The 72,089-nt window shown below is 43.5% G+C and overlaps 1 protein-coding gene across 2 annotated transcripts; it reads left to right on the top strand.

Moving 5' to 3' along the window:
- Window positions 1-19,119: 19,119 nt before the first annotated feature.
- Window positions 19,120-53,787, top strand: tsc22d3 (TSC22 domain family, member 3). Of its 2 annotated transcripts, none has more exons than XM_041944698.1 (3): window positions 19,120-19,936; window positions 51,323-51,374; window positions 52,055-53,787. In XM_041944698.1, the coding sequence occupies exons 1-3, from the start codon at window positions 19,596-19,598 to the stop codon at window positions 52,466-52,468; spliced, it is 807 nt and encodes a 268-aa protein (XP_041800632.1). In that variant the 5' UTR covers window positions 19,120-19,595; the 3' UTR covers window positions 52,469-53,787. The 2 variants fall into 2 exon arrangements, with proteins under 2 accessions (XP_041800632.1, XP_041800633.1); XM_041944699.1 differs by lacking the exon at window positions 19,120-19,936 and adding an exon at window positions 50,515-50,872.
- The last annotated feature ends 18,302 nt before the right edge of the window (window positions 53,788-72,089 follow it).

The following is a 72,089-nucleotide window of genomic DNA, read 5'->3' as shown; positions in this document are numbered from 1 at the left end:
ACATGTGCTCAAGCATGAGCACACAGGCATGAGATACACTTCATCACACTGTTCAGCAGTAAGCAGCGTTAATGTGACTAGCAAAGCAATGAGCCTGCAAAGACAGAGAAGAAGCAAGCAAGCATGGATGTTTACAATGCAAGATTTAATATACTCAAAAAAAATCAGCTTTGTCTGTGTTTTTTGAGGAAGGAAATGCATTCGGCACGCTTGTTAGAGCTACATTGTGGTGAGAAACAGAGAGTGTAAATATGACTTTTGTTTGCCCTGTGAAGTGTGGAGTTGCATGTTTTGTGCCTTGCCTCGGGAAACTTGTAGGCTATGCTAGAGGCAGCAGAAGGGATCACAATAACTTTACGCACAGGCCTACCGATCTCTCAGGCTGTCGCTGACTGCTGTCTTTATCGTCTTAACCGAACACTGAATAGAAAAAAAGATGTAGTTCCCCCAATAAAACATCCACCTTCACCAATACTGAACCCTCTGAGGTCGATAACGGGTATTTAGTAATGTGTGCAGATAAGTGGCGAATTGCACTATCTCTTACAAAGCATGCTTAATTTACATAGAGATTAGCCCAAAACATATTGTTAATCATTACAGGGCTTATGAATAGTTAATTGGAGAGGGGTAACTGAGGCTGGGGAGAAGTAATAATTAATGAGGCTGGGTGCAGATGGGACAGGAAGGGATAGCTGATTCAATTTTGGCACTGGAAACGACCCATTTCTGAAGTTGTTGGGGCTATGGCCAAGTTTAAAGACAATTCAAAGAAATGGAACTTTTACGAAAGACAAAATAGCAGCAAACAGCATGTTTATTCCATGATGTTACACAGACTTATATGTGCTATATTTTAAGCATTTTCAACCCAACAACAAGTTTTTGGGGTGATATAAAATGAGCATTTTCTCTCAGTCAAATTTGTTTTGTTTTTTTAAATGAGGATAGCTTTTTTTTTTAAGCTTACAACTTCAAAAAGTAATGAAACAAAGAGACAGAGCGGCTACAACATTGTGCACAGTGGAAGCTTCTAGGGACTGCATAATACTGTATATTATACATTATGTAAATACGTCAGTGGCTGAATCTCTTCTCTCCAACTGTGCATGTTTTTCGCAGTTTTAAAAACATTCCTTTGTTAAGCAGCTCTGAGGATTTGGCTGTGTTTGTTATCTGTCTGTCTCTCTGGGGTTTCTGAGGATCAGTGTTGATGTAAGTAGCCGCCAGCTGCTGCGTTTCAGCTCACTGTCCACTCGGTTCTCTAAGACACTGAGCCAGCCGCAAATAAAATCCGGCAATCACACCGGCTCATGAATGCCTGAACAGGAAGTGGTCCGCTGGCAGGTGGCTGTAGGCTGAGCTGTTGCACTGCAGGGCCTGGTTTTATCTGTTTGGATACCTCAGCTGTGATACTCTGCAGGTCAGCTGAAGAAACAGAAAAAGTTATTTATTTATTTATATATATCTGACCTCTCACCACTCTTTCAATAAGTTTTCACTTTTTCCTCCTCTCTTAAACTAATTCAATAAAAAGGGTTTGGGTTGAAGTGCTGTGCTCATACAATAGACGTGGCAGCTGTGTTCAGAAGGAGTGTTGAAAAAGCCCAGGGCCAGTGAAAAAAAGACTTGCGATTGAAGTCTCTAAGAGTATTTTATGGTTCAGAAAATCATCTTGTAGGCTGCAGGAGCTGCAGTTTGTATCAGTACTTGGTATTTTGATTAACAACTTGGAACTGTCTGTGTTATGCAAGGTGTTTCTGTTTGAACTTTTATGTTTAAAATAAAGAAAAGTGCTAAATTCAGTGTATTTGTTTCACATCCAAAGTACATACACCTCGTCCCAAGGTTAGATTTATTGCCTTAGTTGCTTTTCTAACCCTAAATCCACTGTCTTCTACTTTGAAGCTTGTAAGAGGGTTTTTTTTTTTTTAATTTTAGTGGATCTCAGGTCTGAAATTGTCTCCCTGCACCAGCAATGTATATAAATTGCATTTACAGTTTCTTGGAGATTCGGGTCAGATGTGATGTCGCTGTCTTATAATGTGCATTCCTGGAAATTCTCAATCACAAAATAAGAAAAACAGTGAAGTTAGAAAAGTGGAGAGTTCAATCACAGATTTCAATCAGATTTGGGGTTCGTAAACTGGGAAAAGGCTTCCTGTAGACGTCTATTACTATTCCACTGCAAACTGAGACGTGTTGATGCAGCACAGACAGGAATTTGGATGTGTCTGACAGTGTAGGGAGGTATGAAGTGAGGCAGATAAAGGTAGCGCTCAGCAGGTGGCTCCGAGCTCTAAAACTGTGAACGCCGTGGCATCGTTAACGTAGCTCAGGGGAGAAATAACCCGTTAACTCTGAAAGCTGAAGCTGGAGAAAAAAAAAGGAAACGTGACGGAACGAAATCCTTACATGTGAGCGTGGATGGAACAAGCTGGTGAGAGTCAACCCACTAGCTTGTGGTGCTGAGAAGATTTGGCATTTGTTTCTCTGAACTTGGAAGCCAACACAGAAAACTGTGAAATAATTGATTTTCTTCATTCTCTATCCACAGACGGAGGGCATGAGCAATGATAGCATTTCTGACAGTCCTGTAGTAAAATCCATTTTAAGTTATAAATATTTGTCCTCCGTAGATTTGGAGGCTTGCGAGTGCTTCCTTCAAAAACCACTCATATGTTTTAGCTGCAGCAGTGGATCCTTCAATTTAACCTTGTGAAGATGTTACTGCAGGCTGCTAAGCGCCTCTTTACCAAACAACTTTATGTGTAGGAGTTTACACATAGGTTTGAATAAGCAATCAGGGTATGCAGGACGTATGTTCTGTGTTGATTAATCATTGCATTTGTATTTTCTTACTTTCATTTTATGATACAAACATCTTGCAAAATGGTGCTTGCACATTTTTTTTGCAGGTATTTGATTACGGAGTGTGCCATCTCTGCATGAGTACTTTCAAATCTCCTTGTATCCCAAATGGCCAATTAGAATAAAAAAAAAAACACTGGCATGTTTTACCTGCAGCGGCGGATTACATCCTTGTTAGGGTTTATTTCAGGATTGCAGGGAGCCAAATTTCTTTCTTCCAAGTTCCTAAAGAAAGCGAGCGAGTGTTTTGTTTACATCTGAAGAATGAAAGCCAGCTGGATGTCGCAGCAGTATAGACTAGCACGGTCCCATTTAATTCTCAAACTGATTAACATCCCAGTGCAACCTCCATAACGGCACCTGACAGCAGCCTCGTATGGGAAAGATAAAACTTTGCCCATCTGCAGAGGCCTGAGGGGGTGGTCTCATGTCACAGCAGAGCTGAACAGAATATCCAAGCATCTGCTCCTGCCTGCCCAGGAAGCATCGCCAGATTAGGAAACCTGGAGGGGTGTGTGATTATCTTGGGGCCCTGTCTACAATGGAGTCGTGGTTGGCGGCGGCCCACAAGGCAGAGTCGCCATCCTGAAATTGAATTGGGAAGGATTTAATGGGTTTAAAGGCTTTGGCTCTCAGTGGGATGGAATCAGATAGGGGTGAAAATGCCAGGAAGTTGTGACAGACAGAAGGCTGGACGGTGCAGAGACCGAGAGAAAGAACTGGACGCAGTTAAGACAAACTGATGGGGAGAAGGTGATTTTCCTGATTAAGTAAAGGCCATTTGAGGTTAGTTCCTTCTTCAGTGCGGCTTCAATTCTGTAAACAACGATTACATTCATGAACCATATAAATTGATATTAAAACATCTGCCGCACTGTTGATGCAGCATGCTGCCTCACAGCAGACAGAAGAGTCAGAAACTATTCATGCTGTTTCCATTATCGCTGACAATGAGACTATAAGAAGCTCCAGTGACTCTGCAGGCTGTTAATAGGAAACTTTGATCCTATCTTTCTTGTGTAGGTATGAAATTCAACTTTTAATGCTGAATTTCAGCATGAAGGCCAACTAATAGAAAAGTAATTTTTTTTTTGTCCAATAAATCCTCTGCTGGGAGGAATTTAATCAACGTGAATAATTTCAACCACTGAATATGAGCTTGTGCCACACGTCTGACTCAGAGGAGAAGAATAGTTAATCCACATGAAAACCTGCGGCCTAGAGCAAAGGAATGTGAGTGATTGCTAATTTGTGAAATGATGATGGCGCTTGTGTACAAATGACTTTAAGGGGAAAGTGTGACCGAAGCATTGTCTTCAAATGAAGGATAAAAAGGGAATGTCAGCCTCAGAGAGATAATGCATCAGTGCTGATGGGAAAATGAGGCAGTAGCAGTGCAGAGAAAACACAAAGTCATATCCAGTCCCACGTGACTCCATACTATTGACTTCAAAATGTGTCTGTGTTTTAGATGGCACACTCACCCGCTTCCTGCAACCTAATCTGAGAAGAAAAGCATGTGGGGCAGTATTGTGCTGCTCGATTCTGGATCAACTTCGGCGTCTTCTGTACGCGTCTCTTTGATTTAGCTCTCTGTTCTCGAACAAACCCAGTCTCCTCTCCTGCGTTTGTCTGACAAAACGCTGAAGATACAATACAGCTGCATGCTTCTCATTTTGTGCAAAAAATGCCATTTCACACGCGTGTCAGGTTTCTGAGTGCACGGCGGCTCTGCAAGCATTAGAGTGGTCATCAATAGAGGGAAGACACCAGCCAATGTGACATCTGTGCTTTTGTGTGTCTTCAAGCCGATAGTGTGAGGAAAGGAATTGGCCAAAAGTGGCAAAATGTACTCAATTGTGCTGTACTCTTATTTCCAGTGAAGCATAGAGCTTATAAGATATCAATACATGTCCAGATAGTGCTGCTAGCGATAAGGGGCTTGTGTACCGTGTGTATGTGTCCTTAACAGCCACTGCTGCAGCAGGATGTTTGGCTCAGTGCTGGCAAAGAGCCCCGGTCGTTAGTGGTTTGGTTGTCAGACGTCAGACAGGCAGGTACAAAGTGACAGCACATTAACTTGAACTCCCTGGCGGCTTAGATCCTGTGCTCTGGGCTGCCCCCCCCCTTCTTTTTCCCAAACCGTTCCCGCTTAGCAGACCCATGGGATCTCAACGACGCCTTCCCGAGGAGATCGTCTCTCACTGCCCAAACCCGCGGGTCATGACCGCTGGTTGTCATGGCTCCCAAACAATCTCCCAAACTCTCAGTCCTCCAGGAGGGACAGCCTGCGTTCAGCTGGCCACAGGATCAGCTGGCCTGGGGCATGGCTAGAAGACCTGGCTCAGGGGGACATGAAGGCGAGAGGGAGAGGACAGGTGCGTCGTTGTCATAAGAGTGAAACTGTAAAGCACAGGAGAAAACAAATAGGTGTTTTGATGACATGTCTCATTAATGTTTCATGGAAGAACGCCTTTATTTCTTTTTCAAAGATCACAGGGTTTAAAAGAACAAAGTCACAGAGGAGACAGTTCCATTTTCAGGAAGATGTTCGGCTTTTGTAGTTTTCTCATCAATATTCACTAAATGAAGTGTGACTTGAATGAGCATTCTTCTCGACTGACTGGCAGAGAAAATGAAACAAAGGGAGCAGAAATCGTTAGCGAGCCTCGGTTTTGCAGTTCAGTGTCGGTTCTGCCTCAGTTTTGAATATGACGGGAAGTGAGCAGGGCTGCACAGAAATGTTGTTTGCCACCACACCACCCGCAACCCAACAGCCCACAGAAGGGGATCATGCTGTGTCGTTGGACAGACATCAAAGGCAAAGGCCTCAAATAGTTTCTCTGTCACACTGGGTGACCCAGCAGCACATCACTTCCTCCATATGTACACAGACAAGCCCATATCCACAAAAGCCATGCACGCATTCTAATACACATACTCAGACACAAACAAATTCTTATGCACTAATCATTCGCCACCTATCAGTTATTGCCCTGCTTTTTAACAAGTGACATTTTATTTGTGAACTAACCCAGCACCCCCCCCCCCACACACACACACACACAGTATCACATTCAGGAATCCGTCACAGTTGTCTTGACCTTTGATCCCCTGAGTCACCCAATCCCACCAGCACCTCCAAACCCCAAACAGCCGCTCCCCGATGTGACACTTGCGGAAATGTACACCAGTGCGGCCTGTTGCTAAAGTTAGCGTGGCAGAAGTCGAGCCACACAGGGAGCGAGGTGAGAGGTGAAGATGTTTTCGCGCGTTTTTACAGCCTCAGGATGTTGTGCTCTCTCTTTCAAAGAGACTGTGGTTCCTCTGAGGACATATAACATTTCAGTGGTATGTTTAACTCACAGCATATGGGAATCATAGACATTCTGCAGAACATGGATGAGACCAGTGGTCACAAGAAAATGAAAGTTGAAAATTCTGAAAAACATACTACATAATGCATTTGGTGCATTTCTATTCAAACCTCATCCCAGAGAAGTGTATAATTTGTTTCTGACACCTATCAGGAGGCATATCATGCTCTGATGTGATGCATGACTTTACTGAAGAACTCACTACTGAACTACTGATTGAATACGAGGCTCATGTGTCTTTATTCTTTCCGAATTTCACTCAGACATATTGATCGCAAGTTCTGATGAATAAACATGTTTGTTGCACTTGAGGCACTAAAACCAACAGCCACTGTATAAACTAGATTACCCCGGAGAGCATGTTAAGTCTTTTCTATCATAATATTTCTTCTGCAAATTCACTCACTGAATTGCAAATTGAAGTAAATTATCCGGGGCAGGATTTGACTGGAGAAGCTGGTCATTTTAGCAATCAGACTCAAGGGAGAACTACAGTATACTGTGAAGAGGCTGACACACAGTCTCTTTTACAGCCCCGATTCCAGAAACATTGGGACACTGAAAATAAACACAGTGAAAATCAAACAGAATGTGATAATTTGCTCATCCTTTTTGACAAATGCTCATCTGAAAACATTACTAAGACAATATATCTAATGTTTGACCTCATCAACCTCATTGATTTTTGTAAATATCTGCTTATTCTGAATTTGATGCAGCAACATGCTTCAAACAAGTTGGGAAAGGAGCAACAAAAGACTGGGAAAGTTGTGGAACGCTCCAAAAACACCTGTTTGGATCATTCCACAGGTAACAGGTTGATTGGTAACAGGTTATAGTATCATGATTGGGTATGAAAGGAGCATCCTGGAAAGGCTCAGTCATTCACAAGCGAGGATGGAGCGAGGTTCACCACTTTGTGAACACATGATTGTATAAAGGATGTTACTACATGGACTCAGGAATGCTTCTAAGCTTTGATGTCTGCTCGTTTCTAAAATCTAAGGCGTTCTGACAGTATAGAATTTTGGGTAACACTGTAAACAAAAGCTGAGTGGAGTGATGACGAATCAGGAAGGACTTGACTATTAATGAATCTCCTGAATAATTGCAGGGAAAGACTCATGAAGAAAATGGTAATTGTTTTTATTGATAGACAATTATGAACTCTTCCTCTGGAAATGCAGCGTGACTGTGTGAGGGGATAGACTTCAGGCCACCTGCTGTTGCCTGTGTGCCCGATCTAATGGTGTTTTTCCAAAGAAGATAAGGACCTCTCCATGGTACAACCGATGGGATTTAATTAGCAGTGAGTGACAGGGCCCAGTAGCTGCAGCACAGTGTTATCCAGCTTTTTTTTTTTTTTGTTATCCTGTCACACAAGACACAATTTGGCCGCATAGTGCAGAAGGTTATGTTTCAGTTGTGGGCTTGAGGGAATTACCCCAGGCAGATTTTTTTTTTTTTTTTTGTCAGAATGGATATGCAAGACACATCCTTGTCTTAATTGCTCAAGTGTCTCTATGTCAGAGAATGTTGCCAAGTAGACATAGCTGCAAATCCTCAATTAGTACTTCCACTGCGAGGGGCTTAGTCAGTGGCACCAAACATCTCAGGCCTTAATGACTCGTTAATGTTGATGCGTCGCCATCTTAATGACCTAAAAAGTAAGGGTGACCTTGGTTTTGACTGTGATATGGACATGGATTACTGGCGTGCTCACCCTCAACCTGCCACTGAGGACGCACATCCTGTCCGACTGACCAAACAAATTCTGAGTGCCACAATTAGCCTGAGGAGCAAGCGAGCATGCATTCATCAGCCGCGTCAATCAGTCGCTAAACTGTCACAACACAGCAGCTTTGTTTTTAGAATCCATTTTTACCCACATCTCCCTCATCGCTCTCATAGAAAACAAATGAAAGTGTTCGACTTTAAATAAACATATCCATTGTTCTAATGCTTTAGTGAGGGCTATGCTGTAATTAACCAAGAGGACGTGGACTTTAAAAGCCAGACAAGGCCAATCAATGCTGATCCACATGGAGGACAGTGAGCTGCAGAAGCCTCCTCCTAAACACAGGCCACAAAGGCTGATCAATCAGGCAGAGTGCTCCGGCCATTTCCAGTCTAAATGCAGTCATACATAAATGGGTGGGGGTGGGGATTGATACTTAAATCTGGTGACTAAGATTTAATTAAATCCTCATCATGGATATTGTCTTCTGTGAGTGGGAGTTTTTTTGTGTGTGAACATTCTGTCTTATGTCTTATTTAGCCTGGACCAAAACATTAAGCCTAATTAATTTTTTTTGTGTGTAACCAACCTAAACCAAAGATTGGCTACAACTAATCCTACCTTGTGTGTCTGTTTAAGACACTAGAAGGGTTCCATTGGAAAGGGGTTGGTTGGGGGGTTATGTTTTGCCCTCAAGGATGCCCTTTCAATGAGGAAAATATGATAAAGGGTCCTCTCAGGTGCCCTTCAAGTAGAGACAATGTTATGACATGCCATCGAGGGTGGCCTGCAGTAGAGAAAACATGATGCAATTCTCTCTAGGGTGCCCGTCAGTGGAGAAAATGTGACAAAGTGCCCTCTAAGGTGCCCGTCAGTGAGGAAAATGTGACAAAGTGCCCTCTAAGGTGCCCGTCAGTGAAGAAAATGTGACAAAGTGCCCTCTAAGGTGCCCTTCAGTGGAGAAAACATGATAAAGTGCCCTCTAGGGTGTCCTTCAGTGGAGAAAACATAATGAAATACCCTCTTGGGGGCCCGTTCTATTTTTTCTGCCCCTGCCCCTCAGACAGCCTAAGTCTGCCACTGGTTGAAGGGTTGTGTGCCTGGTGTATAAACTGGTGCCTGTATGTATAAACAGGTATAAGCAGGTGAAATAGATTACCTGTCAGGACCGAAACACCTTACCTATAATTTGGAACTGAACTCTCTAAACTGTGCACCATTAGACAAATTCAAAATGAGGCAGATTTTATTGCATGCTTTTAGCTGCTGCATTTATTTTGCCTCCATTAAAGATATTCAATACTTTATTGATTGCTATTTCCATTTTACTCCATTACGTGATATGCTCCTGCACACGATCGTACTCGCAGTGCAGGCACAGCTGGGTGATTATGTGCATTTGCCAATACGAGTGTGGTTAAACTGTTTTCACATTAATCAACACCTCACATTTTATTCGCAGAAACGACTAAAGTCCTACGACTGTGGTTTCATGCGTATTTATAAAACTTTCATAATTGGAATTACAGGCAGTTTTGAGTAAAAGGGGTGTTACAGGGACAAGGTGAGAGGAGTGCTTGGCGTGTGCAGCTCTGACTTTAAGAAGCTCCACTGGCACAGAAAATACATTTTACACAAATATAAATTCAGCATCAGCAACGAGATTAGTCTTCGTTAATTTCTTTCTTCCCACATACTTCTCAGCCCTTTTCCAGTTTCCAAACAAAAATATCTGTCTCGAGTTGAGACTGCGGCAGAAAAACATGTCCTCTTTTAATGTCAAGCGCATTACAGAGTAACATTACGTTGGCTGCAACACAAATTCCTGTTTATTTTTTAATGTTTCTCAAAATAACAAAACTGTATTAAAAAATGCCTTCAATAGCCAGCAATATCTAAACACTGCTGTGGAAGGCACATCGGCTGTTAAGTACTGATCCGTTTGAACTTCAAATAAGCTGGAGACAAACGTAGTGGAGAGATCAAGCATATAAATCAAAGTAGCAGCACTTCAAACACTGACTGCAGGGACAAGTGAATCATAAATGGGAACACTTAAATACTTGATACTTGGTGGGTTTTTTTTCCTTTGGGGTCAGAATTGTGATTAGGTCCTCTATTCTTTTGGCTTCTCAAATATTTTATTCTTGTTAGGGTCTGAATATAAAATATATTCCATGCCTATGGTATGGATTTATAGAGATCATGGTTCATTCACAGCAATTAATCAGCTACATGAGCAATTCTCCTTGTGTCTTATTCAATATGTGACTCCCACACATATTTGGCCCAAATGCTGTATTTATCCTGAGCTCAAAGGTTTCTCCAGCATCTGTCAGTGAGACGAATAGAAGCCCTTTTTTCTAAATCCAGAGCTTGCGAAACGGCATCATCAAAGGATGTGCAGTTACATACTTGACTTTAATCATTTTAGGTCTAATAAGGGGGCAGCAGCAGATAAAGCTCTGTAATGTCTTGTCAGGCATTTCCTCTGAATTTTTATAAAAAACTCCAATGACAGAACACTGTCCTGACTGTTTGCAAGTCTTACCACTGAGGACAAATGGGAGATGTGTGAGGAAAGCCTGGAGTCTGATAGAAAGTAAGCTAAAACATAGCTAAGGGCAAACAGCGGTGGGTACCGACACTGAGTCAATACAGGTTTCCTTAGCCAGGAAAACAGACTGAGGCAGAACGGAAGATATGTTAAAGGAAAGGAGGGAAACAGGGAGAGCATAGAATTAAAGCTGAATAGCGAGAGAGATGGTACGGGAAAGCGCTGGAGAGCATGAGACAGAGCCTTGACAGTTCAGGCCTCTGTTTCCTGACAACGGTAATTACTTCCCTGGTTTAACTCGTGGCCTGAATCTCCTTCACAGCCAACTAATGCTCGCCACTTGGGCTCGGCGCTGCATGTTCCTGTGGCGCGAGATTGCCTGTAAAGAGTTTGTGCTTTACTTTTCCGCAATCCGAGCCCAACCAGTGGAGCAAACTTCTTAAAGATGACTGGACAGAAAAATTTAATCCCCAGAGGGTGAGAGAGGCTTAGGATTATGTGCCATATCTCGGCAGCCAATGGCAGGATTTGAGCCTGTCTGGCCCCGATGTCTTGGCCAATCACAGCCTGAGGCAGGGGATCAAATGCACATGGGAGAGAGCAGCAATGATGGAATGATGCACTGTGATAGCCATGTGTAAAAGAGTGGCTCTTTGCTCATCTACAGAGCATTAATTCACAAAATGCATCAGACAAAAAAAAAAAATTACTGTTAATTTTGCTGCTTCGGTTGTCTCATTTTAATATGATCCACGTACTTTTGTTTTATTGGAACACCCGGCAATGATTTCGACGTAGATGTTTATACCACAGTCTGTTCGACAGTAAACATGTCGGTTTTCAAAGCTATTAATATGAATTTTGATCAAATATTTACATCATAATGAGAACATTTCGTGCTTGTTTGGATTTAGCTCCCCAGCATGACAGCGTCTGTCAAATCAGTGCTGGGCATGAATGCGTAATGCTTTCATCTGTTAGGCTTGTTCTGAAAGACAAATGTGAACTAATAAAATACATTTTCAGTTCGCTCTGAAGACGAAAAATATTTTATTTTTATTGCATTTTCTTTCTTCTTTTTCTCATTTTGCAGTGCATCTTCTTTATCTTCACCCACATGGATCCAATTTGCATGATGATGGCTGCAAAATTGTGCCTTGCCACCACAATGGGACGTGTAGGGGAAAAGCAACAGAGGGCCCTGTCACCCCAACACTGTGTTCACACATACAGATAGAAATCAGGCAGTCTTAGCCTCTTCTGTAGCTGTGGCTCTGTGTGCGATGGAGGTGGAAGGATCTTCTGTTTGCATTCACTGCCCTCTAGTGCCAGTACATTGGTGTTACTCAAACACAGATAAAATCCACTGATGATCCGGCTTTTTGGCATGTTATTATAGTTTTTGGTTGCATGTTGTTCCCACTGAATGCCATATGGAGACCCAGCAACAAAAAGTTTGAGGTTTTGTCTTTGGAATTCCAATTATAGACAGATATTGTATAATCTTTATGTTCTGATTTGGTGCCATTGATCATGTGACAGACAGACAGACACACACACATATATATATATGCATATATGTATATATATATATATATATATATGTGTGTGTGTGTGTGTGTGTGTATATATGTGTGTGTGTGTATATATGTATGTATGTATGTATGTATATATATATATACAGTGCCTATCATAAGTATTCACCCCCTTTGATGTTTTACCCTTTTATTGCTTTCATAAATCAATCATGGTCAATAAAATTTAGCTTTTTCAACACAAAAATTTATTGGAAAAAACTCTTTAACGTCAAAGTGAAAACAGATTTCTATAAAGTAATGTTAATAAAAGAAAATTATATAAATGAAAATAATAGTTTGCATAATTATTCACCCCCCTTAAGTCAGTATTTAGTAGATGCACCTTTGGTTGCAATCACAGCAGTGAGTCTGTGTGGATAGGTTTCAATCAATCTTGCACATCTGCCCACTGCAATTTTGCTCCATTCTTCTTTGCAAAACTGCTCAAGCTCTGTCAGGTTGCGTGGGTATCTGGCATGAACAGCCCTTTTCAAGTCCAGCCACAAATTCTCTATAGGATTGAGGTCTGGGCTTTGACTCGGCCACTCCAGAACATTTACCTGGTTCTTTTTTAACCATTCCTGTGTAGCTTTTGCAGTATGTTTTGGATCATTGTCTTGCTGGAAAATAAATCTTCTCCCAAGTCGTAGTTCTCTTGCAGACTGAAAAAGATTGTCCCCCAGGATTTCAGTGTATTTTGCAGCATTCATTCTGCCCTCTATCTTTACAAGCCTTCCAGGTCCAGTTGCTGAGAAACATTTTTTTTTAACAATTATTTTTATTTATATATTTTTATTTCATTAACATTACTTTATAGAAATCTGTTTTCACTTTGACATTCAAGAGTTTTTTCCAATATATTTTTGTGTTAAGAGAGCCAAATTTTATTGACCATGATTGATTTATGACAGCAATAAAAGGGCAAAACATCAAAGGGGGTGAATACTTATGATAGGCACTGTATATATATATACATACATACATACATACATACATACATACATACATACATATATACACACACACACATATACACACACACACACACACACACACACATATATATATATAGGCACTGTATATACACATACATATATACATATATGTATGGACCTCCCTGTTCTTCCTCCCCACTCAGATCACTGGATCACTGTTGTTTCAGTGGATTGCCAAAAAGGGGCAGCATGAGAGAGATGTTCAGCAACTCTGGCTTGAAGGTTGGGTTATAATTGCTCTACAGCTGAATTATCACAGAAAATCAAATGGGTTCATGTTGCCTGCGATAAGATAACACTAATACGGACGCTTCAAAGTTCATTTCCTACATAGTTTGAGGATATTGTGTTCCATAGAGTTGGACACAGGTAGACTTTGTCCTCAGCTATGAACTGTCAGCTTTCTGACTATCAGCAAAGCAAACTTTATGTAATGTAGATATTTCACATTTTAGGACATCTTTTGCTGGTTTGTAGAAAGTTCTTTCTCTAAAGTGCATTTTTTTTCAAATAGTATGTTGTATGTAGATCTTATAAAGATCTTAAATTCAGCTAAATTTGAGATTTTATTTTGAATACATGTCAGGAAAAACATTCGAAACCAATCTTTTAAAAAATCTTTCAGCCTGTTTTGCAGCATTGCTTTGCTTTGGCTGAGGAAGATGAATTGGCTGGTCCAGGATATCGTCTCTGGTTTTTAGATGAACTCTATGGGAGCTTTAAAGGCAGGTGACCCAGTTAGCACTGTCCTCAAGATCTTCCCACCTGTTTCCTACTCACACTACAGCTACACTGACCTTTCTGTAAGTGATGTGATAATTATGTTAACTAAACAAATCAAAACTCACCAGCAGGATGTAAATAATGGTCGGCAGCCACAAACTCTGGTGTCTGTGTAATGTGCTGAAATGAAAAATCACGTAGTCTACTCTGAACTCGGGCATCAGCTAAACTTGACCCAGTTTCTCACAGGTATTTGCAATTTGTCAGCTGTTTGAGGGCAACCGTCCGGTGACAAGCTAGGGAATGTTTGATGTTGGTGGCACTGCTGAGCTGGCTCACTCTGTCCATGACACTTACCTTTGCTATCACTTTAACTAGGACGCAACTTGTGAGCTCTGTGGGAGTGCTATGCCACAGCTCTCTTTCCCCCCAGACTGGTTTAGAAATGAGAATGTTATTCTTGTCTTGACATCCAAAGACAACGGTTATGCCAGGAAAGTCTGGCATAAAGCGAAGTCTGGATGGATGCCCAGATTACTTTTTCTTGCAGTATGTTGGGAAACAAGAATAAAGAAAAATCCATCATATTCAGCTGAAATTACAGGAAGGGACATAAGTCAGGTTTGCTTTGACTCACTGGCAGCCTATAAAAACTCATTCCAATAAACAAGCCATCAGTAATTCCACTTCTCGTAAGTTACTGGGCACTGGGAAATGAACCAAAAGCAACTTTGCCCCAGTGCTGAGGGTGTGAGATCACCTGCACCACTTTAGTGCCAGCCCATACAGACACACATTGTCCTTTCACCACGGGGCTCCTGTAACCAAGCGGAGGAAGCAATGTCCTGAAATCTGGCATGGCAGTTTAAAGGGGCCTTAACATAATAAATACACAGACTTACTGTAAATAACCAACATTTTCAGTGCATTAAAAATGACCTAGAGTATATGAGTGTGTCATGAATTAGTTATTATTAGCCTTTCAAATAAAAGCCTCATGTATGCAGTTTATATGACACTATGCTGCAGCCATTTATTATTACATTTATTGAAAATGATCATTCATTTATAAGAATAATCATTATTCGAAAAAACAAAAAACCAAAAACACAAGCCCCTAACCACTTGTTTGCTTGCTAAATGCACATGAGAACAAAATGTGGTTATGTGTGTCGTGGCCTGACTGAACTTATCAGGGTTATTTGGACAGATTTTAGGAATGTGCTACTGATAGCAATGAGCTTCCACTATCCTAGTTTCACTGACCTACTTTAGACAGCTGTAGGAGTCTGTCTGTAAGAGGCAATCCTCCTCAAAATTAATAATTTATATCGACCGTCCACATCATTTAGCTTAGCGCAGTCTGCATTTCAGCAGACAAAAAATTTCACCCCAAACAAGCTGCCGGGGAAGCAGGAGCAATATGTATTACACATCTGCAGCTGCCAGTAAGTTTAAATCTGAATACATATGCGTGAAATCTGCTGGAATCAATTTTCATGCTGTTTAAAGTTAAAACGAAGAATCCACACAGAATTACACAGCGTTGAAATGATGCTGCCACACAGTTCTTTATAATGTGAGAGCTTCAAGCATCCTGCACCTCTGGCATGCTCCAATCAGTGATGTGAAAGCAAGTGTTTTCCATCACCTGTCAAAGGCAAATCACCTGGTGTGACATCGCTGGTTGGGTGGTTGGGTGCAGCAGAATGCAATAAGAGTGCAATAATGACAATTATAGATTTAAACTGCACAGAAACTGGAAAACACCAAATTTCATGATAGTTATTTCTAAGGCAAACAGTTATTTTCTCTATTGTCTCTGGCAAACTCCTGTTTCATTTTTTGCAAGTTCAGCTAAGTACACCACAGTTTTGCACTCACACAGCCTTTCTGTGTGATGGGTGATTGCAGCAGACTTTTCAGGGGCATTGACCTTTGGTTTCGATATCGAATAAGTGGTGAAGATAATGTGTTTAAATTGGGAGTTTGTTTACAACCTTTGTGATTAGCTGGCTCGCTCGTGTCCCTCCTCTGGACTCCGTCCCAGCACTGCTGACGTGTCCTCACTACTGTTACTGTCCCACCACCAGCAGCTGGTTGGTTGAGTGTCTGTTAGCAGCAGCCACTGCTGGCACAGGTCCATCGTAGTTACAGTTTTAACTGACATGGTTGCATCTCGCCTTTTATCGACCTTCCAGATGTCCTTGTTGAACCTTTATCTGTCAGTGCTATTTTCATTAGAGCCATTTCGTAATTGTTTATTTGTTAGTTCGTTGAAAATGTCACCAGCCTTCTGACACGCAGGCTAGCCATTATGCTAGCTGTCTGGGGCTAACGTGCTGCTAATGCAACACTTGCGCTTACTGTTAATTTAGTGTTGTGTAAACTGTTGTGCAACGTGTGTTTGCCAGATTAATCCCTGTGTTTTACTTCCTATGAGGCCTTAAAGGAATAGTTTGACATGTTGGGAAATAATTTATTCACTTTCTTTCTTGAGCTACATGAAAAGTTTAATAGCACTCTCATATCTTTCAATTAAAATATGAAGTTACAGCCAGGAGCTGGTAGCTTAGCTTAGCACAAAGACTGGGAACCAGGGGAAACAGCTAGCTCTGCCCTCTGAGTTCAGTAATTAACACTTTATATCTTGTGTGTTTAATCTGTACAAAGGCTGAAGTGTGAGAACAACGATTTGCAGTTTTATGAGGGATTATTTCTTGGCTGTAGCAGGAGCTGCCTGGAGCCTCCAGGAACTGGCTGTTGGCTCTATCCTGATATTAACACATGAGTGTGAGAGTGGCACTGATCTTCTCACCTAACTTTTTGGCAAGACAGCAAATAAGCATATTTCCCAAATGTCAAACTATTGCTTTAATTCTGATCTTTCACCGGTGCTACTGGCATCAAGACAGTGTAATTAATTTGAGACTGAGAATATACTTTTATGAATTTAGCTTCTTTGCTGCTGTACTAATTCATAGTACAGTAACATCACCTTTTTTCAGATTTGTAAACACTTTGTTGTCCATTAATGTTTTCACAGTTCCACAAGTTCTTCCAGGAAAAGGCCGACTCCTGTCTTCAGCCTTTGCTGGGAGTGTGTTCAGCTCCGCCGGCTGCATGGCTTTGCGCCTGCACTTACTGTGAGGCCAGAGGACCTATTTCTGTGAGTAAAATGCCATATTAATCCGTAAGAATGGTGGCCAAAGTCGCAAAAATAAGACTCAGGTGAAATAAAAATAGTTGAATCCTGAATTAAAGCATGTGAATTAAATCAGTGATTAGGCACAGCTATTCTGAATGGTTACTTTTTTAAAATTTTGTGCTGCAGAGACCATTTTCTTCCTCATCTCCACCAGAAATAGTAAAACCACAAAAGCTCATTGTATCCACCTTTTACAGGCTTACTGTATATAATTTAGCATACATTCACAGTATCCATTCCAGTCATATTTCAGACCGGTTTCAGCTAAGATAAATAAGGTAAGTTAAGTTTTTAAATTGTGATGTTTCTGGAGGAGAAATTAAGTTTTTTCCTTCAAATGCTCACAGGAGGTGGTTCCATTTGACTTCTGCATCAATGAATATACTAACAATTTGCCACTAGAGGGCAGCCTTCACCCAAATCATCCCTCGATCCCATCCTTCCACCAAACTGCAGCAGCCCCGCTGCCTGAGGACATCATTACACACTCAATAAAGCAATAGTCAGTCATTTTCTCTGCTTAATTGATCCCACTGCTACCCAACAATGCGTGGTGTGACATTTTTTACTGCAGCAGAAACAGCAGCATGCCTCAGAGTAAGACATGCTATTTGTAATTATCTTGTTGTTGTGTTCTTGCATGACCGGCCATCTGTAGACAGCATGCAGTACACTTGTTGGTCAGCGGCCGAGGTCAGCCCCTCAGCAGTGCATTCCTCCTGGAGCCGTCTGTATGGCGGTAATGACATTGTCCCGGTATTTGCCAGGGCTTGTGAAACACTCGTCTGGAGGACGAGGACACAGCACGCTCTTACCCAATCCAAAAATGTTTGGGAGCAGATATGAAAATTGACAAAATCGTAAACAAACACAGACGACGCCTGATAACATGATGTTTATGTTTACTGTGCAAGTTGAGAGCACACAATTAGTCTCTCTCTCTCTCTCTCACCTTCACGCTCACAAACACACACACACACACACACACACACACACACACACACACACACACACACACACAGATAGATGCAAATGCACAGTAACACAAATTACATCCATGTGCATATGTGCATTATATATTGCTGGATATTTATTATGGCCTTAACTTTTCTTAAATAAATCATTGTAAAACATAAAGTTGTAAACCACAGGCATTGCTATCTTTATGTATCTGTACCCTCTTACCTGTGCAGGGTTGCAGGGGGCTGCAGCTTATCTTAGCTCACACTGGGAAAGAGGCAGGTACACCCAGGACAGGTCACCAGTCTAACTCAGGGCTAACGCATATGTGCAGCCATATGCATTCACAAAAAACTCCAACAAATAAGAGTTTCCAACTTAATTTACCAGAGCACCTGAAGGAAACCCAAGTAGACGTGAGAACATTCAAGGTCATATAGACAGAGAGGCCCCTGCTGGTTGGTAGCACTGCTACCTGCTGTAAGGTGGCAGTGCTAATCAATGCACCACCAAAAATGTAGTTATTCAAGTCTGTCGAACTTGAACATACACTGTAAAATGGTCAGGCCTATTCACAAACAACAAAGAAATCTTGAACTACATAATGGAAAAGCCTATGTTACACAAAAACTAATGTAATATAGGCAGGCAAATTGGATAAAAGCAAACAAGCTCAACAAATGAAAACTTCCTTTAATCTGAAAAGCATGCAAAATGCCGTGCTGGCAACCCACATCTACTGGAAACATGAATTTGTTAGTTCTTCTTTTCACAAATTAGCGAGACAGACATGTTATCAAGTCTTTGTGTGCGTTCCTGCCGCCTCCCTCACTCAGCCACTCCTTGTGCTGTCAGCATGGCAGGGTGGAGCTGGCAGAAAGGCACATGTTTCAAGCATGCTCCGAAGCTTCACTCCCTCTCTGTCTGTTTCCCTTCCTCTTAATGCCTGCTAAGCTGAAAATGAAAAGAGGAGGGCCCATGTGCGTGCAACCAGCGATGCTTTTTACCAATCACAGGGGTTTCCCCACCCTCTCTGTCTCCCTCCCGCCCTCCCTTTTAGCTCCCTCCCACTGTCTCTAGGCACACAGACCAAAGAAAAAAAAGTGCAGGGGGAAAAAAAAGTGATAAGCAGCGAGCAGCTTCTGGGTTTTGCTTTCAAGCGCACTCCTGCTGAATCGGTGTGAGTGAGTGTTTGTGTCTGTGTGAGTGTGCGTGTGTGTGGGGCGTTCACTCTCTCTCCTGCCACAGTAGCAACACATTGCGGCAGCGTCGGCCCTGAACAAAAGGCTAAACGCAGCAGAGCCACAGGAGGAGAAACTCAGGGATAGAAGCAGGCTGAGTGGCCCAGCGTGACTGCATTTCTCAGGGAGGAACTCAACCTGCCATTTAACCCTCCTGGCCCCGGAGTGGAGACCAGCCCAGGCTGCCTGTCTGTGTCTGAGCTGAGGGGAACACCCTGTTACTCCCTGTTTCGTCTTTCACTTTGTCTTTCATTCATACACCTCCGTCTCCCTCATCCTTTACTGAGATTCCTGCACCCGCCCTTCTCTACCTGGGCGCCTTTCCTTTTCATCCACCTGTCCTTCGAGATGTCAGACGATGACTGCCGCTCGCCCATCGGCCTGGACTGCTGCAGCTGCTGCCTGGACCTGGCCAATGGCTGTGATGACTCCATGTCCAGCAATCCGGCTCAGGGCCTCGGTACTACTGGGGGCCTGCCGGCAAGCCCCACCAGCCCCAGCGTCAGTCACTTCCGCCAGCTCCGCAACCAGCTGATGTACCAGAACCTGAACACAGACAAGCTGAACAACATCATGAGGCAGGACTCCCTGGAATCTGTGGTGAGGGACCCCTGCTTCCTGCTCAATGAGGGGATCTGCAACAGCAACATTGACCAGACCATGCTGTCTATACTGCTCTTCTTTCACAGGTATGTCTGCTGCTCACTTATCAGATAAGTGCACGCTTATCTGATAAGGGAATGCCTGAATATAAAAGGTTTTTCATTAGGACATAAAATCTGAACTTGAACTGAAAGTTATTCTTTACCCCTCGTAGAGACAGTCAGGACAAAGTCCATCTCTTTCTAGATCCGCGTGTATCAAATCCGAATATGAGTGCAGCTTAGGAGCCATATTTTGCTTAAATGAACCAGATGGCTAATGTTGACAAATCAGGTTTCTTGGATCAGCACTTCTTCTAAAAAGGCTGACATAAGTGTTTACAGTCTTGGATTAAATATAGGCTGGGATGAGGGTGCCCCTTTTGATCGTGTTCCAGAAAAGCACATTATTACTCACTCCACTTGAAAGTGTGGGACTGATTGTCAGGTTGAATGCGATTGTCTTACTCTACACCTGATAATCACAGAAAACTTTGCATTACATCACACCTAAAGAGATTTGATTATGGGTTGAAAACATGCAACAAAGTTCAAATATTCCCGCAGCTCACAGTGTCAATTTACATCTACACCATCCTTGTCTTTCATGTAGCATATATGATGTGTTACATAACCTGACGCTGACAGTGATACGTGCATGCGCTGTACAGTATTAGCACAACAATGCGTATTATCTAGTGAGGCTATTCACTTTAAGGACAGTCATTAAAATTTGTTAGACATGTTTGAACTCTGAGAGAGTAAGGTTGCTCCCTGGATGTGTCATATTAAATCCTGAAGCTTTACTTCACAACAACAAAACATGACATGGAGGGAGAAAAAGCCAGAGAACAGAGGTAAACAACATCCAACCGGAAAAAAAAGAGCTCCCTATAAAAACACAAGGTTATTCTAAAACAAATGTCTGCTGTCGCATCAAATCAATTCAAATGAATGTATTGCTAGAGGTCAGTTAAAACTGGCCTGACACCTTCTCCATTGCTGCCAAACGCCATTTTTTCTAAACAGCGTTTGGCAGCTCACCCTGCAGTGTTTGCGAGAAGGCGAATGTCCTGCCGCAAAGTTGCTGCCAGTTGGAGAGTTTGTTTGGCAGCTCCTGTCAAATGACCTCAGCCTCAAATTAACAGTTTCCATCCTCTCCACTCGGCTACAGTTTTGACCGTCGCTGAACTCCTGAACCCGAGCCAGCAGTTACTGTGCAGCGCTTACCCGGAAAAGCCGTAATCGCATATGACCTGTCTGGTTATTGGAGCAGTAAAATGTGGAGACCTGTGGGCTGTATAGCTCTCTACATACACGAAAACAAGACAAACGCGTTATCGCTGTAGGAGCCACCTTTGAATGTCATATAATCTGAAGCTATCGTCATATGTGTCAGTAAAACAGAGATATGTGTTAAAGGATCATGATATATATGTCAGACATACGTGCGGCATATGATACCGTTAATCTGATCATGTGGTTATAAAAGAGGGGTTTTCTTTTCTGGTTGGTGGTGAACTAAAGGAATTTTGACCTTTTGCCTCCACTCTTACCAGTTCTTGTCTAAGGGCAATTTTTCTTGCAGTTTTCTAGACTCCAACCTACAATTTCACTTTTATACCCTACATAATGCTGTGCAGAGTTTATTTTCTCTATTCTGAAATGCATCAACAACTAAACTCTCATTCCATTAACATTTTATGGTAAACACTTGCTGTTTATTCACGGTTACTGTGGTTTTCAAACCAAATACTGGAGAAAAAAACTCAAATGAAGGCTGTTGAACCTCATTAACACTTTTGATTTAAGTTTCTATTTAAGAAAGCAGCATATGTACAACTTTTCACCACAAGCTGCTCTATTTAACATGAATCCTCAAGGAATAATCCTTATTTTCAATCAAGTAACACAAGTCAGGTGAAACCAGATTTCCCATTTAGTCAGATAAACTATCTGTGAGAGTGTTTACCCTGATAAAATTTACCTGGAATGAGCGTAGCTGTGGCATTCGTTATCATTAATTCAGCTATTTGCAGATGTTATCATATCTGAAATGTTCTCTGGCCAAGACACATTATCAGTATTTTATCAAATTTCTCCACAAGCTGAGCTGCCACAGCAGATCCACAGAAGTTAAAATTTAACCTGCCGTAACTTTGCTATATGCTACAGCCATTAAAGTCTGATCTTATCTGCTGTGGAGATGATTGATACTGCGTGAGTACAGACAGTGCAGCTGAAGTAAAACCTTCACTGTGCGCTGATGACTGCAATGATTAGACATTACAGACAAAAACTGTCACTTTTGACTCTCAGACAGTTGGAAAAAGCTTTTACATTAATTGTTTTGAATTCCTGACACACCACAACACACAGCAGGGAGTCATTTATGTCTGAATAAAACATCACATATAGTTGGGAGAACTCCCACACCCTGGCTGCATTTTTCCATCTGTTAAGTTACGTAACAGCTGTTTAAATGCTCATTAATCTGACACCATTTTAGGCAATATTGTTCTCGCTGTGGTGCTGCATTATTCAATGAAAGAACAATCTGTTCTTGATTTATTTATGGCAGCGGGGGCGTGTCATTATCATACTGTAGGATGAAGAACAAGGGGTGAAGAAAGTGTGGGGTGAGGACTAGACAGTATTCTCCCTTTTGGCACTGAGAGCTGATGAATTCAGTGAGCAAACAGGGCTTTTCAAACAGAAGGTTTTTTATTTCAGGACAACACTTTCAACATGTCCTTAGATTTGATGTCATACTTGGAAATGCTCAGGTGAGTTATTGTTTGCTGCATTCAGTGTTTACAGTATCAGACCTTGAATAATGCCTGCTGGCAGGGCTGTTACACAAGGGTTTTCTCTGCTCTGGTATTCAGACTAAGTCATAATGATGCACACTTTTTCAGCATCAATCCAAAGATTCAATCAATCAATTAAACATCAATTATGTCATTAGTAAATGATTCAGCACTGAAATCTTGATCTATTTATGAAAACTGCATCTGCAGTGTAGATGAGTGAATTGGACTGGCTGACTAAATGCCAATATGTTTGACATTTCTGGCTCAGAGGCGATGTGTTCACCCATGTCATTGGCCAGTGTGACCATGCATCTGTCTATGCCAGCTCAGCTGTTTGCCAGACAAACAGAGTCTTTAGCCAGAACATGTCGTTCCTGAAACTCTCCGTCTCAGAAGGGAACCACAGACTCGGATCATGTGGCTTTCGTGGCCGGCCTGGGATTATAACACGTGTGTCCCCTTACGGTTTTTCATGCAGAAACACAAACGCGCTCATTCATTCACACATGTACTCGCAGTCTAATCCTGCCAGTCGAAACAAGAAAGCTGAGCTGAGGTTTGCAGAAGTTCATGCATTTTTCAAGTACTGGCTTCAGGAGGGCGAGGCTTCTGATGAAAGTCTGGCCGAGGTTCATAGCGTGACCTCACCCTGGGTGGTCAATCTGCCAAGCAGCCATCATTCACATTCGCGGCTTATTAACAGAATAAAATGTTCTGCATAGCTCAAGGACGCATGCCAGGACATCTTTTGGACTGAATGTCAGTATGAGGCAGTGACAATGGCCAACAAACTTGTTATGTAAATGTTTCAAGGGTCGCAGAAATGTGCTGAGAGGAGCATTTAAACTTGAAGTTTGGTGTTTGAGGCAGAGCCAGAGAGCCCTGAGGGTGGCAGGATCTGTGATTTCCCCGGGATAAAACCAGAGGAGATGTGTTGATGTACTTTAAGGCTTAGAGAGCCGCACTTGGCTAGAATGAGAGGGGTACTCTTGCACACCTTCACCCCAGGCTGTCAGTCAGTACTTAGCAGCCACTAAACACCATCACATACTGGGGTGAAGAGCCTGCAGCGATGACACAAACATTTATCACAGTCAGCAGTCAAAATTTGAAGGTAAAAGAACTCAACAGCAGCACCAAAGATGTCACAACGTGTCATAGACCTCATAACAGAGGTTTTCTCTGCAGCAGCCACTGATGTGACCACTGGACAGACTGGAGTTTCCACCTTTCAGTCTCCACGGCTCCATTCCATTTGACAACATGATCTATGTCTTAAATGTTAGAAAATGTTGCGGTGCAGGCTTTCGTGTACCTGGCTGTGGCAAAGAGAAACAGAAACAGTTCCAAAAGTTTGTTAGTCAAGTGTTTGAAAGTACTAAATGCTGCTAAACAAGTATAGAGAAGTTGCCCGGTGGGTGTATGCATCAAATACAGTTCTTGGTTCAGATCTGTTGACTGAAAAAGAGACAGAATTTTCCAGCCTGCTTGGGAAAGACAAAAAAAATGTCTGTCTGTCTGGAGGCGAGGTTCACTTCATGTACACATAACTTGTACAGAGAAAATAGCGGTAAAGGGATCCTGACAGAAGAGTAACAACCTCTGACTCTGTTTTTATCCCCTGACAGAACCATTCACCACCGTCTAACCTTGAAAACCCAGCCTCATTACAGTGGTAGAGCTTCCTCACTTTGTCCTGAGGTGACCACTGGCCTTTGGCTGTTGGTCCAGTTGCTTACTGAACATGACCCAGCCCTCCCACAGTGGAGTGGAGACGGGATCCAGCTGTGTGAGAGACCCCACAGCGCTCCACTCTGTGATCAGTATATAAACCACAAAATCGGTTTGCTGCAAGAATTTAGCATTTAGTGATCCACTGTGGAGGTAATGGAAAGTGCGTGCGAAAGTGTGTTTACTCTAACTGCGCATGTTCAACTCTAAATATTCCCAAAAGCAAACCAGGTATGTGAAACTACCGGAGAAGCTTCTTATACCTCAGTCTGCACCATCGTGTAATAACTCAGCTTCATATTTGAGTTTCGGTACATGACAGTGAATCACTCCTGCTTCCTATTGGTATCCTATATTCTAAGAAAAGTAAATACCTTCTTTATCTTGAATATGAACGTAGAGTGACCTGCTCAGTTAATTTACATGCAGGTCACACCTGCAAAAATATCTCCTATCAGTCAAAGTAGGGCTGAGTACAGGGCAGCTCTGCCCGCTGAGTGTTTGACGGCACACCATTTGCATTGAAGACTTGTTACGTAAGTGATGCACACTTTTGGGAGAACTCAAACCGGGATCATAGCGCACCCTTTTCTTGCGTATAATTGCTTTACAGGCTTTAGTTTTTCTATTGACACATAAGTATAAGCAACGTGTAGGAGGGAGAGAGGAGAACTTAAACACTGAAACAATCTTAAACTTGTGACACTGTGAGAGAATAACGTCTGGCTGTTTCCCCCCCAGTGTATTCAGGCTTCTTCTGCAGATAACATTATGGCGGTATGGCAGCACACAAATCAGTCAGTAATCGAAAGATGTAAGGATAAGGTGAACAAAACACTGCTTCCTCTGTATTCTCTCCTGCTGTAGAATTGGCCCCATTTCCCAGACACACCAGTCGAGGTGTAATGAGGACACACTCATTACAACCATGCAGCACAATAACAGCAATGCCGCCTGTGAATTATTATGTGCAAACTGCCGCAAGTTGCAACAGGCAAAAGGAATCAGAGTGAAACTGCTGCAAAAGTGTTGTTATTGAAATTTCACAGCCTTTTCACAGCTACAAAGCAATTCCCAGGAGAGAGATGTATATTCTGAAGTCCAGCGTGGACACAGCGCATCACAAGGAAGGTGGAACATGCTGAGTTTGAAGCTGTTCTTCTCATAGCTGTTGTCTCTCACAGCTTTAAATGGCTTATACATGTCAAATAGATCCTATCTGACAACGGAGCCTGAATTCAATTTTATCCAAGATCTTTTTTTGCATCAAAACTAAACAGTGTAATTTGTAAAGGAAAAGCTACGTGTCCTCCACTAGTTTGAAGAGAGTTACGTAACTTCATAGGTTGCAGGTGGCAGGGGTAGAAGGGTGTAAACAAAAAACAGGGATTAGTGGCGAGAAGCCGGCAAAGGGAAGGATGTCGGGGTGGAAGAACGGATTCATGGCCAGGCAAGTCTTTGGAGCCGATCCCTAACAAACAAAGGGCACGAAGGCGAGGTCTGAGCAATGTCAGGGGAGGAAGAGGGACAGCTACAGGGGGAGACAGCTCACGAAAGAGCCAGAGGTAGACAAACAGCCAGACAGGAGGCTGGTCGAAAGACAAAACATAGACGGGCTAAAAATAGTGCGCTGTTGACAGTGGAACTCTAAGATATAGGTAAACTGCAGATGTCTGTGGTAAAAGTCACAACCTTTTTCTATAGCTAAAGGAAGTCATTCTTCAGAGACAGGAGGAAGTAAAAAGCCCTGACAAGTGTTTGTTTTACGGCTGCTTTTATGAGTTTCCTCAATAACACAGGCTTTGACCTCTTCTTTGTTGGAAAAGAGGCATTCAGGGAATGTGAGATTGATTCACAATATCAGAAAACACTTTCCAAACCCATGTTGGTAAAAACTTTAGTGTGTTTGCGCCACGAATTAGCCCTGTGCTAATTTTATAACTTGGGGACCAATTTAAAGGGGGATGTACTATAATGGCTTTTTAATGGACGTCCTGAGTTACTGCCTTGTTGTGTTGTGACTGCGTGAATAGGCTGCCCTTGGTGCTGTGCCAGTGGATGCCTGGAACCGCTATTGAATGGTTTAAATGCAAGTGTATGTGTGTGTATGTCTGTTTCGTACTCCCCAGTACAGGAGAAGACACTGTCTGATTTCTATAAAGTGGCAATCAAACACACACCGTCCACTTCAGCAGACAGAGATCAGTGTGTGCTAACGCAGGAATCCACAGGCACACCCTGGGCCATAGGTTGATGTAACCTCCTGTGCACGGCCCTTTCTGTACCAACACTGCTGCGGTTTCGCGCTCAGTCGCTCCTAGCAACACCATCAACAGAACATGCTCATCGCTGCCGTTGTGATTGTCTGTGTTTTACTTTTGGTGCACTTTGCTGCAAAAGTTTCTCTCTATGCAAAGAGGCTTCTTATTTGTATGACTCAGAAAATCTTGCCTTCTCATAATCACAGTTATGTTACTGTTATGTTAGATCCATTGTCAACAAAACCACTAAAAAGACCAAAACCATAGGCGCTAAGCCCAGGATGCAGAGGTGGTGGTCGTGGAAAATAGAGTCAGGGGGGAACTTGTCTTGGTGGAACATTTGGGGAGGTCAGCCTTGGCATTAAAATGGTTAAATTCCATCAACAGAAAAAGTAACAGCTGCTAGCTTGTTTACATTCATGCTGTTTGCTACCAGGTTAGCGTTAGCTTGCCCTTTTCAGCATAGATCAGCGAATCGGTTGCTAGCGCGGAGCTTGTTGTTTCTCCTAGCGGCAGGGATTTTGTAAACGATAACTAGCAAATAGAGGAAGGACCTGCCATTAATGACAGGCTACATCTGTAAGTCAGACTCAAACGGGAAAACGGGGTCTCCTACTTTGATCCAAAAGGGGGGAAACAGCCACCCCACAATCCCACTGGTGGACATTGTTATTACATCCGTAGTGTTGAGAACTACCAGAGGATTAAAGGAAAAATTAAGGGAGTTAAGACCTACTTTTTGCTGGCGTGGACCGCTACCAGCTTTTATGCTGCAGCAGTTGAACCGTTGATATTTACGTCAATGGATGGGCCTGAGGGTGACAGCACAGACAGGTTGGAGAAGTCTGAACATCTTGAAAGATGGACTAATGGATTGCTGGCTTTGGTCTTTTCATGGGAACTGTTGACAATAACATATATAACCAGCCTTATTCTTTAGGGATTGGTTAGAAAGACTCCATAATGAGCCTAATAGCAAAAATCTTTTTCATAAATAAGCCAGATAATCTTTAAATAGACCAATCCTGTTCTCCTCAATGACAGCTGCAATGGCTAGGGATGAGTGATTCATCTGTTTGTCTGGGAGACATAAGACAAACTCCTTGGCAACACAAACACACACAAATATGAACACACTTACAGCGTACAGTACTCAGAGGTGACCCACAGCATTACACCTTTCTTGACACGTCACCACAGCAGGATCCAGCTAAGCTCTTTTGTCCTGAGCGACAGAGAGCGGAGCTACAGAATGTACCAGAGCTGGATTAGAAATCTATAAGTAACACATCAAGTCCAATCCTCAGCATCAGAACGTGCTGGAGAACTCTTTAAGAAGGGGCTGAACCCATGCATCTTCTAAACTTATTTGTGACTATCTAACTATGGAAAATGAGTCACTTTGACAAGCCCGTAAATGCATTAAATAGGGACATGTTTGATTAGAACGGTTCGAGCCACCAGAATCCATTTTTATTACAGTTACTGCACAAAACACACTAAATATATTTTTAATAGATCGTAAAAGCCTAATTTATTTGGCAGTTAAAAGCAAGCTTGAAACAAAGCTAATTAAATGAAAGTGAAAACAAGATTTGCAGGTTGTGAAATGGTAGTTTTCTGATTGCTTAATGCTTGTGTTATGATTGTTATCATGCTGTCGTTATAAATCATAAATATCCAACATCCAAGTGTCACAGAAATACTGGCTTCTTTGTGTTGTGGTGGTTAAGCAAAATCTGTCTCGAGTAATGTTGTGGTTTCTGTTAGAAACTCTTTGTACCGAAGCCCATGAGGCTCAGCTTTGCCGCATAAACATGAAGAATTCCTGAAGCGAGTCCATGAAAAATTAGCATGGAGTCAAAATGAGTACAAGCTACAGCCCAGCAGAGCGCAGGCACCTGTAAGATGGCTTTGGAAAGTGCAAACTGGGTCATATTTCATAACTATAAAGAGAAGGAAGCATTCGTAACAAAAAAAAATTATCCCACAGATACTTCAAAAGGGGAAAGCAGTACCACCCATCCATTAAAATCCTTTCGTCTTTCATGCTTCATGTTTGCGCAACTCTCTTTGTCCTTCCCTCTTTCATTTGCCACATCTCTTCCCTCTGTTCCTATCCTTGTTTTTTCCTCCTTCTCTCTTTCTTCTCCTTTTTCTTTCTCCATCTCAGTTGTTTTATTTGGGAGCTGCTGGACTTATACAAGTCTGAGGGAAAGGAGGGGGGTCGCAGTGACCAGGGTCTGCACTCTGTCCCTTATCTGTTCGGACCATGGCTTTGGCGCCTATTTAGATAAATAGGCAGCCTGTCAACACTTGCCATCGCACACACTCCCACACAGACTCACACAGCCCTGTGCTTGAGAGTGAGTAATAGCATCTCAAACAGTCAATATGTTATAATTACACTCTTTAAACAGGCATTAGACTGTAATAAGAGTTACATAACGCTTGATTTTAGGGGTTAGCGCACTGTGATTTGCTCTCTTTATCAAATTGCAGCTTGCACACGACAACCTGCTGTACCAGAGCTTTAGTCAGGCAATGGAAAATATTTGTATTGTCTCCAGCGTTCATGGCGTCGATGCAGGGAAGCTGAAATGGTGGAGTTTTTAGCCTCTCCATACCACCCAAACTGCTGTCTGGAGGGCAGTGAAAATTTCATTCTGTGCTATTTTCATTAGCATGGGATTCCCACTCTGGCTTTTTCTAACTCTGCATGAGGAGTGAGAATGTGGTAGCCCACGCTGGGACTAAGAGCCGAGTTCAAGTTTGGCTGAGGTGAGGAACAGTAGATCTGGAGTGGAAACAAATGCCTTTCATGAGCATACTGTGTCCTCCTCCAGATCCGTGGGGAAGGAGTAATTCAGCCACCTGGGTGTGGGAAAGGGATGACTGCTTTTTGTATCCGCAGTGAAGGAGCTGGTGTAAAAACTGATGAAATTCTGGTGCAAATTTTCTGCCGCGTCCCTTAAAAGTGCTACCCAGACTTCATTTCAAATTCATTCTGATGCTTATTCCCTCTGTTTCTCTCTGGACGCCTGTTTTATAATCCCAAGTGTTGTTGTCTCACTCTGACTCCATTTTTTTTTCTTTCCACAATAGTCTGCTGCACAATGCAGCCAGACAGTGCTTTTGTTGAGCAGGCCTGCACCAGGCCTATCATTAGCCTATCTTATTCCTCTCTGGGCACAATTCACACGCAGGTTGGGTACATGATGTACCCTGGGTGCGCACACACGCACACACGCACACACACACACACTCAAGCACAGAGAAGGGAAAAAGACTTAAAAGCAGTAAAATTAGGATGCAGATCAGAGCTCACCTTTTCTCAGTTCAAAGCATACACAAATGTTTACAGCCTTATCAAAAATCTATGAGCACACACACACATACACAACCACACACACACACACACACACTTACAGAAAACACTCACAATATACTCTCCCCCACAGGGCAGTATTAGGCATAGTTTAGCAACAGTGTTGCCACAGCTGATTACTGACAAGTCCTCCTAGAGTCTCTGGGAAAGCAAATAATTACTTCTCCGTACTTGTGCAGGTCATGAAGACATGCTTTCCAGACCACAGCAAAGGTTACAGCACCAGGACCAATCACACGTTCTATTTTTGAAGTTACTGGACATCTGCAGTTTGGCAACATACCATGTTTTTCTTTCCTGACTGTAGCTCTCTGTTCTCGAGTAAACAATTTTGAGCTCTTGAGGGTGGAAGTGTGATTTAAAAGCCAAACGTTTTCCCAAAACACGACTCTCCTGTCGTGCAATGGGCAAAATGGTAATGAGCTTGGTAATAAGAAGCACGAAGGAACACACTTGTGGTCAGGGAGCATATGTCAAACTCAGCTAAGCACCATTAGGTTGTTTTGGCCCATTACACAATTATGTAGTGTAGGTATTTAAAAATAAATGTGTAATTGGATTCATACCAGAGTCTCCGACATCTGCTTCCCTTCACACAATCATATCCTTAATTAAATCTACAGTACCTGAGTGCCGTTTTAACATTTAGTCCAATTAAAGCTTTCTGAAGTGTTTACCTCATTTTGAAAGATGTGTCACCTCAACCCGCCAGCCACATCCCCCCCACCCTCCGGTCGGGGAACTCCTGTGTTGTACTGCCATCCATAATTACATCATTAAATTGGGCCTTTGCAAAACATTGAGAGGAAGAGAAAAATAAACAAGCAAGAGACTTCACACAGCCGTCAAGGTAGGAAAGCGAGTTGCGAACATGTTGAGCAACCTGCTCATACCTTGGTGCAATGAGTTCGTTTCATCAGATGTATCTAATTATGCAATAAACTTCTTTGCTAAATAGAGAGAACGTATTTTTCTGTGAGGGCAGCAGCGGAGCTTGGCAGAAACTGAATGCAATGTAACTGCCACTCTGAATTGCAGTTTACAGTGTACATGCTCGAAAAAAAAGGCCAAATGACTGGCAAATCCCCATGAACCACAATCAAACTCTGACTTTACTGTAATGAATATGGTTTCCTGTTTGTTACTGGTGAGTCCAAATTTCCAAACTCTCACTGGCTTCGAGTGTTCCTGCACAATTGGCTCTGTGAGAAAGAGAGGAAGGAAAGAAAGAAGAAAAATAATAAACTGAGAGATAGAACCAAACAAACCAATAAAGACAAAACTGGGCTGAAACCTCCAGACGTACCATTTTTCTTCTGTGATGACAATGCACTTTTATACGGTGAGTCACGGGCCAGAAAAACAAAGCTGACTATGTCCACATTTTATTTCATGCAAGCGTGGCCCTTAAAATCCATCCAGTCCTGCTCTGTAACTCCAACAGAACAAAGCAGGAGGCTTGCAGGACTGAGGACCCAGTTTGGACTCGCAGGCAGACAGCAGAAGCGGACTGAAAAGGTCGACCTGTTCTGCCAAGCTCTTTTTCCCCCCTCTCTCTGGATGCCTTTCTGGCAGACGAGAGCCTGCGAGAGAGAGAAAGAGAGAAAGGAGAAAAATGAGCATACGGACATGTGCCAAGTTTCAGTGAGACTGTGATTTTTTTTTCTGGCCAGCAGAGAGGAAGATAGAGAGCGAGGCCCTGGCAGAGTCAAATGAGCGAAAATAACAAGATGCATCCTGTCCAAGACCTCACTTCTGTCTTTGTGTCAGCGTGTTAAAAGGAGGCAGCCGTACCACGGAGTGGCCCGGGCCCGGTCGTGCCTGACGTGGCATTGTGCCTCACGCCCCTGCCATCTTATTGTGCCATCGCAAGGAGCAATTAGCACCAGTGACATTAAATATCCCCTCTTTCTGCATTCGGTCCAGTGTGGTGTCATGGAGCAGGAATGTGGTCACACATCATCATTATGTTTGCATGCTGCTGTGTTTGCACACTCTGGGATTAGGCTAAACAAGGGTCCTCTGAATACATGTAGATGCTTCTGGAGCAAAGCAATAGAGCTGTTACGCTGGACTGAGGAGCCGGCGAGGCCAGTGCCAAGGAAGTGTGGGACTCTTGGAGGAATTTTGACAAATGCTGAAGTGCCCCCCCCCCTCCTTGTCTTCATCTATTCCTCTGCCTCTCTTGTGCATACACTCCTGCACACAGCACACACAGATTCCATCCAGGCTGCCATCCATGTCCCTCACACAAGTCTTTCAGGGGCCTGCAATGCACACAAAGAGCCACTTATTTGTAGCCTGAATACAAGGTGTCGTATAGGGGGAAGTGGAGCGTGCACCTCTCTGGCAGAGGGAGAGAAAGGAGAACTTTATGTAACACTCGAGGTCACAACCTTTTCGTGCTTGTGAGCCAACGGGGTGGAAGTTAGTCCGGGTCAGGAGGTTTTCCTTGCATCAGTCGGGATGTCTTTTGCTGCGGAGGAGCTCGAGCTGGGCAGGAAGACTGACGCTCGACCCCCTCCTCACCTATAAAGGTCACCCGCAACAAGTCGAGGGAATAGCAGTTTCTGACAGTACAGATTAAATGAATGTGCATAGTTTATGTGTTGTTCGCAACAGGAAGAACCACCATTTTAGCCTTCAGTGATTTTTAAGCACATATTAATCCATGCTGCTGAAGCGGGGGCTCACTACTGCAGGAATTTGACAGGAAATCATAGTCATCTGTGAGGTGTTTGACTCTTTTCTCTCAGAGTTCCACAGGCCCGCTCTGTTAGAGCCCAGTGTTTGTACTGATACATCACCCTCATGCTTGTTGAGCACAATTTTAATCATTGCGTTGCTGTAGGCTCACGCGGCAGGTCACGGTGTGTGGGAGAGAAACAGCACACATATGGAACACAAAGTAATCATGTCACAAAATGATCGAAACAACTGTTGTAGCTGATGTAGCATACAGCGGCTTTGAGCTTCGTTCTATGCATCTGAAATAAATTGCTGAACTGCACGCAAGAAAGAAAAGAAAGACATACTTCTCCAAGCAAAGCCAGTTTAAAGCAAATTGGTATTGAGGGCTTGGTTCTCAAATAAAAAAAGTCTTTCTTACATACATAAACCAAAGAGCACCTAAGACGATGTCATCAAAGTATTTGCTTCATGATGCATGGATCGGAAAGTAATAGCAGCTGCAGTATTTTTGGTTGGACATGAAACGGAGCAAACCACACCGCCGTCTCACACCTACATGCATGAGGGTAAATCCGGTTAACACGCGGGTGATGAAGGTCGTCTCCGGTTGGTGCGGTCAATAGGTGAATGTTCTGACCATGAATAATCTGTAGGGATTCTGCAACGGCCGAGCGCTCCTCCTGTTTCCGAGACCTGTTCTCACCAGCGGTTACATAACAAACAGGCAGACACAATAAGTGGAAATGTTGGCAAAACACTGGCAATCCTTCCATCCTATTTTTCCAGGAGTTTACCAGGAGGATCATCAGTTTTGAATCAGACTTAACGTGCTTTTATCTGATCCATTTAGTGGTTTGAGCGAGCGGTTTGTCGTATTTCTGGGGCTCTTTTTGTTCCCGGGCCCACGCCCCAGCTCTCGGGAGGCAAAGGATGCTATTGTAGCTCATATCAGTGGGAAATTCAGAGAAACACCCAGATAAAAAACAAAGTCCCTTGCTGTTATTCTATGACAGCGAGCAAGGGGTGGATATAAAAGAAAAAACTGAAAGACAAGCGGGATACTTCCTCCAATTCATATTCATATAAAAAAGCTCTCTAGAAGGAGTTATCAGATTCAGACAAGGCAGTACTTGTCCCCCTGTGTGTTTTCTGCAATAATATCTAGGCCATTGCATTGAAAGCAGCATTGCTAAGCACCTCTCCCGGGGCCACTCTTTTTGGGAGAGCGTCTCATTGTCCCTCTCATGTTGGCATCATAACTGGCATTTGCATTTTATTGAAACAGATGGCCACAAATGCAGTTATCCAATTTGGATGGCCAACATTCAGCATTTTGACTTGCTCCAAGTGTAACTTTGTTAAGATCTGTGACAGGATGATCTTGGACTGATCATTATATAACTACATATAATTTCTTTTGAGTTGTTCTTGTGAGCTTGGAACCAGAATCATCAGCACTTCAGCCAGTGCCTTCGCATCTCGGCTGCATGACGTGTTCATGTGTTTGTTCTGTGGTAAGTTCCTCTGTTCAAAACTGGTTCAGGTTTAAATCTGGTTTACACATTGTCCAAAGACGTAGCGGTAACAACAATAGAGCACATTAATCCAGAAAACTGTTACCCTGCCGTAATAAGCGAAACAGCTCACGACACCTGCTGTCACAAACACAATGCGACGTGCAGTAGGACAGATTTAAGACTTTCTGCTTATCTTCTTGATCCCATGATAAGAGGCTAACGCGTTTTGCAGATGTCTGCACTGTTACTTCTGCAGAACATCCCGCTGAACAAGCTCTCAGATGTGTCATCTTATAAACACAGGTGAGGGTTTGATCTGGTGTACCTAAATATTATACCCTCTGGAGTTCTAATGCAATGAATGATAGTGGCAGTGGCATCCTGTACATTGTTGTCTGAGGTCTTGTGCTGGATCTGTGGCATCAAATAAAACTTGCTGATAATCATTTTCGCATTTAGATTTTATGTCGTTGTCTCATTAATCTCTTTTCTCTAATGCAAACACACCAGCGTGCCCCCCTCATATCTCAAGGTAACCATGTTTTTTTTTGACAGTTTATCTAAAGTACTGGGAGTACAGCCAAAGCCTCCTATCAGAGGAAACGCTGCCTAACAACAGCTGTGAAAGCCCTCTCCTCCCTCCCTCTTTCTCCTCCTCTCCTTTTCTCTTCCTCATTTTTGCATTTTCCTGTTTTGGTGTTTGGTAGCTCTCTGCTCAGTCTTTGATACAAAGCAAGGGGCTGTCCTCAGACTGCGGGGCACAGACACAGTATCTGGCGAACTGATGAAAGGCGATAGCATGGATTCTTGTTATTGTGCTAATTTGCGTGTCTGTCTGCTCCACGGTTCTGCAAGTTTGTCCCGACTGTTATTTTTAATACCATGCAGCTTTGATAGAGGGGAAACGTTACGGGCGATATTCTGCAGTCACACAGTAGTGAGCGTCCTTTAAGACAAATGGAGGAAACAGTGCCTCAAAATGTGCTTTGCTGTATTGGCATGTTAAAAAGATACCGCACGCACTTCCTGCAAGACTTCCTCGACGTCTACGGCCGTGTCAAGAAGTGTTTAATCTACCCAAACATAAGTCATGTATTTCTCATAAAATAAGCTCATTCACACACTCTGTTAGTGTAAATGGAAATGTACTCCTCTGCAGTCTCTTTTAAGCAGTCTAAATAAGAAAACACCTTAGTGCAAGGTGTGTGTGTGTTTCTGCCTAGTTTGTCTTTTGCTTTAATCCCTGAAACAGAAAGTGGATGTTTTCCTCCTGAACCATTTTGTGCAATTCCTTGAACAACAGGATAGAAGGGCATAGCCGGGCCGAGTCCCAGTGTGTTCACCCTTTATTTTGGAATGAAGCTCGGACACGGTACACTTGCAGGGTAAACACAAGAATCTAAGCTCATTGTGCAGGAGACTTGATGTTGTTTCATTGTTACCCCTCCCATCTCGCATCCATCTGAACTTCGCAGTCACGTACACGGAGTCAGCAACACCTGGGCCAAAGCTAGGTGAGCGTGTACCAGACAACTAGGAATATGACGGGACAGGTCAGAGACAGGATAATCACCTCGAGTCAGGGTTAGGCTGTCTTGAAGCATGCCAGTCAGGTAGGATTTATTGCTCGGAGACAGTGAGAACAGAAGAAACAAAAGCTGTTGGAGGAGGAGGCGTGCAGCACAGACAGAGGAGAGGGAGAGAGGGAGAAGCCAGCGACGCAGACAGCAGGACTAACAACTGTGCACAAGGTGGCAGACAAGATACAGAAGTTACATTAAGCCAGATCAAGCCGTCACTAGCGAGCCACGGTTTAATCTAATAAGCAACATTTCAGAAATCAAGGTGCACACACTGTTACTATTATGATTTGTTGAGGGGTGTCCATGTTGTAAAGGTTGGCAGTTACCTTGCAGGCGCCACACTGTGCTCCTTCCTCTGCGGTCGGACCGTAATTACAGTCTTACCAAGAGAGAACGCCACAGTCATTAAACTGGTGTGAAGAAGACAATCAGTCACACGGGCTGGAAAATACAGATAATGACTTGCTGTTTTTGACTGTGTGTGTGAAAGTCAGGAGTTATCCCATGGGTGTGGGAAGCTGTAAATACCCAATTTTGTTTCAGTTCTGCAAGTCCTGAAATAGTTCCTCAAAATAGCTCACATAGATTAACTGACATTAGTTTCATTTACGATTCCGAGCTTAATTTGCTGCACACAACAGAGGAGGCCAGATGCTTTAAGTAGTTTTTTTTTTTAAATCCTTTTTTCATGTATATTTATAAAGAGAGATGACAAGAAATCTTAAGAAATTACACGAAAGCTGCAAGATCTGTGCTGTATTTATATGATCTGGATCACCAGCAATCCTAGAAGTGTACTAAAATTTAATTGGCTACATACTTTAAATATATTACAACACAGTTGGATGGACTCAGTGGTAGATTGATGCTTTGATTGCAGGCAGAAAATATATGAAGACATAACTCTAGCTGCCTCTGACAAACACGCTGGCACATACTTACTATTGTGTGCAATGATTCTGCAAGCTGGCCCTGGCATATTTTCTCCCATTTCATGATGCGCTGCAGCGTGCTCTTGTGCTATTGCAGGGCTGAAGCCAAAGACAACCCTGGAACAGCACGCTGCTCTGGGGTGCGCTGCCTGAGCGTTTGACCTCCCTGACCTCTCCCAGTCTCTTCCTCTGCCTGAGATCCTTTCTTGACAGTTTTAATTGGCTTCCAGGGGCCACATTTGAGTCCATTGTGTTGAACTGTAAATAAGCCAGCCTTAATATCAAGCGACTGCACAATAAACCTACACTCTCAGCTTCACCTTGCTGTGCTGAGGCACTACCATGCTGGTGGGAACCTTGTCTCTGAATACCTGAACTCTGTGATTTGGGTGTGAAGATGAAGTGATAGATTACTGGCTCCCAAACGCTGCTTATGTTGGTTAATCTGTCCATCTACAAAACAAGAAAGGGTATTACGCACTTCTCCTTGCCCTTAGGCCAGATCTGATTAGAGTACTTACGTCAGCATCATCTTCTTCTTGTTCTTTTATTAAGCACTTTGGAGATATTTGATGCCAGAGAACAACATTTTCAGAATTAAGTTTGCCATTTTTGCTCCATCTCAGCTCCTTGCAGTGTTAATCCTTAAATCTCCAGGAACATTTATTTCAAAAATGTATCTAATCCTGCCTAAAAAGAGCTCAGCGCTACAAAAGGTGTCAAGCAAAGGTAAAGAATCTCTCTGGAGATGTAGGAATGTGAGCGGTCGCCTGCCAAATACTGTAAATCTGCACGTCCAGGCAGAGACAAAAACAAGTGTGTATTACTTGTGCGTGCTTGCGTGTGGTTTTGAGTGCTTTGTCTGCAGACATCAGTGACCTCAAACGCACATGCATGTCTGTTTCTGTGTGTGTGTGTCTACGTGTCTTGTTGCACATTTATTCTTTTTGCATGCATACCTGGGTACGAATATCTCAACGTTGTTAGCGTCCATGCTTGAATGCCCACCTGTACTTCTATGGGAGTGTGACTGTGCCTGGTGTGTGGTGCGTGCGTGCAAAACAGATAGCGTTCATAAGTGAACTTTGGACCTGTTGGGTACACGCTGGAGGCAGGCCAATTTAGCCTACATTGTTTACCGAGCCTTTATGCAACGACTGGGATGGCAGAACGTGTTTGCTCACTGTTTCGTGCAGCCTCTAACCATGAAAGTGACATCTCAAAAAGACAATTTGTCCCGTGTACTCTGACCGTTCAAGTTCAAGAGTTACTTCAACTGGAAGTATTTCCTGTTTGTTTCCTGGAGGAGAGCTTGAACCTTAACTTTGCTGCCAGCCAATCATCAGCTGTGAAATCCGCACATTTAAAGGGAATGTTTTATTTGTGGGACTCGAACTGAGGTGAAACGAATGCTGAATTTAATTCACAATTATATGCGTTTGTATTTTAAAGCAGCAAATAAAATATTCCCAGTGAAACATGTCCCACCCTCACAACTGTTTTGCAATTATTCAAAACAGTTTTGTCTCTGCAAAGTAGTGACACCATTAGTGATTTCTCAGCATCTACAGCATAACTTACTCACTTAATTCAAACATTTGCATTCATTACAAAGCAGCACGCTCAATGGGATGAGGAGTTTTGCAAGTAAAGTCCCATTAGAAAATGTCAAGCTCCCCTCATTTGTTCTTCCACATAAACACTTACTGCTCAAAGTAGCCTGAAAACTACACTGATGGAAATGTCACTCAGTGATTGCAGTGTCTCATCTTTATGTTATTCACGTTATTTTAATGTCTGTATGAGGTGGAGACGTCACCACACAGTACATTTGTCACCATTCTGGGCTTCGATGCGGTCACAAAATATCCCAAAGCTCTTATCTGTTCTGCTCTCCTCGACTCTGCTGCACATCCACAAATGGGCCGTGACCAACAGAAAAAGCAAACAAACCCTGAAGTGACCAATCAGTGAAGCTTTCAAGACTTGCGTCTTTGTCTGGGGGGCAGGCCTTTTGGCTTTTTGAAGGCAGGATAGGCCTGGGTTCCTGTAAACTCCCAAACAACCTCTCAGCTCAGCGCTGCACAGCGCTGGGTATCACAGTGTTCCAGGTTTATTTGGATCACACGCAGCGTTTTGATGCTGGTCCTTCCCTTGGCTGAATCACATCCTGAAAAAAAGTACTCTTGTGTTATGCTATGAATCCTGCTAAAGTGATATCATTCATAAGCAAAAAAACAAGAGTTTAATTGTTGAGGTCTGGAGAATTTGTAAAGCCTTAAAAATGCAGGGTGAACCCAGACAAAGCTGTCAGTGGGTCCAGGTTAGCTACACGCTAACGCCACATTAAAATACATGTATACATTTTGAAAGTATAACTTAAATTACATGAAACTGTCAGTCAAAGCATAAATATCACAAGGACGTGTCATCGACATGATGCACTCTGCACAGTTCAACAGCACAGCAGAGACGAGGCAAGTGAATGATTCTTAGTTAATCAATAGCCGTGCAGGAATCTCCACAGCTCAATCAGACTATCTGTCTGTACTACTGTCTGTGACACACATACCGTTGCATACCACTCACTGGGAGCCCTACACTTTGTTGTATAACTGCATGTCTTCATTTACAGATCATTTCTTTCAGGCATGCATTAAGTGCTTAGATTCAGGGCAAATGTGGGAATGAACCATTAAAAACAGTAAAGGCACAATGTGAGGAACAGACGGCCATGCAGCTCTAAAACATGGATGGAGGTAGTTTAGATGAATAAGCCGATGGAGCATGCCGGAGGGTGAGACTGAATTATCTTACTGGAAATTGTAAAAGAAGTGAAGTTCAATCTGGCAGCCGCAGGGAAAAAGCGTAATGATAATCTTTCATCACTCAGATTCATCCTTCATAAATTTGTATGTTGATCGAAACACACATGTACAGAAAATGTGATTACATTAACCAGTTATTACTGCTCATAAGAAATATTATATAGTAATAACATAAATAGAAGAAGAGTAGAATATATGAATACCTGTAAGTAGGGTATACAGAGGTTGTAATTGAACCACTTATGAGGAATATAGCAAAGCAGATAAAGCATCCTCACAATACTTGTATTACTTTTCATTTTCAAAGTGCGGTGTTATGAACTCTAGTAAATCCTCATTAACTTTCAGAATTTAGCACTGAGAATCATTCTGTAACATGTGTGAACCTTCTTGTTTTACAGTCGTCACGCGGGTGGCCGACATCTGGATATACATTTCAGTGTTCCTCCTTCGGGAGATGTGGCCGCCTTAATTGCGTTTTTCTCATTAATGCTTCTTGAAGCGTTGTCCTATTAAACTGCAGCGTGTTTCTTTATAAGACTCGGTTGAACGGGGGCCCGCACATCTGGTCCTGCGCTCGTCTGCCTCGGCCTGTCCTCTGTTGGTAGGGGATCCTCACCAAGCGGGCGGGCTGAGGAAACATCGCGTTCACCCTGTTCCCTCTGCCTCCAGCCCTCCCCTCTGTTTGCATGAGATCCACGCTCCCCTGTGGGACTGCACAGACCTATTGCCCCGGCGGTTTTCTAGACTCCAAAGTTGAATGGTTTTAATTTGTGTTGCTATTTGGAAGGAGAGTATTATATGAGGTGCTGAATATACGTGAGTTCCCTGTTGCACCACTTCACAGCTGCCCTTTGAGTTATGTCAGGTTCCCCTTTGAGAGAAAGTAAAAGTGGTGTCTGAATGCTTTTAATACAACTGTATGGGCTGGGCTAAATTTATGTGCATATTTACATGTGAAAACAGCATAGCTTGATGTCCAGCTGCACATGCTGTGTCTGTAGCAATCATTCCAAGTTCTCATTGGTGTTGCCCCACGCTAAAACACAAAGATCCCTGGAGTGAACATTAAGGATCTGGAGAGTACATTCAGTCCCAAAGAGAAGCGGTCTGTGTCCGGTTTCCATTCAAATTCCCGCCCCTGCTTTGATCGTGCTGTTAAGAGGCCTGTATGTGCGCCTATAGATGCAAATACTGAATATAATTCTTCAGTCCCTTCAAAAGAATTGCTGCTTTTGAGGGTGTTATATGGCCTCACCTCACTTGTATCTGCATACGTTAAACCTGGTTTTATAAATGAAGTTGCTGCACGTGCACGCCATGTGGATCAGCTGCGTGTTATTCGATCGCCACTGTTTAGATTTACAGCTCTGTGCTTGAATCAGAACATGTCGTGCGGAAAGCTGACTGAGTTATGATCTGAGTCATTCCTGTGGTCTTGTCGGAGGAGAACAGTATTATTTGTTTGGCTTGTAGAGATCAGCCGATGGCAGGCTGATGAAACTTCCTCCGGCTAATATGAGAAATGTGGTAGAAATGCAGCCCTGGTCACTGCCATCGAGAACTTGGAGGCCATAGACGAAAATAAAGAAGAAATACTGGGGTTAGGGAAAGAAAAGAATGATATATTATAAGTTTTATTTTAGATCTACTTCAAATAGATTAGTTTTTTATGGTTGACAACTTTTCTCCAGTGTGAGTCATTGCAAAACTTGGATAGTGTTATGAAATCGGGCACCCCAGGGCAGAAAGGCATGGAATGAAAAAGTTTTTGGAAAAAAAAAAAAAATAGAGGTCAATTCTTCTTCTTTTATTAAACAATAGTCACTGCATGGTTAATTTATACTTGTAGGACTTTGTCTGTTTTTTAATGTCTTGAAGGAATATTTCATGCTCACTCGTGCAGCCGATTAAGCTGCTAATGCGCCTTCCTCCAGCAATGACCGGCAATGACTTGTCTCACATTATCCATGGGAAATTAGTCATTGCTCCATCGTCATCTCGCAGGTGACAAAGGATTAGCTTTAATGCTCAGCGGAGGAGCCCGCTGGAGTCTGTGGGAACGAGTCGGTGTTTGGATGACACCGACAGCGAGAGCTAGCAGGGGCCCCGTCCTCCAGCCGGATCCAGATCGCGCCAACAAGGCCGGACGTGCGCGAGCGAAGCATGTATGCAAGCGTGCAGCCGACCGCACGCATCGACGTGCACACGCTCGAACCAAAACACGAGCGAGCACACAAACACGCACCGGGGGACGGCTCGTCGAGGGCCCGGCGCCCTCCAGCGTCGTCCCAGCTGCCGGTGACTCGGGTCACGCAGCTGCGAGCTCAGCCAGACGCATGGATGGGCTGATTGTGAGAAAGCAGGATTCAATCATCCTGTCTAACTTGATTACACCAGAATGAACGAATCAGTAAAAATTTCTTCTGATTCGTCATGAAAATACTGCTGCTTCTTGTCATCCAAGCCAATTAAGTAGCACGCCTATAAATATGCTCAGCCACCATTTAGCAGCATCTATTTACTCACAGCACATGCTGCCAGTCTTCTCGATGGCAGCCTTTTTGCTTGTGATGGATTTCATTGCAGTATGTGCCCACTGGTCCCATGTCAGCATTCTGTGGCTAAAGGCAACTCAGATTGACATAGATACACACAACCACACCAGCTGAGCCGTACAGTACACTGAAGCAACATAGGCAGATGAATATAGACAGATGGCACTGAACTCTGTAACCTTTTGTTCTGGGACATGATCCAGCCAACTGTGTGTTTATCGCAGGTGCCATGCAAACTGGCAGCCATCCAGTCTTTTGAGTATCACTATTCATGCATTGTATCAAGTAAACACGGTGTATCTTATGAGGAGAAGCTTTGCCACAGTTTTTTTTTTTAATCTAAGAAATATACACTCATGGAATTTTCAGATTGGAAAAAACTCGAATAGATTTTTGGTGCTCGGTACACCAAACTGAAAACAATAATGAGCGATCCAACAGCTCGCTCATAAGGGTGGTAAACTAGGCGACCCGTAACGAGTCAAAGGGCTTTGACACGACTAATAACAAAGTTCACTGCTATTTAACACTGCACGGCCAATTGAGTCCACAACCTTTGACCTTTTGCAGAGCATCCACGGAGCCCGCTTAACTGCGTTCAAGCCCGGAGAGTGTAATCCCTTATCTTTCAGGGCAGGCAATCGTGTGTGTGTGTGTGTGTGTGTGTGTGTGTGTGTTTCAGTGCGTGCACATGCTTGCACCAAAAAAAAAAAAACACAGATGGGTATCCCATGAACTATGCCCTGTGGTGTGATTTCTTTTTGGAGGCATGAATGTGGCATGACAAGCGTTCACCATGCCATATTCCTCTCACACACTCCTCCAGGTCCCGGCTCTATTTTAGTATTTTCACGGTAAATTTAGCCAGGGCGTTCTCCCCTGTTACAGCACAAGGTAAATCTTTACATTATGGCCTGAAGCCGCCTGACTGGTGCTGAATCGCAGCCCGGTGCCAGATGCTGTGAGGTCCCCGAGCTTGTTAAATGTAATGTACTGCACACAGCACCACCACAGCAGTGCACTGCTGCTTGTCCTGTTGTAAACTGCTATTAGTGTCAGCAAAGGCTAATGTAAATGAAGTGATAATTATTTTGTATGAACTCAAATTAAGTGCATTCACTTCTGGTAAGCAAAGCATTAAAGCGGGCCTTTATGTTGTCTGCAGAAATTTAATCAAGGCAGGCGAGGCGCAGCTCTCACCTCGTCTTCTCGGTGGTTCGGCGCAATTTAGCGTGTCAGCGAGGCAGATGTTACAGAGCAAAGGAGATTCTCCAAGAAGGGACTAAATGCAGTTTCCCACAGATGCGAAGAAGAGTGAAGATGAGTGCACACACACCTGCTTGTGGTGTCTTCTCATTGTGTAACAGCTACATTCAGGGATGTACAGAGGAATAAATGGTTTCTATGTTTCCTACCGTGCAGATCATAATGAACCCTTTCTGTAGCTAAGTACAGCCTATTAAAGCAGTTGGTTCTTTGGCGCCTGTAACCAACATTTAGCCGAACTGCTTAACGCAGCAAGTCAGACACGTGATAGCGCTGAGTTCGTGACACAATCTTGTAACTTTTAAAGCCTTAAACTGATATATAATCACGGCTGGGTCCTGGTTTTACTCTAATTCCGTGCAGGATGCATGAAATCGCTGCTATCACGACATGCTCTGACAGCAAAGGCTGCATTTGTTTTTCTCTTCATTCGGTTCCTCCCTTTTCTCTAGATTCAGGAAAAATAAATTGCTGTTTGTAAACACCACATGATAATGGGATGAATCGTCTTGTCAATCACTCTTGCTGTTCCCGTAGATGAGTGTGCGCGCCTTCCCGTGTTTGTACAGACGGTATTGGTCCCGTGTGTGAGAGGATAATCGTCTGTGAATGTGTAATTACATGGCACCACTTGTGTGGCAGGAGAACAAAAACAAGAAGCGCCCTATGGCTTGCAGTAGACTGTAAAGAAACACGGATATAGAGTATCTATAATGTCACCCACCGGTTTCTTCAGAGGGAATGTTCCAGCTCATCTTGTCCCTTGCTTGAGCCAAAAATTGTGAAAATACATGCGTATGATGGGATATCTGAAGATGAATACCACGTTAAAAACAATAACTAATTCATATGTAACAGAAGAAAATGCCCTGATGTCTTTTGATGTTTTTGAGCAATGCAAAACCTCACGAAGCTGTAGACGGAGGGGGAGAAAGAAAGAGGAAAAAAACATCCACCTGAGTCTAAATGACTAAGATGAATACAGAAGGATTAAATGTTCTTGTTTGAAACGAATCGCGCCTGACATGATGGTGCAAACATCCCAAAGACAGCCAGTCCCTCTGAGGTGCTGTCCTGTGTGTGTGTGTGCTAATCTCACGCGCTGCCCATCAGCCTGTTATTTTTCTTGCACATTTACGACCAGGGTGGAGTAGTATCACATGTAGTCAGGATTATGTAATCAGATTACAAAAAAAACCCAAACTAAAATCAGGACATATTACATCTGATAAAAATGTGTAATTAGATTATAGTTACTTTGTCAAAGATTACTTTAGAATATTGAAACTTTTTTCTTGATAACCATGAACAACTGTAAATGCTTGATATGCAAAGTGCATTTTATTTGCACTGAAAATGTTTTGGGGTATTTAAAGAGACAAAACAACATTTGTGGAACTGATTTGTTTGTGCCTGCATCTTTCTTTTTTTTGTATAAATTGCAATATTTTCAATGTTTTTCAACTATCCAACAGTAATCCAAAATAATTCAAATTAGATTACATGTTTATGTAATCCAATGGATTATGTTACTAACTAGATTGCCCTGTCATTTGCATTCAGTGACTGTCTACATTTCTCAGTAATGACACCCTGTAATGACAGCATACACCCCGTATGCTCAGGGACTTCTTGTGGTCACAATTTCTGAAAAACCCTTTTTCATTGGCCGCTCTGCTTTGTCCCTCCGTCGACTGCTGACTCCTCACTCCTCCTCGTCGGCCAGTAGGGGCCACAAGTGATCTGCTTCGCCCACATGCCCTCAGACACACCTGGCAGAGATCTGCAGTCTTCTAGTCAGAAACTGAGCTGAGTGAACCTGAAATTCCACCACCACAAGGAAATAGAAATGACCTTGTTGTCTTAAAGGCTGTGTGGCAATATTCACCTGATCTATCCAGCTATTAAGCTAATAGCTAACTAATTGTCCTCAAATAATACTCTTATTCTTCGAAAGACACTGAAGGAGGCTCTCAGTTTCATGGTCCTGTGTATTCAGGACAGAGCTGCTTGACATTTACTTCATGCTTTTGTTTTCTGAAATAAGACCTTAATGGCACAAACGATTGCAACATTAAATCCTGGTGTTACATGACTTGTAACACAACACAGAAGGTGGCTCGCCTGTGCACCTCGATCCGCATCAAATGTCAAAACCCTCGATGGTTTAAGTGGAGACTGTGGTGTGAGACATTTATATAACTATCAACCTAGAAAGCAGCTTGCAGTTAGTCATGACGAGAGCGGTTTAGTTTTGCTGCTACACCTTTGCCAGCAGCATCCAAGCATTAATACATTAATCACAAGTGAGGCTTATTGAAACTGACAAACCCACTTAATCAGAATTTTTAAGTGTTTTGGGGATTTGTGAAAACCGCACACCTAATCTGAAATGTTACATAAGGTGCAACTGAGCTAACGCAGCTGCCTCAGCTTGATTTTACATACAAATTATGAGCACTTGTGGAACAATGTCTCTGCGGTGAGGAGCTCCAAAAGCACTCTCATGCAGGAGACAGTATAAGTGAGCAGACATCATAATGCTTGTTTGGCAGCCGTCAGCGTCTTGGAAAGCCTTGAGCTGAATTTGGGTCATTATGTGGAGAACAAGTTTTGTTTCACGTCCTGGAACAATGGCCCAGCTATGCGTTTTACTCCACGCATTGCCGCTGATTGAATGAGGTGTGGAGAGGAGGCACGATGATTGCTCCCTTCAGGTGCGCTCAGAGACAGATCTTCTGCTTTGATTGCCTGAAACAGACGCTCACACGGCCGTGCAGAGATGAAACGGTTGGCGGCGTTTCAGGAGGCTGTCATTTTCATTGTGACTCCGGGGCCATTGTGCTGGATTGGAGGCGCATCATGCAAGTGCCAGTCTGAGCATGGCACTCGCAGTCATGGCTGCATATCCAGGGGTATCGCCAGTGCTCAATTGTCTCTTTGTGCTTTGAGAACACAGTTGTTGAGAACAAACAACAGCAGAGCAGCGAGCAGGCACTCAAAGGGCTCCTGCCTCCTTCATTCGGAAGGCAAGATGGGACAGTCTCACACACGTCCCACTGAAGTTCACCCTTTCGGGGCCATGCCACCCTCTCCCAGGACGGTGTGCGCCCTCCGGCTGGCCGAGCCACCCCACAGGTTCTGCTGTCACTACCAGCACTTCAGCTACCCCGAGAGAGCTACGAGCTACTCGCCCCCTTACTCACCGAGTCTGTTCAAGAGGCCCGATCGGCGGTAAGTGGGGGGATCGTGACCTATTCTCTATATCTTCATTTCTTCTCTCTTAAACTTTGAGGATCATGTTGTCGAAAGTCATCCTGTTCAGTGTCCACTCACTGAATTTGCTAAACTGATATGTGCACCGTGGGCCGCTGTGGGTGCAGCGCTGACAGCAGACGGCGACATCTCTACCAGCCCTCGGATAACAATGTCAGCCCTGTCGTCATCTTCTGCATGCGCTGCATGTTTAACACAGCCTCTCACATAAAGCAATATTACATGCAATCCAAGGGCAGAAATTGTCAGCCTGTAAAATTTATTGAAAAATCTCATGAGTGAGACCAAGGCCATGTGTCTCGTTTCTACTCGTGGCTCAGGAGACTTATAGGTGATGTGATAATAATGACCGCCTCTGGCTAGTGTATGTAGAGTGTTCAGTATTCATTGGTCGTGTTGCCCCCACACTTCCTCTGGGATAGCCTCTGGCTGCAGCCCATAGCAGGCCTGTGTGTTCTCAGTCCACACTCTCATACGCGCCATGCATTCCTAATTGTGAGAGTGCAGATTTCACACAGTAAAAAGGAGAGGAAAGGCATCTGACCAAGAAGCCATCTGAAATGCATAGAACTGTTTTTTTGCTTGTGCCTCCTTGTTATTGGGCTGCATTACGGACATCTTGAAATCAAAACCCCAGAATGCCGCCCATAACAAAAGCTGGGAGTTTGGCGGCATGTCTCAACCTCATTCTTCTTAAGCCGTTGGTGCAGATGAATCACAGTATTATACAACGCAGTTGGCGCTAGCGCAGGGGACATCTGATGGAAATCGTGGCCCATCGCCTGGCTTTAGAGTGACTCACTGGACTTGGCGCATGCCAAACATAGTCAGGCAACAAGAGTCCCACAGAAAAACGAGGGATTTTATTTCTTGAAAAGACAGCATAGGTCAACGTCTGTGGCACTTAAACCGTTTGGAAACACACAGATACAAGTTCAACTAGAATAGCTTTTGTTTGTGGTAATCTCTGGCTTGTTGAGATTTGAATTGGAGCAGTGATTAAAGTGTGATTAAAGCAGGCATTGCAGGAAGGTCACGGCCATCCTATTTTACATTGTCATCCTCTCCCTGCATGTGGCTCATTAGGTATTTACTTCAACAGCGCAGGAAGGCTCCCCACTGCCTGCAGCTTCTATGTGTGCCTCTCAGCTGAGCCACAGGCAATCGCTGTGGCTCGCCCCTCCTAAATGGGACTATCACAGCGGGGCAAGGTAATTCGCCAGCCCCTCATCGCCAGAACGGGGCCTGATATTAAACCTGGCAGCTGTACAGTCACAGCACCAAATCTGAGACGACAGCCACTATAGGCCCTAATACCCAGTCAATGTGCTTTCTGCTTAGCCTCGTTAGGCGACCAAAAGTCAGCCTTTCCACTCTAATTGTTTTGTTACATAACACTTTTTCTCCAAAAAAAAGTGGCAGACTGTAGTTAAATGTGCAGAGATCAGAGAGTTGCAAGTTTTCTTTTCCTGTGCAGTCTGATCTTGAAGAAAAAAAAACACACATGATCTTTTCCAAAAAGGATCCACACTAATTTCTAGTGTTATTGCATGTAGAGCAGGGAATTTCCATATAAGTTATTGAGACTAGCTGGGAACGTTCTGCAGTTCGTGGGTGTTTTGGAAGAAAACTTGATGATGCAACAGAGGCTTTCTAATAGAAATTTAATTGATTTATAATCAGTATTGAATCAGATAATTGTAACAACAGAAGGAAACGTAATGTGACAGCTGAGAGACATTGGGCTATCATATTAAAGCTATTAAGACCTGCACAGACGCCTCAGTGAAAACAAAGTCTATCGCTCATGAACAGCCGCAGGTATGTTTTCCTTCCACCACAAATTGTTTATTGTTCTTTGCGGGAGGCTCGGTTGCATCACACGTCGTAAAATGCAAGTTCAAAAGACCATCTGAGGTGCGAGAGTTCATACACCAGCACATATGCCTCAGAATGAATCCTGCAGGCCCTTCCAATGAGTGGGTATTGATACCAAGTAGAAGTAGAAGATATACACAACAGAATTACAGTCTGTGTTACCCTGAATTACCTTTGACGGATGTTGATTAGGGTGGACTAGAGTATGATAAACAAAAGCAAGTAGTATGGCGGGTCAACAGTATTAAATAAAGAAATCATCTGATTAATTGATTAATTAATTAGCCTTGAGTGTCTTTGAGAATTTTCCATGTTTTTCTTTTCAAGCAGGAAAAATCCTGGGGTTGATTGAATCATGGATCAGGAGAAGGTATATGGAATATTCCATAGTCAACATTGTGTCCGGGAACAAAGCCTCGGTCATAAATATTGTCCCGGTGTATTATGCGCTTTCACCACCAGAGACCGATAGAGTTCAGACGTAGACTGAGGGGAAATTTACCGGGACAGAGGGTGGAAAAGTACCTTTGCAGAGCACATGTGCGCGTGAGCGGGTGATACAGAACATTCCGTTATTTGACACGTTTACTGTAAAACAACAACAACAACAAAGTGAGGAGCAACAAGGTGTTCGTGTACTTATAATGTTGGTGTCAAGGACAGTTCATTTTAAGCTGTGACAGTTCACACTCCTTAAATCAAGAACTAATAAATGAACGCTTTAATAGTGAAAGGAAACATCCTCTGCGCTCATTTGGTGAATAAGTTCAGTGAATCACGTGGAAATCAGATGATCCAAATCTTCGCCGCATGCGACCTTTCATTGGTCAAATCGATTTTTTATTTATCAGCACCACGAGTGACTCGTTTGTGCGGAGCTCCGATTGTTCAGTTGTTTGTTTTGAAGTCGTTTGTTGCACTGAGTGCGGATTTCGGTCTGTGGGTTAACTGCAGAGGCCAGCAGCAGCAGCAGAGGAGTTCAGAGGCAGGGCACACGCAATGCTGCATTCAAATGCTTCCCTTAAAGTCGTTTTTTCGATAAGCGTTTGTGTTTACTGCTATTCAGTTAAGATGCAACCTGACATTATTCGTTTTTGTTGACTTTTGTTTTGTGAGTTAAGTGGTTGAGAGGCGCACTTTGCACTGCATTGCAGCTTGAAAATGACAATTGCATTGTTAGAATTGACTGATAACACCAAGGTTTTTTTTGGTCTTTGTTTGTTGACGACAGCCATCCTTCTGATGGCAATAATCATACGATAACAGCTAGAAAGCAGAATAAAGATAGATCATGCTGTCAAAATAAGCATGCATTACATGAAGAGAGCCCATCTAAGACCTACATCACAGTTATACTTATAATTTATATTATGTGTTTGTATGCTGGTGGTTCTCATTTAAGTATTTTTAACATTACAGACAAAAGGTTCTGAATTAAAATTTAAAGTGGAAATAGCAAAAATGTCACTATCATGAAATAGTATTATACATTCTTATGTACAATAGTTCCTGGAAAAGTATGTCTCAACCCTACTATGGGGCATTTTATAGAGTGGTTTTAACTGTTGGCTGTATATTTCATTGCATCATGTTTTATGGCTGCATATGTTACATTTTAATCTTTATTCTGCACAATACACACATAAAAAACATCCACGTGAGTAGTAGAGTAATTCCGACAAAACAGCAATATACTACGGGAGCAAGCCTCCTGAGTACGTGACCAAGCGTGATATTTCTCCCTTCAGGTTTGTTATGTAAAAAAAAAAAATGTTGTTATCAGATTCTTGCACGGTCCAGCGCCTACAGCGAGTTTTTCCTACTGCGCGGGAAGGCACCATAAAAATCTGACCCACCAACTCATTTGACTAATTTATGCGCGCGTCAGATGACGTCAGGAGGCGAGCCACTCAAATAGGGCCCGGTGGCAGAAATAGCAACAGACAGTCGCTCGTGAAAACCGGCGAAGCTCACACACACGCACGCACACATACACAGCGACACAGCGACACAGCACCGCGGCTCCGCCAGGCAGCATCGCTACGAACAGACGAAACAAATCCGGACATACGGTCGAGTGAAGCAACCAGTCGCAAACGTGGCGAGAAGTATAATCCAAACGAGTCTGGTACTCAACATGAGCACGGAGATGTTCGCGAAAACACCCATGGAGGTGGCCGTCTACCAGTTACACAACTTCTCCATCTCTTTCTTCTCCTCGCTCCTCGGGGGAGACGTCGTGTCGGTCAAACTCGACAACAGGTAAATATCTGCGCCGCAGGCACGACTTGTTTGGCTCACATTTGATCGATCATCGTGTTTGATCTGTTAGAAATGGCTTCGCATTCTGCTGCGGGCCTGTAGATTCTGTGTTTTCATATAATGGGTTACAGTAAATGCGTCGTCTGCTCTTTATTATCATTATTGTTTATTGTGGCTTTAAACGCTGCGTGCGCTCAGCTGTGTTCCTCTCTGCTGCTGTTTACTTGGACTTTGAGCGCATAGCTGTGCTGCTCTCTCCGCCACTTCCTCCACCCTGTCCTCCTAACACCATACCCCCATACCACAGCCCAGTCCTGCACTCAGAGCAGTCAACATGCAGATCAGAAACACTTTTCCTTTCTCTTTTGCAAGCTTTATGTGACTGTGAGGCGAGCAGCAGTCCAGGCTTTGAACTGTTCACTCACGGCCTCTCTTTCTTCTCTCCTGCAGTGCCTCTGGTGCTAGCGTGGTGGCCATCGACAACAAGATCGAGCAGGCGATGGTAAGCTGAGAAAACCCACACCCACACAAACACATGGATGCAGCCTGCACCATCATGATATAGGTTGTAGCACACAGACCATGCACATGTTGAATCAGCCTGTAATGATGAGCTAGTGCTGTTAATTATAATGATTAGAAGTGGATCCACATTGTCTAGAGCAAGCATCAAACTGTGAGCTTGTAGATGCACTTTGAGCCCTGAAAGAGACATCAGCATGTATAAAACATCTATAGCCCGCTGACCTCCCCAAAACGCTGTTCCCCCAATGCATCCTGCACAAAACCAGCGCTCTATGAGTGCCCCTGCATAGTCCCTGTGATGTGCAGGCAGCACAGGCTAGCGTATGCTTTATTGATGTGACAAAGCACAGAACAAGTGCAGGAGGATGGCAGGAAGTCCACAAAACAAAGGCTGATCAATATTTTGCAGCAGAGAATTATTGAAAGCACCCGCGAGTCAACGTTGTATTATTTATGTTTCAATGCATGAGGCTCATGAGAGATCCATGCGAGTAAGTAGATCAAATCCAGTCAAAGATGTCCTCTGACGGCGAACTAGCCTGCAGGACTCCATCATTGTTTCAGCGCATGCGCCAGCCGAGCAGGTCGGCCTCAGCCTGAGCTCCTCTCTGTTTTTGTATCCAAACTCACCCGTCTCTCCTTCTTCCCCCTCGGCAGGACCTCGTCAAGAACCACCTGATGTACGCGGTGCGCGAGGAGGTGGAGATCCTCAAAGAGCAGATCAAGGAGCTGGCGGAGAAGAACAACCAGCTGGAGAGGGAGAACTACCTGCTGAAGAACCTGGCCAGCCCCGAGCAGCTGGAGAAGTTCCAGTCCCGCATCCCGACGGACGTGCTGCTGGACAATCAGAGCGCCCAGGTGACCCCGCGAGCAGCAGCAGACCTTCATCCACAGCTCTGGCTCTGCTGTGTAAGTGGCTCTGCCTTGGGGGCGGGCAGAGCCACTGTCTCTAACAGTAATGGACCTCATTTGAATGAAGCGTACGAAATCGCCGTAGCCGAGAACCCCTTCGAAGCAGCGAAGGTGAAGCATCGGGCTGCAAATGATCGATGGGACACAAAAGAACGTTGACTCTGATAAGCACAAAACAGAACTTAAGACGCTCTGACCGGTGCGGTGTCAGGCCCGTCCTCTGATACCGTCCAACTCTTGTAGAGTCTCCGTGTAGACAAAAGCGCTGAGAATAGAGAGAGAGGGCTGACTAGATACCGCGCCGAGCGCTTGCTTTTCAGACAGGTGGGGGGGCTTCCCCCGCCTGGCCGAACCCTTCCGACGAGCACCCTTCGCTCTAGAGAGGGGTGCGGGGGAGGCGTTGATGGGGCTGGCCCTTGCAGGTGCTAACTTGGAAAGGGCGGCGCTCCCCGCTCACCCAGGGGAGGCCCCCGCCCGAGACGGTCCCCCGCGTCTCAACGAGAAGAGCCCCATCATGTGGATTTGTCCGACGGAGCAAACACAAGCGCCACGCCACACATTTCAGCCGCATATCGAGGACTTTTCCTGCACCTTCAGTGTATTGCTCATGTCTTCATGTACATTTAAGCATAACAAGAATAATCAACAGGATAAGCTACGGCAGCAGAGGTGGGAGGTTAATGCAGAGTTTAGCCTGTTAGAGCCGGTGGACCGCTGCAGTACACCGATCGTATACTGTAACGATTCACAAAAAGTAATCTTGTATTGTCTGCAGATGGGGCTTGCTGCTTATGGGGGAAGTTAATCCTGCTATATCCTGTTTTTTGTTTGTGATTCTGAACAAAATCAGCTGTTTGTAAGATAGGAGTGTTGTACAGTGGTCTTAAAGATTTTCGTGTGTAATCCAGGGCGACGGGCGAGCCTGGCCGCCCTGCTTGCCTAGCTCCTCACAGTAAAGGATAACTACAATGTACATAAATGCCGAAACGTCCTGAGGAGAACTCAGCGGCGGTGGCGAGCACGTCGGCGCTGCACATGCACTCCTGATTTTAGCGGCGCCGTCCAGAATCTGGTCCGTTTCTCGCTTTGTCTGGTTTTTTTTAGATGCCAACTTGAAAACGATGGCATGACAACAGTGCCTGTCTGTAGTAAGAGAAACGCATTTCCACACTGAGCTCTGTTGTTGTTTTCTAGCTACCAAAGACTCCCCCCCCCACCCCCCCCCCCCCCCCCCCCCCCCCCCCCCCCCCCCCCCCCCCCCCCCCCCCCCCCCCCCTTTGTTTTTTTACTCTCACAACAACAGAAGCCAAGCAAACCAGGACCATGTGTAAAACTTCACAGGGAGAAGCTAGTGCTAAAGTTTCTATGTGTTTTTGTAAAGATAACGGTGTTGTTGCTGTAAAGTATCCTGGAAACAGTTGTTCACTATGGTGTTTGGATACAGCTGCACATTTGCAATAAACCTTATGTTTACATAATACAATACGCTGACACACTGTGGTTTGTTCTTGTAGCTTGTGTTTGATCCAAAAATGAAAGCTTTATGATTTGATATGTGGCTCCATCAGTCATGGAAATAGAATCTATTACAAGTCCTTAAAGGTGTAATGAATGCTCTGTGTTTCCATTACTAATGCCTTACGTTCTAATACGCTGTAGTTATAGGGGAATACCGCTGACGCCACTTTTATTTTTAACTTTTCCCTTATGTTAGTGTTTTGGAGGTTGCATATTCTGTGCATTGGAGAGATTTATTCACTGGAAATCCAGTCAGGGAGGACAGATGAGGCGGCTGTGACAACACCCAGGGTGATTTCATTTTCTGCCTCTGAAAGACGAGTCTGAGACGGCGAAATTCCTCTCATTTGAATTTCAGAGCAAACAACATCGTCTGCTGGCAAAACTAACTTAGCATTCCTGGAAGCTGGAGCCATCACAACATCTTTGAAATGTATTCCTATCGAGCCTTGTTCAGTGTTTACAAGGCCCGTCTGACGAGCAGCATGTGATTTGTAAAATCCAACGCGATGTTGCAGGGAGCCACGAGGCTCCTACTTCAGACAAAGGTGCTTTTTAATTTAGGATGTTTACTTCGTCCTCATTGAGGAAAAGCGCTCAATATTGGGAAGAACACAAACTTTTTTCCCCCTAAAGTCAAAAACAGTATGACCACTAATGATAGTGAAGTAATAATAGCGGGTTGCCAGTGAACTGGAATCTGCCAGAGTGAAGAAACAGTTTGTCCTAGTAGCATTTTCCTTCAGACAGATTGGCAGCCAGTCAGCGCAGCCTGTGTGTAACCAGATACGTTGTGGCTTCCCTGGTGTGTAGACCAGGCTCTCGTCCACGTACCGCTGAGAACAGACACTCAGCCGGGGCCCAGGATCACCACCACAGATCAAATAACACCAGAGTAAACACAGCGTCTTCCCCGTTGCTCGCTTTGACACGTGAAAACTGTGGTCTGTCCCGGCGTTTCATGTCCAAACAGCTGATTCTGTGTGAACCCGACCGTCCTGATCGATATGGCTGCTCTGAAAAGCGTCCTGCTTTTAATTAGTGTCAGGCGGGACGTGCGGCGCATTGACTGTGGAGGACGTTTGTTAATGTAGCAAAGAGGAGAGGGGCGGCTAATAGGAGTCACTCTCTGCTTCCTGTGCAGACACCTGAAGACCTTGTGCCTGTCACTGCAGTGAGTGGCGCTGCAGTTTGCACAGTGGAAAAAACTCATGTGGGCGCACAGCTAGCGTGTGCATGCCACGGGCTCTCGAGACCCACAAAAAGCCTGAAGACAATTAGGACTTTGGCTTGATGTGCTATTTTGCTCCAACGCTCGTTCTGTCTTTCTATTTTGGGACGGGTTTAGTAACAGTGTGTTCTCGGATCACTTCAGTGCATGTGGCTTTTTATTGAAACCGATTCGCCATAAATCTGAAGTCACGGTTCACAGCTGAAGCCCAATCAGGACATACTTGTGTCTTTGCCAATGCCATGTTTCCTGTTTGGGCGTTTATGAAGGTCTTCTGGTTTATTTGCTCCCTTCAGTTATCTCTGAAAGCTTTTTTAAGGTCATCCAGTCGTGTAGGTGGTGTACATGGATCTTGCAACAAATCTGTGCAGATGTAAAAACTGCATGAATGAAGTTATCCAATCCCAACACTTCTAACGAGACTAAATTACATAACCCTATTTTCAACATGGCCCCTCCTCCACAATCCTATATCAAACATTGATCTCGCTCCCCCCGGGTTAAAAGCTCACTAGCTGATGTGTCGGACGTGTTCACATTCCTTAATGACTGAAGACTTGCACCCATTTCTGGCTTCCTCCGGATTTTCTCAAAAGGCAGAAACACAGATGATCTGAGTTAGAGCCGCAGTCATTCCACATCACTTCCCATAACGTACAGTTAAACATTAAAAGTGTGGAAAGAGCCTTAGGTGTGGAATTAAACTTTAGACTGGAACTTGCTTGAAACTAGGCGGCCCAGAGACGAGTTTGTGTTGGATTACCAGTGTTATGCAATGAAAGGAGAAAAAAGGAGAACATCTGTTTCAGATGGAAATTCAGGGGTTGCGCTGGGATAAGCGAGCCCTGCCTCAGCCTCAGTGTGGTTGGGTTCGCATGCAGGGGAATAATTTGGTCTGACTGCTCTCCACGCAGACATACACAACTTGTGTGTCCTCCGAATGGCGGCATACTCATCACGTCAACATTAAAGACGGCGCTAAATGAAGCAAATGTCAGATCTTAGATGTGTGCAGCTCTGTTCTTTCCAAAAGAAAGAAATTGTTGATGACAGACAGTTATGTAAAACGAAAAATGTGCTGCTATTGCTCTCTCGCGGAAGAAAACTGTGTACAGGCTTCACAGACACAACACTTTATGCAACTTCATTGATCTGCCTTTGCGCCTCTTGTGTCATGTTGTGACCTTTGCACTGTGACCTCTTTAATGCGTGAAGGAGAGAGGCCCAAAGAGACAAAAACATGCACAAGTTCACGCAGTGGATGGTTACAACCTCTTAATTTTTTTGAGTTTGTGTCTACATTATGCTTCATCAGATTTATTTACTTATTGGTGTCTGGTCATGATCGCGTGTCAGCTGCTGCTTCGCTCATGTGACGTCCAGCAGACACAGTTCTTGGCTGTGACCTCCTCAAATGTTCAGTTCAAGCCACCCAGACAAACAAGCTGCTGCGGCGCAGACGGATGCAGGTTACGCCTCGAATCATGCATAATCAAATTAATCCATGGCTAAGCCTCGGCGCTTCCTCTTACACATCGTTTTCTATTTCTGTGCGACACGATGGACCAAATGATAATCCTCTAAGATGTCGACATTTGAAATGAGGTCGGATGGTTTCGACGTGAGTGGGTATCTGGCTAAAAGATGTGCAAGAAGTGCTCGCTCAGCCTAGTTTTACCAGCAGTCACGTGTCTCAGTCTCTCTCTAGTAAGAAAAAAGGGGAGATTTGCAGCACTAACCTTTGCAAAGCTCATTCTCGGACACAACAATCTGCTTCAGTTCGCTGACAAAATATGTGAACTTGCTTGCTGAAATGGTGTGAAATTTGAAACAGTTAAAACACGTTTGTTTTGCATCTGAAAGGTCACAACTAACACCCTGCTTGGACGTTAGAATGAGCAGCACTGCTAATGGCATTGGGTGGACGAGCCTGATGAACTCCTGTTTATGGAGTCTGTCTGTGGGTCAAGTCAAGTGTCAAGTTTTTTCAGAATTGAAAGTGTTTATCGTTGGAGGGCCTGACCTTAATCCAGACCGCTGGTTGATTTATTACTAAATCTAGTTAGTCCTTGTCCGTCTAGTGATTAATCAAAACGCAATGAGACACATACGAGAGCGCATGTTGAATCTGATTAGCCAGTTTGTCTGGAAAAGCTGAACAGCTAAATTAAAACAATGCAGTTAGAGTTCTAGTGGCTCGGGTCTTGTGAGCAACCACTTGAGAACCTCTTGTTTTTTTTCACGACCGCGTCAGCTGTGTTTGTGTCCCCGCTGATCAAAGCCACGCTGGGAACGCCGCCGGCTCGGGACATCGTATTCATGAAGGCAAAAGGTCAGGAGCCGCCGCGTTCGGATTTACGGTGATAGCCCGCTTCATGGCACCAGTGCACAGCAAGAGCCTGCACATAATTTAAAGCCCTGCAGACCTGCATCCTAACATGTGACACACACAGGGTCAGAGGGGAGACGGTTGCATAACCCGAACAATGCTGAAAATGTACATTTCTCAAGCTGTGCTCCATCAGTGGTCACCGATCACAAGACTGTCTTCTCGAGTGGAGAACAAACAAGATGCAACTGAAACAGACCTCTAAAATCAAAAGCAGGGCTTTGTGGTTTGGTTTTTGGGGTAGCTGAAATGAAAACCTGCAAAAATCAATAGAATCTAGTGCGAGATTGTGCCTTTTTATGAGGGCTGGTTGTGGCTCTATGCACACCTTCTTTTCAAGTTCATTTAAAAGGCACAGAAGGGCCACATTGTTGTTTTACAGCGCAGTAACGTGCAGCTGTAACCCAGCAAAGGCACGTCTCTTGATCTATATTTCACATCTTGTATGTGTGACACGAGGAATAAGAATGCCAGTGAACATAGTAACAGATGAAAAGATGTTAAAGTTTCCTGTGGCAGAGAGCTCAGTAAAGCGTTCGCAGCGTTTATGGAACAGTTTACTGCAGCATGTTTGCTCTCTGCCACAAATACGGGTTTAACAGTTATTTGGTGACGTTTTGGGGGGATTATGCAACTGTCCCTCCTCCGCTGTGGTCTATTTGTGCGACTGTGCCATTTGTGCGGTAAACATCCCTCATCCTCTGTTCTAGTTTGGGCCCATGTGAAGAGAGCGGTGAGTGGGCTGCAGGAAGTTTGAGATGTAAACAGGCCAGGAAATGAACTCCAGACAACCTTGGGAAGAAATGTGTGTTACAAAGAGTTGGTAGAGGGTTTCCCTTTGTGCTGATCTTACACAAATGATAAACAACAACTGTTTGATTTGTTAAACACAGGCGATGCAACTTGGATGATCTGTTACATGTGAAAAGATCATCACAGGTCATGATGCTTAGGATAGACAGACTTTCTGAACGATCATCAGTGGAGAAGTTTGATATATTTGAACGTGCAGGCTTATTGGGATGGCTTCTCTTGCGTATGAGCCATTATGCCGCCTTGACATCAACACAATGTTCCCGAATCCTGGTGCAGCCTCTGTTTATGATGTGCTGTGGGGTGGAGTCGATTGGGTGGCTTCAGCAGCAAGTTATGTCAGGACCAAGGCATGCATATCGGAATAGAAAAACATGACAATAACCATCACGCTGTGACTGTCCTCTTTATTCTGCAGAAGGCAAAAAAACTCCTTTGTTGTGACGTGCATGGCAGGGAAAAGCACAAACAAGTGTGACAATTAAATTCAACACTAGCAGGTGCTACAGATGCTGCTGTGATGAACCTCATTTCAACAGCTACTCTCTTAGCTTTTGCCCAAAACCTGTGCAAGGAGTCTCGCACAGTGCGTTTTAAAGCTGCGCACTCGCTAGCACAAACCACAGCGTAGCAGCTTCGATATAATGTTAGAATGCTGCAATTTGGGGAAATATGTGTGCAACAGTAAAGTTTGCTTAATTCAAGAGCATCTTTGTGATATTTGCTGTTGCTTACTTACTGGAGACTCTCCAGCAGGATGGAGAATGGATGTGTCAGGTGTTTCTAAAACACTTGAAGGGTGTAACTACTCAGCCAGTTCGGTGAGGTGTTGTTCCTGATATGATAGAGATGTAGAACAGTCAGTACTGACCTCTTGACATGCTTACATGTCGCAGCAGGAAAAGCATATGTGTTGCTACCACAAGCCGATGATCTGCTCCATGAAGTGTCAGTGAACCATAAACGGCATCAGAGCCCTGGAGCTGCTTCGCCAAGACGTACTGAAGCGGTTGGCGATGTTATTAGTTCAACCGGAGCTGTTCCTGCTGTGACATGTCGAACGGCGGCATCAGAAAAAAAGGTGCAGGCTGAGAGAGGAGGATGCTTGTGGTGTCACAACGGCAGCCCTCCATTAAGCACGCTGCCAGGAGTGTGCAGGTGAGCAAGTAATCAGCAGGCGAGCGAGTAATCAGCAGGCTTTCTCAGCGCTCTGTCTGGAAAAAAAATAGTTTGTCTCAGGATCTATGTTTTTTAAGAACACACTAAACTATTGTTGAGTTTGATACAGATTGGAGTAGAAGGGTTTTATTGTCATTACTGTTTGTCACAGTCACACATTTTCCTTGTTGGTGTGAGGAAAACAGTATGTGTACAACATGGTTTTCAGTGGATTTTTCTTAGATTTAATAAGAAACCAGCTCAGCGTGTCACATGATGTGCAGATCCCTTCTTTCTCATGGTTTAGTTGCGCTGCAAAGCGTCCTCTCAGATGGCAGCCTTATGAGCCCTTACAGTGTCCACATTCATTTCTTGGAAATTCACAAGATGCTGTGGAAAGGAACAGCAAAAGCTCCTTTTTCCCACTGCTGTACATTTTATCATGCTGCTCAAATATGTTTCAAAACTGCCCAATCAATCTTTGTGGCCCATCACTTGTCGCCCGAGGACAGTGGCGTGAGGCAGACGGGCTGAGGACAGACACTGTGGAACAAAAACATTTTACTTTCCAGTCTTTCCTCAGGCGTGTCTGACAGGTTGGGTGTCCCAAAAGTGAACACGAGGCAGCTTGTATGCCAAACAGGTGATGCCAAAAACGCTGAGTTTCGACACACTCACACACTCGTCACAAACAACACCGGACAAAAAAAAAAAAGCTGAAATGATCTAGTTTGATCTTGTTTCAGATTTGATCCGGTTTAATGTAGGTCATAACTAGAATCTATCATATTCCAGTTGCTGCACCAGAGAAATACTAATAAACCACTATCTGTTTACACCCTGCACACAGTGAAAACTGAGAACATATAATTGAATCCTATTGTCAAAAACATATAATTAAATCACATAATTGCACGGTGGGTAACAAACAGAGTGAGCGCGAGGCGTTCACACCTGTCCTGTCCTGCTTCCACATTGGGAGGCTGGCTCCTTTTGAGCTCCTTTTGGATGGCAGAACAACGTGTTCTCTGATGGTTTATTACCTTCCTGTGGTTTTCCGGAGTTGTGAACTTTATGAGGGTTGCTTTACAGCCATTTAACCTGTCTCCAGCTGTGTGGTGCTATTGTGGATCAGAAAGGATTGTTTGCAAGTGGGCCAAATCTTTATGTTCCCGTATTGGCAGCGATTTTTTTGAAATTACAAATCAGACCAACCCTGTTTTTTTGTTTGTTTGTTTGTTTGCATTTAGCTTACTTCATGCTGCGGTTGCATAATGCTTATTCACCAGATGCTGCTTCTTTGAGGGATAACCACAAACAAGTTTGCAGACTTTGCCTTTATGTAAAATTTTAACAAATGATCCAAAAAGAATGTGAGCAAAAATAAATGACAACAAATCTACCTCTTTGTGCACACTGCTTAGTCAGTACATTGCACAATCTATCGTTGCATTGTAAAGATATTTTCCATATTTTATTATAAATTTCTATTTTATATTTAAGGCTCTTGACTTGCATTAATTGTTTATTTCTATGTTCTCTTACTATGCGTATTGTGACAACTCTACACCAAAATCCCAAAGAAAATACCTTGTCTGCGAATACCTACTTTCCAGTAAACCTGATTCTGACTCTGAATGCAAATTAAATCTAACTAGATCTAAATGAAATCTAATAAAAAGCATCAAAAGCAATATCATTGTGCCTTTGAGCTACGTCTGTCACCCTGAACAGTGGCACTTCCAACCGCTGAATGTAATTCTCGACATTCGGTCCCTGGAGTGCAGTTTCCTCCTGCAATGAAAAGTGACAGAGACTAAAGTGAAGTGAACTTCAGTCAGTGACAGAATATGAGATGCATGAACGAGGGGGGCTATGTGCATGTGCTAGTAGGTGAGTCTGCTAATAAAATGGAATTCATTAAAGATAATGTGCGTTTTGGGAGAAGTATGTCACTGCCTGCGCTATTTATATGATAGAGGAAAAAGTGTAGAAGGATGAAGTAAAGCATGAAGGAAACTACTGGTTTATGACTTTTCCTTCAGTAACATTGACAGCAATCCGTCAGCAGTTACAGCTTTCTAGTATTCTTTCACTTTATTTATATTAATGTAGAACTGATTAATGAAACATGCCAAAGTTTGGGCATGCACTACAATGAACTTGTCGTAATTGGTGCTCGCACAGGTGAAGTGAATGTGTTTCAGCGGAGCGGTTCACACTTTGTGTTTATTGCATAACACGTTTTATTGCCAGCCGCACAAATTAACACACATTCTGAACCTCAAGTGGAAAAGAACACAGGTTAAACTGTTTGACTCTGTGCTTCACGTGATACTTCAGAGCAATTACGCTGATATTTTACTGCCCAAACACAAAACCCGCCGAGCGCTCACAGGCACATTAAAAAAAACGACGTATTACATTTCAGTTGATGAGGTGACAGACTTTGCATTTTGAAGGTTGCTCTGTAGGGAATGGAACGACATCAAAGACACGCAGGTTTGCAGAAATCATGCTCATATACATGATGCAGCGCAAACACTGCAGTAATCAGCAGATATGAATATTCATGAGGAATTGAAAAGTATTTGTTTTTGTGTTTCTGCAAATAGATTAAAGGATGTTGTCCATCTAAATAAATAGTCACAACCACTAAAGCAATAAAAGTGCAGCTACAGCACAAATTAGTCAGTTCCAGAGAACCAGAACAGATGTGATCATATTTGTCAAAATAATTAACACAACTCCTTCAGAGCTTTACCAGAAAGGCCACTGCTACCAGTGTAATTTATCAGTCATAAACATGTGCCAGTGTGTCCACAGCCTCTTCCATCTGTAAATCATTTGTCAGAAAGCAGAGTTGGTGAGCTTTGAGGCTACGAGGTGTCGATTTGCAGAGAAGGCACATCATCAAACAGCATTCCCAGCTGCTCCGCTTCAGATGATTGACAGTCTGACAGAAAGACGGCCGAACAGATAACCTGTTCGCGAAGCGGAGCGCGAGATTTTCATAGCGCTGGTTTGATGGGTTTGACAGGTTTCCTGGGAGGGGGGATTCACACTAAGAAGCACATACTGTACAAACCCAGAATAAACTGAAATAGGTAGGCATGCATTGCAATGTGAAAATCTGTAACTGGCTCAAAGAGGACTCGAACCTGAAACCCCCATGAGGATGAAATCCATTCACTTTGAGCTGTCGCCATTTTTAGGACAAAATCTTTTTTTGGGGGACGCAACACCACTTGAAGAATGTATGTTTTGTTCGTGCTTCATCTGATGGCATTATTCACTCCACCTCAATCAGTATCATGTCCTATTTAGGCGGTGCTGCGGTTAACCCTCTAGCTGAAGAGGTGCTGAACATTGTGATCCAGTTCTTGGCATCAGTGGAACTACAGTTGCAGATGATAAGGTTAAAAGTATAAACATAACTTGGCCTGGATTCAAGGAGTGTGGTCCCGCTGTGTTGCCCGAAAAGAGGCGCCATCAGAGCTATGGCATGCGAACGAGGGGGGAGCGCCCATGCACAAAATGCACACATTAAAAATAAACTGCATAGTGCTTTTCTAACGCATGCATGCAGCTCAAATGTACCACCACATGCGAACCACACATGCAACCATGCAAACACACAAACAAACACAACTCTGCTGGTGCGCATTCCCCCATGCTGAGGCTTATGTAATGGTTATTTATGCAGAAAGGTCACCAACATGCAGCTCCTCATCAGCTGCATCAAGAGCTGACCTTCACCCCCAACCATTAGGTTTGACGTAGGAGATCAGGTGGTGCAGCTGCGCTCCGTCTTACTGAGTCATTCGCTGAATAGACCCGTTCAGTTTCAAAAAGAAAACTGCGTCACTAATGATCTCAAAGAAAGCTTTAAAAAATGTCCTTTAAAATGTGTGAGGTGTGGCCGGATGAGCTAAGGAAGACTCGCTGATGAGACTGGAATTGCAAGGCAAGAGAAAAGAGCGAACACACACATACACACACACCCACTTTAGGCTTTGAGCAAGGGTTAAATGTAAGACTGTTCCCCACAGCACATACTTCACAGCTTCAGACCAAATGAAGATGCTCCTTATCTTGACAAGGTGGATGACATCTGGATGTTGCCTACAGTGATGTGTACCACGATGTCTGCGTGTTACAACATCGCTTCATTCAGAACATCTTGTTTCAAGTTCGGTTTCGTGCCAAGCGGCAATTATACACAGGGAATACAAAGTAAGTGTAAAAGTAAACCATTTCGACTGACAGCGACCTGCAACCTGCAACCTGTTGTCATTGTGCTTTCAAGTGGTGCTATGAGATTGAGTCTGACAGAATGGGTTTCATTGTGAGAGGGATCACTGCTTCTAATCGTTCGCTGCCACTGTTTTTGTTTTCCTTTCTCTCAATAAACTGCTTCAATTCAATCATTGAAATCTAATTAATATCTGCACAAAACAGATGCATCACTTTCTCCTTCTATTGATTAGATTAGAAGTTCATGCTGGGAAATTCATGCAAGTTTATATTACATAAAGCATAGTTTAAATCACCCAGAAACTACTCAAAGGAGCCTAAAATGTTTGTACAAAGCACAAAACTGAAATCGTGCTGGAATTGCCCTTTAAGAAGGCCTCATTTATTAATTATAAATGCTGCATTGGGTAGTCATGATTATAATAATCAGTTTAGACATTTTAAATCATACGATGATGCAGATTATTGATAAAAAGTACATTTCACATTGCTCAAGAGTTTTAAAGTTGAATTCAAGTTTATATTTACACATCAAATATTGTTTGAAACATGCTGTAACTGAATTTAGCTGAAGCCAAATTTTTCTAAGGGAATAAAAAATAAGAACACAAAACGTTTTTTTTTCTCTTATTCAAAAGTTTTAATCCTGCATTATCGTGATTCCTTGCATGCACAGCGGCTGCAACTGTGACCGGGTGCCATTTGAGTCATGGCTGACCTTACTGCTCAGTGTGTGTGCTGTTGTGTAAGTCGGACATTTGCAGGTCAGACATTGCTCTCTATATTTAGGTTGTGTGTTCCCAAGGGAAAAAAAAACAAACAAACAAAAAAAAAAAAACAGGCAAACAATACTCATAATGTATACACACACACACACACACACACACACACACGCACAGGCTCGTGAGCCAACATACGCTGATAGTGGAAAAAAAGAAAGTGCACACACAGGCGCATGCATGCTATCGGCCTGCTGTCTCTCTGCCTGGGACCCCAATAACTCAATGCTCACCGATAACAGGTGGGGTGTTATGAATTAGTCTTGCCACCTCATAAATAAATCCACAGATATAACCTCTGGGAATAAAAGTGACAGCTCAGTATGGAAATATAATATATGTTATATGATGCCTGACAGTTTGTGAGTGTTTGTGCATTCGCTGTGCGTAAAGAACCAGTTGGATACAGTTGCCTGTTTGTGTGCTGTAGCAGTCAGACAGAGTGTTTGCTTTTCGGCGTAATCGCTCAATCTTTTAACCCAGAACTCTTATTTAACCTCTTTAGGTGTGGCGAAAGTGCCGCTTCAGCAGGTTGAACAGCAGGAAAGATTACAGTCCTTTTAGAAGGAAAGCATGAGGAAACAACTGTCAAAACAAACAAACAAACAAAAAAACACAACTGTATGATTGAAATGCAACTTTGTTACACATCATATTAATGCCAAAGTTAATACCAGATTTAAATATGCAGCTAAAGAGGCTTTAAAGACAGAAGCAAACAACTACAGCCCTCATGCTCTATGTCAGGATGTATAAGACAGACTTTTCAAGTTCCCAGAAAGGAGATCCACAGCGGGTAAACAGGGCAGAACTCACTGGATGACCCTGTAACTCTTGAGCATCAGAAATCAATACATGATGCAACATTTCTAAGAATCGAGCCTTGATAGCACTGACAACCTGTACGAGGAGTGATGCCAGGCGGGTTGCTGCCCCCTGAGTTTTATCACGTACAGCCGTGTTTGGCATCAAGTATAGATGCCCTGACGACTGGCGTTGTGTTTGTTCTGGATGGTGACTCACCTCTGGAGCGGAGAGTGACAGGGTCTGTATCTGATTCGCTGTGCATCTTCACATGCCAAGGCCGGGCCGTTTGATGCCATGGACTGACACTGACGGGACAGATGGTCAGGCAGGGTGGAAGGAGAGGTGCTTCCGGGTCACATCTGTTTCTTCTTCTTCTGCCCGTCAGCAGAACTGATGTCTGTGTTTTGTGGCAATATCGCACAATGATAAAATACAGTGAAAGTTCAAGATGAAGTGATCACACAGTTGCCGTTTACGTAAGCAACACCTGCGGTTGCAGACTGTTCCCGCTCCCAGGTCGTCAAATGCTGACATCTGTCAACTCAGGCAGACGTGCAAGATCCCCTTTAGCGACTGTGTGAAATGCACCCATCTTTCAACTAACTCCAAATATTAACCCATCCGCAGCTAAATGAGATGCTCTGAGCCAGGTGACGTGGAATAAAGAGCAAGAAAGTCCATGCTGCGAGCAGGATCAGGATCAGGTTCATGTCCCGTATGAAACCAAAATCTAATATTGACCTCTTTTAACTTATGTACATAACATATCTTAACATCCTCAGGTCCAACTTACTTAAGTTAACATAACTTGTGTACAACTTAGGTAAGTTAAATTACATTCAATTTACGTAAGTTAACTTAACTATGCACAACTAAAGTAAACTTGACTTACGTACAACTTACTTGAAGTAACTTATATAAACTTATACTTATTTACTTATTTTAAGCCAAAGCATGATCTGTTCCTGTATCTAAACCAAACCAAACTCTGAACATTTTACAGTGTTACCCACGCGTCAGACAGGCTTTCTGGCAGAAAGGTTTCCCAGCACGACGTCAAAGGGTGTGACCAAACGTCGCTGGTATTTGACAAATGAGAACAGGTTGGCGGTTTTGACAACTGAGTAACCTAGTTAGAGAAAAATGACAATGACATGGCATGTACGTGTATGTGCAGGTGCCGAAGTACGAGCAAGGACAAAAGGCTTCCTCTCACTTTTCTCAATGTGTTGCAAGTACGGGGTCAGTGCAGCATGTGTCAGCACCGTGCACGAGTCCAGGCATTTAGGATTGAGACTGTATTCTTTTTCCATGAGGAGAAGGGTGTGGCTTCTTTCCCCTTGAATCAACAGCACTAGACAAGTGTGTGTGTGTGTGTGTGTGTGTGTGTGTGAGTGTGTGTGTGTGTGTGCTGTTCTTCCATGGTTTAGAAAATGCACATGAACCATGTCTCACCATGCAAAACAACATTAGAATTACAAGTGAAGATGAAATGTCACGTCTTATGGAAGATAACAGTACTTGGTAAAGAAAAAAAAAATTAAAGCCTTTCCAGGAATCTTTGCACGAATTCTGATAGACATCATGTCTGCATCACACAATGATATTTTCCAAGGGTGTTTGTCTTGCTTGCTGCCTTGTCGAGGGAAATGCAGCATGAAATAGGCAGATATTTTAATCTCTGGTGGCCCATTTTTGTGTAAACTGCAAACCGGAATGGTTATGGTTACATAGATGAGGACTTTGCAGAGGCTCTGGTCTCAGCTCTGGCCACTCTATATTTGGTCTTGGATGAGAGGGTCAAACAGAAAAACAGTATTTTTCCCATGCGTCTCATAGCAGGCACAAGCGGAATTCAGATTGTTATGTAAGGCAGCTTTTTCATTTTTGACTTGTCACGCTTTGGAAGTACTGCACCCTCCAATATTTGATTACACTACTGAAACCAGAACCCAGGGGAGGTTAGATTTGTTGATTTAGCTTCATGTTTCTCCTCCTTTTTCCTTCCTTCGGTTCACTCGGTCCACTTTGTCCCAGAACAGTTAAGTATTTCTTTGCTTAAGATCTCCTTTGTGCCCAACTGCCAAATAAAGAAGAAAAAGTGGGCCTCTAGAATGATGTTTTCCTCCGCTGCTGTGGATGTTCTAAAATGTAGTTCAGTCGTTCATTCAAAACAGCCCCACTCTCGCTCGGTCGAACCCCAGACAGAAACCGTTTTGGGGGAAGGGTATTCAAATCAGTCAGTCACATGAAGCCAATCAGAAGGCAGCATGTGGTGTGTGTTGCGTAACCTCTGAGGCAGACAGAGCCTAGAGCAGAGACCGTCTAAGTCTGCAGACTCAACAATCTTCACACGCAACCCAAGCCGAGGGTTTGTGTGCACATACTGTACAAGATGTGTGTGTGTGTTTAAGTGTGCATGCTTAAGTCTCGCCTTCTTTGCTGTGTTTGCTTTGCTTCCCCAAATGGCCATTATATAGGTCACTGCAATATCAGTGCCCCTAACTCAATTAGTGCGTTACATTAAGGTGTTTTTCCTATCAAGATTTTAAGTGCATGTGTTCTTGTGAAGATAGTAAAACTGAAAGATCAGAGGATAAGAGAGTAAATAAAAAACCACTTTGACGATGGACATTTTTTTCAGATTTAGTTTAGATATTTTTAAAAGAAAAATAGAAAATAGCAAAGGGCAAAATATCCAAAATAATAAAACAACATATATTTTGTAAAAAAAAAAAAAATGAATACAAATGCTGTATGAACAAATTTTGAAAAACAAGTAAAAACATATCAATTTAACAAATTCTCAGGTTGTTCCCAATATAAATCATATATGGTATAGTTTTCTCTTTTTTGCCTCCAGATTCCTTGATACTCCCTGAAGTCTGTGTGCAGACAGTGCTGCATAATGCTTATTCTCACTAACGGGACAAAGTTTTAGGAACAGGCACTGTGAACCAGGCAGATGATTTTCTAACTGATAAAGATGACGAGCGAGGCAACAAAGACAGGGCGTGCTCCGCTTTTCCGCTGCCCAGGATGTAGAGCCATTAGATTCTGCGTATTTGTAATTCATTATTCATACTAACACCCCTGAGTGTTCCCTGCAGTGCATGCTGGGACGGGATCCAACTCTCTTTGACTAAAAGGAATCAGCAGATAAGGACATGGAATGAATGTAACTGTAAAGTTGCAGGTGTAGGAAGAGGTTACCTGATTTTCAAACCAATGTGTTGTGTTTACGTTCATTTAAAACCCCACACATGCGGATCAAAGCTCAAAGCCTTAATCCGTCGACCGGTGATGACATTTTTACTGTAGGAGTCAGCGTGTGGGATCTCTTCTTTATCATTTACTGGAGGTGTCAGCGTAAGTGAAAACACTGGACGGCCGCCAGCTGGAATCCAGACTCCGGCGCGAAGCATCGTGTGACAATACTCCGGGGATTTCTCCTCCCTGTGGGTCTGAGCTGAAGCTTTCACACAGAAATAGAGCGAAGGAAAGTCAAGTTCGGAGTGTTTGTCGAGCATTAAAAACAGAGGGAATGACTGGCTGTGAAAAATAAAAATATAAATTGGAATGGAAAAACACAACGGCTGCTGATATTCCCCGAGGAGCAGTGCTTATCTGTGCCAGTTAAATGTTACTGGTTCCACTTCTTTGTCTTGGGGGAACACACCTGTCTTCCACTGCATAGTAATAAACAGGAGCAACCACACATTTTTATGTGGATGTAGTTGATTATTTGATTTTTGGGATGCCAACACCAGTGCACTTAATCAGCAGCCTGCGACAGAGTGAGGAAAGTATAGCCGTAAATAAAAAACCGGGACGCTAGCAAATATCAAGCCCGAGACCTCACTGCCGGACGATTACGTTTCAATTGCTCGATTCCTGTTATTTCCTGCTATCTGAGCCATCTTTTAACAATGGATTCTCACAGTATCAATGAGATGAAAATAAACTGAGGAAAGATTTGAAATCCTCCCTGCTTTTCCTGGTGCTGCCTCAGCTGCAGAGTGGGACTCACAGAACACCATTCAGGTCTGACTGTGCGTTTTCAAGGAGTTTCCTGAGGGAAAGCTATTCTGGCTCACTGACAAGACTAACATACTCTCTCTCTCTGTCTCTCCCTCCCTCTCCTGCAGCCACGGGGACTTGGGGAGGCCTGTAAATTGGACAGGAAAGATCGCCGGCCTACTTCAGAGTCATTTCCTCTCAGCTGTCAAAGCACCAGTCCGCCCCTAAAGAGCAGGTTAACTCCCTCGAAATGTGGAGGGAGAGCCGTGCTAGCTCAGGGCCCAGCTGCTTCCTGCGCATGCTGAAGACGAAGCCTCTGCATCTGCACAACACTGTTACGTGGATTCCTGGTAATGCGGTGCTACCATGCAAACAAACCAACCAACAAACAGAAAATTCACATTTCTTAATAGAATAAGAGTCATAACTAAAATGCCAAAACAGTCCTGTCATAGAATTCAACAAAAACATCTGATTAAACCAAATTCAAGCATAAAAAGCTTGTGTTGCATAATGCTATTATGTAACAGTTTCCAATTATATTGATATTTTGGTTTTATTGGTAATTATTGCAATAAGCCCAAAAATTGCCATAAATCCAGAGGAGCCTTGTGTAGAAGTCTGTCTTGTTTCCCCTGTTGGAATACTTTTACAACCAATTTGAAACTGAAAAACAAGAAAACATGTTGGTTGGGTGACTAAACTAACTTTTTACAGGGTGCAACGGGCGAATTGAGTCTTTGCAGTGTTTTTCAAGAGCAGGTAAAATTTTACAAGTTATTAGCAAGTTAGAATATCACATTTTCTTCCTGTCTGAAGTCCCAACATGCATTGAGCTAAAAGTTAAATTATCTTGCATTCGCTATACAGTAGTGGGTGATGGTCACAAAGATGACATATAAGATTCATAGAGTTGCCCTCTTTAGTTTTGGTTTATGCTGGACAGGTCAGGGTTAGGGCCGGGGATCATGGGTTTTGTGGAGGACGACACCACTGTCGTTGAGTGGACTACTTCTTGGCTGGAAGCAGTCACATCCCGGCCCGGCTCTCCGTTTGCTGCAGCGATGCAACACTTCCTAACATCATTGTGAATTTGATACGCGCCAGCCGCATACTACGGCTGCACATGTGTTCATTCTGGAGAGCAAAGCCAAGACAACCTTCCGCTGGAAGTTATGGCATGTGACACTCTGTGGTGTTGGATCGGCTGACCTACATTCGTTCACACGTTGCACGTTAACCTCACGCTAATCTCTGCCTCAGTTGGTTTGTTTTTAGGTCATGTGGATCACAGATGAGAGAACATTCCTGCGGACCATCGTTGGGTCGAATGTGTTTGATGCGGGGTGGACTGGGTGACTGTGTTTTTTCTGTATAGCACAAATACAATAGACAGATTAAGGTCACGGTTTCATAACGTCTTCCTCCGGTGTCCCTGCATTCGCTCTTAACCCCACTGCTCTGGTCAAACTTCAGCAGTAGTTGGATTTTGAACTGGTCCTTCCCCAGTATTAACCTCCAGACTGTAAGAATCCATTTAACAGAGCTGAGGTCAGTTTCTCTCTTGTCCCGCCACGCTGTAACTGTGAAAACAGAAGCAGTCCTCTCATTCTTGACTCATAACTGATGACATAAAGTGGGAAAAAATAATTTCTATGTCTCATCAAACTTACTGGATATTACATTATGCCCTTTTATATCCATCTTCTCCTGTAAATGAAATACATACACATGGGGGATGGGTACTGTGTCTTGCTGCTAAGAATTCTATGCACATTATACTGTATTCTGGCTTTTAGACAAGAATCACTCTGTAAACCTAAACAAGTTCATTTGATAAGTAAGGCAAACATTTTGACGAATGGGGCGTTAGGCAGCTGATACGGATTTGAGTTTTACTACTGCTGGTGACCATTAACTACATGCTGGCACAGTTCATTCCCAATATTCTGTGCTTCTGTGCATAATCTGATCCAAAACTTGAAAGCGGATCAGAGCAGAGTTTACCTCTTTCTAAGACCCCGTGTAAGGCGCTCAAATGTGCTTATCACCGCCGGTGAGTGCATTAGTAAATAACTGTGACACTTTCCCATGGTGCTAAAGAGCCCGGCCTGCGCAGCACTGAACCAGACGCTCAAACACCCCGAAACTTTGTGCAGATGGATTCTGATGATTCGGTGGCAGCACGCTCTTCCGTATTTTACTCGAGGAAGGATAATCAGGTTTAAAACACCCTGATGGTAGCACTGTCGTAAAACTCTCACATTAAAATCATGTCCTGGAGACTGCCGCTGTTAATTGACTCTGTTTATACGCATAACAAATATCGCTATGAAAGGCGGAAGCACTCAGGTTCAATTTGGCACAGAATGCATGGAGAGTTTTACACCTCCATTTATATTATTTCACCAGTTGTGGTGGAGAACACAACAAATGTTAAAAGATGATGGCATGCCTTTTGGATTGAACCCAACAGACCTCAAAGTTTCGAAGTCCTACACACACTGACGTGCATCTCCTTTATACACCTATAAAGCCAGTCAATGAAAACCGCTGCTGAATTGGCAGAAAGCGTTTTTAATGAGTGCTGGATACAACACGTGAACAGTAAAGGGTTTGTGTGAAACTTAAGTCTTAGGAGTAGTGAGAGTGTAATTTCTCATCAATTTTACAGCTCTTTTACTATCCACCATATAACTAATTGCCAAATCTAAACTGAGATGCGGACTCAAACACGCTCGGAGTGCTGAGATGAAAAGCGCCCCTTACGAAGGCTCTTCTCCTGTGACCTGCGTCGAAGATGCTGAT

Source organism: Chelmon rostratus, chromosome 9 (assembly GCF_017976325.1).
Source record: "Chelmon rostratus isolate fCheRos1 chromosome 9, fCheRos1.pri, whole genome shotgun sequence".
Lineage (NCBI taxonomy): Eukaryota > Metazoa > Chordata > Actinopteri > Chaetodontiformes > Chaetodontidae > Chelmon > Chelmon rostratus.
The sequence above is the reverse complement of the archived record's forward strand: the minus strand, read 5'-3'. Positions and strand labels throughout refer to the sequence as shown.

Coding starts and splice junctions, on each gene's coding strand:
- tsc22d3 (XM_041944698.1), top strand. CDS start 19,596: ATGTCAGACGATGACTGCCGCTCGCCCATCGGCCTGGACTGCTGCAGC. Junction 19,937..51,322: donor ATACTGCTCTTCTTTCACAG/GTATGTCTGCTG, acceptor TCTCTCCTGCAG/TGCCTCTGGTGCTAGCGTGG. Junction 51,375..52,054: donor ACAAGATCGAGCAGGCGATG/GTAAGCTGAGAA, acceptor CCCCCTCGGCAG/GACCTCGTCAAGAACCACCT.